Genomic DNA, 72,089 nt, shown 5'->3' on the forward strand with positions numbered 1-72,089 from the left:
GTCCGGTGCTCCAATGTGGGTCTCTGTCTCTGTCTCCTTTCATCGCCTGATGAAGGTTAATATTCAGGAGGATGCCTATATGTTTTTCTTTGGGTTCTCCTTATTTAGCTTCTCTAGGATCACTAATTAGGCTCAATGTCCTTTGTTTATGGCTAGAAACCAATTATGAGTGAGTACATCCCATGTTCCTCTTTTTGGGTCTGGCTTACCTCACTCAGGACAATGTTTTCTATTTCTGTCCATTTGCATGCAAAATTCAAGAAGTCAAGGTTTATCCCTACTGCGTATACTGGCTTTTTGGAACTTATTCTCTTTGGATAGATACCTTGCTCAGCCCATATATAGTAGGGAGGGCCTTGGACCTTCCCCAAAGCAATGTCCTTACCTTTTCTGAAAAGTGAATGAGGGGTTGTGTGTGTGTGGGGGGGAGAGGTAAGTGGAGGGAAAGCGAGGAGGGGAGGGAGTGAGAACTTGGATTGGTATGTATTTTGAAAAAAATAGTTTGTTTTTCTTTTTAAAAAAATAAATAAAAATAAAAATAAATAAATAAATAAAACTTAAGCTGTACTGAAAGTGTACTTTCAGCTCACTCTGCACAGTCCAGCATGGCAGAGCTGCTTGCTGCCTCTGAGAGACATGGGCATAGTCAGTTTTCAGGCACACAGCCAGTCCATGATACCATTAAGCAAGCTGCAGCAGTCTGCTCAAAAATCCCACTCAAATGCTCTGTAGCTGGACCTCCTTCCTGAAAGAGTCAGAGGTTGCACTGGCAGCACAGACCAGAAAGCTGGCATTTTAAAATGGCCACAGCTTTTTTCCTGATACTGCTGAATCAGGAAAATCTCTCTTAAAGGATCTGTGGCATGCCACCAGCTGAAAAATAAATGCAGCTAAACTTTGTTTTCTAGAATTTCTTTTCATGCCCTCTCAGGTTTTACATGGATTGTGTCCACCACGTTGGCACACCAATCCTATAGAAGCCTATTGGTCCTATTTAAAAAGCTACCTTAACAGCATCCACAGGGCCTGCAAGGGTCTGTACCAGGTCCTTTCCATATATATTATGGCTTCCAGTTTAGTGTTTTTAATTGAAGTTCTTAGTGTGCAAACAATTGGGTCTCTGTTTCTCGTTCCTTCTTTAGGGTTCTTTTCCTCAGTTTGTTTGTTTTGACTAATTTCAGTGTGTTAGTTTTTAATTTATTTCATTTTTCTTATTATTACCCAAAATAAGCATGCTTTTTTTCTTTTTTCTTTCTTTTTTTTTTGGTTTTTCGAGACAGGGTTTCTCTGTGGCTTTGGAGCCTGTCCTGGAACTAGCTCTGTAGACCAGGCTGGTCTCGAACTCACAGAGATCCGCCTACCTCTGCCTCCCGAGTGCTGGGATTAAAGGCATGCGCCACCATCGCCCGGCAGCATGCTTTTTTTCTAATAAGAGTTGAAATCCAGGTGGTAGTGGCGCACACCTTTAATCCCAGCACTCAGGAGGCAGAGGCAGGTGGATCTCTGTGAGTTTGAGGCCAGCCTGGTCTACAAGAACTAGTTCCAGAACAGGTACCAAAGCTACAGAGACCCCCCCCCGAAAAAAAGATATGGAAATGGAGTGGGTCTGGATGAGTGGAGAGGTGTGTGGCGATGTGGAGGATTAGAAGGAGGGGAAAACAAAGTCAGGATATATTATGTGAGGAAAAAAAATCTATTTTCAATAAAAAGAAAAGTATACTGCCTCACAAAATCCATTCAAAAGGAGATACAAACCTTTACCATCCAGAAGGTCACAGAATTCTTGATATCAGAGGATATAAATCATGAACTACCACGGAGAATGTACATTTAAATCGCCCTCACCTTTAGACTCTGTCCATGCTCAAAAGGGAACTCAATACATATTCCTGGATCCACTATACTCTCCAATCCATTTGTTCTCTCTTAAGAATTGAAGTATATTGGAGTAAACCTTGAACAAACTCTGCCAAATGCCAAACAAAAAATTTTTACTCGCTTGAGGCAATTTCTAAAGATAATTCAACTTTGTCTGAGTGAACACTCCAGAATGGAGAGACTGGAGACTCTCATGTATTAATTTCTTCATTCTCAATTCCCCCAGACCCATCTCAATAAAAGACTATGCTAGCCTTCTCCCTTCAAAAATACCCTGTTTTCTGTGAAAGAGTGCCTGTCCTTCAATGTTTGAAATAAACAACCCATCTGCTGAGGCATTATGTTTCATTTCCTGCCTTTGGTCTCTACTCTGTGCTCTGAAATTCAACATTGACATTTATTCATCTTAAACTGGCCACAAATCAGCTGAAATCTCCTGATTTTTAACCACTTCAGCAGGTTACCTTCTTTTGTTTTGGTGTCCCATACAGACATTGTTGGCTGTGTCTAAATTCCCTGACTTGTAATTATTGTATGTACTATGACCCTAGGCATGGCTTCAGTTCAAATATTAGGTTCTTTCTCAAGATGTCCAGTGCTTTTCATTCTCCCAGATTTGCAGAATGAGAGAATGGGATTCTCCTATCCAAGATTTTCATGAAAGAGCAACTACCATTTTAAGGCTACTTGCTAAATTTAAGCCCCAAAGTATCATGGGCCTCTCCACTAGTCTATTGTCACTTACACTCAAAGTTTATATGTTCATGGGGCATTTTCCCCTTCACTGCAGGAACCTGGTTACTAGTTATAAAGCACTTCCTGCCTTTTCCAGGCCTATTCTGCTTGCCCATGGTTTTTAGAGTTCCTGTGCCCACTGTCTTGGCTCTCGATGTCATCTTCTCTATCAACCCTCAGAAAGTAATTTCTCTGAGTGCCACTATTGAGAATCAAGCAGTTCTCAAACTATAGGTCACAACCCTTTGGAGGATCAAACAACACTTTCACTGGATTGCCTAAGACCATGGGAAAACACAAGTATTTTACATAATGATTCATAACATAATAAAATTACAGTTATCAACTAACAACAAATATAATTTTATGGTTGGGGGGTCACTACAAAATGAGATACTTTATCAAAGGTCCACAGCATTAGGAATGTTGAGAATAACTGCACTATTCTATTATCTTACTATTGTTATTACTAACTTATTATCTTAAATTTCATGGTAAACTTAAAGGGTTTCTAACCATCCTTGTGATCTTTGATACCCTTAAAGTCAATGAAATTAAATTAGAAATAATGTGTTTTTGGGTTTTGTTGTTGCTTATCTTTTGTCTTTAGTTTATCTGATTTTGTTTTTGTTTTGTTTTATTTATATATAGGTTATATACTGCCCCTGTCTCTAAACTGTCCATGTTATTTGAAGCTTAGAAAGGGGCCAAAAACTAATTTCTCAGTTTTCCTTAAAAAAACTAATTTCTCAATTTTCCTTAATCTCCACTTGGAAATTTTTCACTTTGAAGTTTACATGTTATGGGTTATTAATTTGCATGCATCTAAGTTATCTATTTCTTAACCAATTCTGCTTCTTTTGGCCTTAAGTGAAATTCGTGCACAGAATTTCATGTATGTACCATTACTCTCCCTTCTTTTGTACATCAGCATATCAATATCTAGCCTTTGGTGAAATAGGTATCATTTCTCCCTCTAGTACATACATTTTTGTATGACTTCTTGTTCAGTGCAATAGAAGATGGTGGATTGCGAATATCTATGGCTAAATCTTTAATTTCAGTGTGGAGAGTGCTGCTGTTATAGAGGACCAGGGTTTAGCTCCCACCACACAAGCCACAAACCCTTGAAAATCTAATTTCTTGGAATCCGATGCCCTTTCTGGCTTCTGTGGACACCCACACAGGATGTGCCAATAAAAAAAAAAAAACAGAAGAGATAGATTTTACCTCTCCATACCATAAATGATCCACTATTCAAAGACTAAATATTATTTGCAAATATGAACTGAAACCCTTACCACAGGCCTCACATACATAGAAAGACCAGCTAGACAGGAACTGTGAGTAAACTATGGCCTTAACAATGGTCACAGGCCCCCTTGGATCTGTTTCACATTTGCTTTATTTACCAGAACTTCCTCATCCATATCAGGAAACAAAAGAGAGTAGTATCATTGGTTCAGGTGAAAATGCACAGAACTTTTAACTAAGTGATGAAGTGACCTCATAGCATGGGGAATTTGAACAGTCTAGCCTGGGCTACATAGTGAGATCTTGTCTACAAAAATGAAAAAGCTCAATAAAATGTTTCTTGAAAGTGTTTAATTTAGAAGGCAAATTCAATAAAATCTAAAAGATTTATGAAAAAAATAAAAGCCAATTATGAATTATTTTCTCTATTAAATTTGAAGCCTTTTACTACTCTTATTTGGAATATGTGTGAAAAATAAAAGAATATATTGTGAATATGTCAGGATCATAGAAGTTAAAGTTGCTTATCCTCAAAAACAGAAATAGAGTCTGTCAATATGGAGTAGAGAACTCTACCACAGGTTGCTTATATACATAGATCTCTAGATCCACGATACAACTGAATTTAAACTTTTAGTCTTGTTGTTTAATATAATTTTCTAAATGAACTTGCCATTGTGAATTTATATTTAAGTGACACTGTATCATACTGGACTTAAAGATCTGTGCAACCATGCAGAGACAGTTATTTTCTACTTTTCTTTTCATCTACATTACAGTCTCTGGAAACAAAATCCATGAAATTCTTAACAATAAAAACATCACAAAAGAAACATCAATTCCCAATATCATCTTACCCAGTTCTGGGCTACAAAGCTTGCCAATTGATTTCATAAGTATGAGTATTTGAGAAATAGGATATCATGAGGGAAAACTAAATAAGAAATCCAAGGAGAAAAATAGAAAGAGTCATTTCTAATATGTCCCACAACCTAAAATCAAAATATTTTATGGTGAAGGAGATGAGCACCAGGGATCAGTAGGAGGTGAAGAGGGCTACTTGCTACACTGAGAATACTATGTAGCTCTCAAAAGAAGACAAAGTGAAGAACTGGCCACCAACTGTGGCTCCAGAGGTGGACGCAGGTACATATGGGAACTTCACAGGAAGAAGTACTGTAATGATGGGGGAGCTCCAGCACAATGGAATACCAGGTCCTTTGCTTATGACATTTCCATGTTTTTTTTTAACTTTCAGCGACAATGGTCTTAGAAAAATTACTGCAAATAGAAAAATTAATTTATAATTGTTTTTACTTGATTTCCCTTTATAAAATTATTTTAGGACCAAAGTGGAGGCTAAAAACAAATACAGAATATAAGGTTTAATCATATTTTTATTTTAATATTCTCTCTATTATATTCTATTTCAGTTAGCATTGATTGTTTTGTGCTTTCAAAACCACCCCTATTGCAATGCTATTTTTCCCATTTAGATAATGAGATATTTTTACATATTGATGGCATTTCTAACCTTAGCAGTAGAACTAGGATCACCTTCACATCTGGTTTCGGCATTGCCTTGCTCATCTTTCAATGCTTCTTTATAAAGAGAGGTAAAGAACCTAAGAGTGATTTGGTTGATTCTAGCCAAAAGCTGCAGGACTTTCTTTTTTTTTTTTTAGAACATCTGAATTTTTTAATCCTTCTTTACAGGTTACCTAGACCATTTTTGATTAAGAAAACTGTAGAAAGTTAGTAACTGCCACAAGCGGACGCCAGGTGGTGGCACGTGTCAATTTTCCACAGAGTCCTGCTTTGTGGGGTATCTAAATGCACTGCTCGGGGGCTCTGCTCAGACTTGCTGGAATCACTCATGGCAGACTTTAGTCCACAAGTAGCTTTTCCCCACATATCTTTGTAAACTCTTCAGCATTCTTACAGATTTTTTTACGGTCCTTAGAGTATTCTTCAGCTAGGTCAGCCCGGAGTGGGTGCTCAGGCTGGGTGTCATTCACCAGTGCTATGAGGGACTGGATTACTTGGTCGGTTTTGGTGGCTGGCTTCCAGTTTTCAGCACTAATTACCGGCAGACAGACCTGCCCCTTCTCATCAATGTTAGGGTGGTAGATCTTGGTTTTAAATGTGATCTTGGGTGGTTTGAATGGGTACTCTGCTGGAAAGTTGATTTCAATTCTGAAGGCCCCCTTGTCATATGGAGGGTTGTCAGGAACAATAAGCCCTTGCCAAGTCAATAAACTAGCTTCATCAACCTGGATGTTACAGAAGTTTTTCATTCCACATTTGAGGATCTCTTCAAGCTCCTTCATCAGCCTCCTGCTGGCCGCCATCTTGGATCTGGTCATATTGGAGGTTTTGGCATGGGTTTGGGGACTCCACAGGAAATCATTGCTTGGAGGATCACTGTTTGCCACCTGTCTATGCTCTGGGTATTTTATTCTCACTAAATCTTGTGTCAGGAGTTTCCAGGGTTCTACCTACAGACATGAAGTCTTATTTACAAGAATAGATTTGCTTCTTCTTTAGAATTTTCCAGATATCTTCTTCACTCGCAGAGTTGTGCTTAATAAAGATGATATGGAGGAACCTCATTAGAAAACCGGTTTTGGGTAAGCCCTTGCCAGCAAGAATTTTCCCATCATTTGGGAGTTTCAGTTTGCCAGTGAGGTTGTATAAGGGCTCACTGAAGTTGCCTTCTCTCAGTTCTACTGCGGAAATATCACATATCTTCTTAAAGGTTTTCCTGAAGATCTCAGAAAAGTAACGCGTATCTCTTGGAGACAATCTTCAACACCTCTTCCTTGGTACTGAGCTGCTTCATAGTGTAGTTGTGGATGAGAAGCAGCAATATCTCAGGCGGCATTTGTGATAGAACTTTCTGATGTAGATAATAATTGGTAGTTAAGGTATATCATAAAGGTTTTTCCCTCTGTTACTTTCATTTAGTGCTATAATTAGCAGGCCCCCCAAAACAAGTGACTACAGTATTTGTGGATGGTGGAGCTTTCTTTGGTTTTGTGGGAATGCTAAGATATCTATTATTAATGCCCTCTTCTGCTTGTTTTATTTTCTAAGCACTCCCACAAGGCTGAACATCACTTAGAGCATGGTGGTGGTGATGGCATTTTTAACTGTCATGATTCTTACCCTTTTAACCTTAAGGCAGGGAACTCTGATTTAGAGATGATAACAAGGTGTGTGAACACTGCTAGGGCTACAGACACCTAGTTAAGGAAGAAAGAGATGGTGTGGGTACCTCAGCATGGAAGCAGCTTGCTGATTTTCACAGTGATGTCTAATTTTGATGTTTCTCAGAAGACACCTTCTCTACAAACCCTTTAGGCTCCTGTTGTAATCAGCTTGTCTCTTGGAAGGAAGGTTAATTACATGCTAGGCTGCAAGCCTCCCTTTAGTATCTGTGTTGTACTGACATGGTGACAGGACTGGATATAGAGCTGTGTGGATTGTCTCCGTTCAGTCTAAATCATGATTTAAACCCTTGCTAAATCCTGGATCTGTCTCTTTTTTTTTGTGGTTACTAAGTTTAATTCAACCTTTATACCCAGTTTTGTCTCATAAAAATAACAAAACATTCCTTTAAAATTGCATTATGATGTAAGGACAGGTTTCTTGCTCTGACATAGTGCTAGAAAAATGTTGGCACCAAATGCACTTAAACAAAGTGTTAAGGATTAGTGCAGGTGTGAGAATTGTATTCCACTGGATTTAGCTGGACAGGGCCTCTTCTTGGGCGGCAGACTGGCCATGATCTGGGCCCAGTTTCAGAGAATGATAGGGGAGTCGAGTAAGGCAGCTGCTGTGGGTCACTGTCTCAGGTTCCCACAGTCTCTAAGCCATCCAGGCCAGCAAGTGGTCTTGGAGCTCTGCTCTCGCTGGACCAGCAGCAGGGCCAGCACAGTGATGTCAGATTTTTTTCTTGACAATTCAATTTGGAATTCACAAATCATTTTCTACTTAAGAAAGTGGTTACAGGGCTGGAAAGATGGCTCAGAGGTTAAGAACACTGACTGTTCTTCCAGAGGTCCTGAGTTCAATTCCCAGAAATCACATAATGGCTCATAACCATCTGTAATAAAGTCTGGTGCCCTCTTCTGGATTAGAGGTGTACATGCAGGCGGAGCATTGAATACATAATAAATAAATCTTAAAAAAAAAAAAAAGAAAGTGGTTACAAAAAGAGGTTTGTTTCTATCATTGTATCATTTCCTTATATGTTAAAGATGTTAGAGTCTGGGCTAAATGAAACAAACATTTATGATATTTTCTTAAATGGAAAAAATACTCTGAATTCCAAATGACATCCTCATGACTTAACCACAAGCCATTTGAGTTGTTACAGAATTACATACATGTAATACATGTTTCTTGGCTTCAGGAAACAGGGCAGCTGAAAGGTCTAAACTCTTTGGTTGACAAAGCCATGGTCAATGCCCTCAATGAACCAGGTGCTGGAAGCAGAACACGCATGGGCTCCTGCAGGCACTTGAGCATCTAGGTCAATGAGCGTGACTGCAGAACTGCTGCTTCCCGAAACTCTGACGAGGACATTTCTGGCATCTGCTATAAAGCTCTGTAGCACCACTCAGGAGCCCTTTCACAGACGCCCACCACAAGCGGGAACCAAGTAACTAAGGCTGCAGCCCTTAAAGACAGAACAGGACGGAGATGTGCCTGACACGAAATAGCGGGCAGCAGGCAGCATGGCTGTGGAGCCCAGGATCTCTGCTGTCAGATGACAGTCGTGACCTTATTGCCAAAATACTCACTATCCAGGCCTGAGGGGCACTGTTCACAAACAAGTTTAAGAAGTCTGAAGCTTTCTAAAGGTGGCTTAGGCCGCTCTTCTGCTTTGGTGTACACAGTGAAGTTTTCTAGGTGTTAGAAGCACAGTCTGTGGGTATTCATAAGATGCTGATCCTAACAACACCTCTGCAGATGGCTAAAGGAACCCGCCCAACCCAGTGTTCTTCATCAGGTCTTCCTCCCAACTACAGGAACAGAGAGACGGGAAAACCAAAAATTCACCCAATACCTAGACATATTTGAGTAGTCTTTAAAGCCCTGCAGAATTTGAGGCCTTATGTACAGGAAGAACCACTGATAGCAAGAGCCCTCATAGGTGAGGAACTAAGGCTAGACTCAAGGCTGATGAGAGAAACAAAAGGAACAACCCATATGCAAACCTGGCATGGCAGGAACCAAACCAACCATAAAGGAAGAGAGGCTACTACCTTGACCTGGACATGGTTGTAGGAGCAGGAAGGAGACTACAATTCAGAGGATCAGGGTATCCAAACCTTCCACTCAGGACAAGACAGAGAATAAGTGTTTGATTTTTGGTTGACTGCTACCAAAAAGAGCAGTCACATTCCAACACTATGGGGTGACGGACAGAGGGGAACAAAAGAAAAAGGAGACACTAGGGCTCAGAGGTAACCTCAGCGGTGGAAACATTTTGGTGATAAGTATTCCCTGAAAGGAAAGGCTATGTAGACCTCACTCTGTCTTTAAGAGTTTTGTCTATGTGTTTCTCCTCCATCCCACAGTGAGGGATAGGTATTTTTTTTCCCTTTCTTTCCTTTTTTCCCAGCCAAACCACCATTCTTAGATGCCCAACAGCAGACTGTTGATACAAGGACGAGACAGACCCTAATGAGATTTCTGCTAACGGGTGCCATCTCTTTCGCCCTTCCCAGAACCTTACTGTTCCACACAGAACAACTACAGAGCAGGCGTAAGAGCGCCTCAGTTTATCCCCACAGATGTGTATCTTGGCAGTCTGGAAGGCACAGTCCTTCTGCAGCCCCGCCAAAGGCATCAAGGCCTATGAGCAGGCAACCCCACACGCATGACAACCCCTCTCCCACCACGACTCATTTGGGTTAAAGGAAGCACTAACATTTCAATACCCTATCTCTGAGTTTCCGGTCTGAGTACAGGCAGAGGAGGAGCCTTTCAATTGAAGGAGATGCTGGATTTGCCTCCTGCTGGGTTCAGGACCTTGTGGGACCGAGACCACGGTCCCAGTCTGGGCTCATGACTGTCAACTGTAGGTGTAGGCTCTGTTATCTTGGCATAGTCTGCTTCTCTTGAGCTTCCCTTCTCGCTCTGCTCTCCTCTGGGTGAGTTTGTTGTATCTTTCAGGTCCGATTTACAGTCTTCACCTTCACATAGAAAAACATGATCCTTGGGCTTGTTTGGGTGTGCCAGGGGTGCAGTGGCAGTGACTGGGGACCCAAATATGTCACCAGTCTTCCCGCCAGGTGGGTTCAGTCGCTGTCGAGTCTGCACAGTAGTCGATGCATCAAAGATACCACTTCCTTTGCCCCCTGGAGGATTTAACCGCTTCGGTATGTTTTTAGGTTCTTCAGTTGGTCCAAAAATATTAGATGCTCTTATTAGGTTTGCTTGAAGGAACACTTTCTTCTGGACTCCCAAAAAGATTGCTCGATTCTCCTCCTGGGGCCTTCATGGATCTGGAGCCCGAGTAGCCAGCCTGGCAGTCCGCGCCCTGGAACATGTTGGCTGCCACCCCGCGTCTCTCCAGAACAAGTGTTCTTAATAAAGGAATCATATCTCCAGCCGCAAGTTGTAATTCTTGGAATCTTTTATTTATTTACTGGTAGTATGAAAGTAGTTGGCCCCCATAATCTCATAGGGAGTGGCACTATTACGGAGGCCTGGCTTTGTTGGAGTGGGTATGGCCCTTTTGGAGCAAGTATGTCACTGTGGTGGCAGGCTTTGATGTTTCCTATGCTCAGGTATCTGCCCAGTGTCTCAGTTGACTTCCTGTTTCCTCTATCAATATCACTCTCAGCTCCAGTACTACATCTGCCTGCATTCTGCCATGCTCCTGTCATGATGATAATGGACTGAACCTTTGAAACTCTAAGTAAGCTACCCCAATTAAATGTTTTATTTATGAGAAAAAATAAAATAAATTAAAAAAAGTAACATTTAGCAGCCTCATTTAATCAGGGAACATGGGGGGATAGGGTATAGGCCCTGGAATTGGTTTTTGCTAAGAGGAATAATTGAAAACCAGGATAAAGAGCATGCCAAATTGAATTAACACGCAGTTCCCATACCAGTTGAGTGGGAGGCTCAGATACAAGGGTTCCCTGTTCATAACATCCTCATATGTCAGTTTGGGATATGTTGAGGGCAGAGTAATTACTATTTGCCTCTCTATTATCTAGAAATTAAGGATGTGGTGAAGGCTCTAGCTATCTAACACTGGGCAAGAGAATACATCCTCCTGTCGTGTGAGGCATGAGATGTAATTTCTCTTCCCTATAAATAAAGAAGTTGTTTTCATGGTCTGGCAATAACCGGAACTTCTCAGACTTACAAAGTTGGAGATGGGAGCAGAAAACATCCAGTGGCTCTTATTTCCCCAAGCATCCTTTTGCTGTAATGAAAGCTCCATGCAACTTACTCTGTTGGGATCATGCCTCAACCAAGATAATGTTACTATTTGAGCCTGGAGATGTTCTGCCATGCTGGTGTAATATAAATTAACCCACAATATTTAAATATTTAATTTTTATAATATTTTCTAAATACACCTGATTTTGGATATTACTTCAGATTAAATTAGCTTTAAGTTTGTTTTAAACTTGTTTTGACTTAATTGCTTTAGGCTTAAATTTGATAACATACATTGAAGACTATATAGTGAAAGATATAAATTGGTATCTCCTTCTGAGTTTGTCCCTCTCAATGAATTACATTTGTACTTAGCATAGCTATAAACATAGTTCTGAGTGCATTAAAGGATTTGATCATTTATAAGGTGACTAATCATTAAAGTTTATGTCTTAATTATTTTTAACATTTTCAATAAAGCATTAACTCTCATACAGTCAAGACATTATACTTTTATTCCTGTTAAGATTTTAAGCCTTAAGAATTATAATTTTGACTTGAAATTATTTTAGTATCAAAATAAACATTAAACCATAGATAAAAATCCATAGACAGAATGAGAATCTCATTTCCCGATTTTTTATAGTGTACTTTTACAGAGTGTTATACAAATCTCTTTCTCCAAATGGCTAAAGCCTAACAAAGTTAGTAAAGGCATAAGTGATTAGATATACATCTTTAAGTAAATACTTCTTGACTTGTATAATCTTAGAAGTTTGTAATTTTTCTTTCTCTGCATTCCCACTCTAAACCCTATCTACCATCCCCCTTCACACCTGATCCTGTCATTCACATCCCAACCTGTGCCCAGTCCACCCACAAAATCAATTATATTTCCCCCTTCCCAGGAAGATCTATGTGCCCCCCCCCCCCAGGCCCTTCCACTATACTTAGACTCTCTGTGTCTTCTGATTGTAGGTTATTTATCATTTACTTTAGGTTGATATCCATATATAAGCGAATATGTACCATATCTATCTTTCTGGGTCTGGTTTACCTCACTAAGAATGTTTTTTTTTTCTAGTTCAATCCATTTGTCTGCAAATTTCAAGATGTCACATTTTATAACAGCTGAATTATACTACATTGTGTAAATCTGTCAAAGGTTTTTATTTATTTTTTAAATCCATTCTTTTGTTGTGGGACATCTAAGCTGTTTCCAATTTCTGGCTATTATGAACAGAGCAGCAATGAACATGATTGAGCAAGTAAGTGTCTTTGCGATAGATTGAAGTGCCCTTTAGGTATATGTCAAAAAGTGGTATGACTGCATCTTGAGGTTGAAAGATCCTCAGTATTCTGAGGAAAACAATATGCTGTATTGATTTGCATAGTGGCTGTACAAGTTTGCACTCCCACCAGCAAGGAATGAGTGCTCATCTTATTCCACATCCTGGCCAGCACAAATTGTCATTTGTGTTATTATCTTAATGCAAGAAGCTAAAAGTAGTTTTGATTTGCGTTTCATTGATGCCTAAAGATGTTGAACATTTCTTTAAGTATTTCTCAGCCATTTGAGTTTCTTCTATAGAAAATTCTCTGTTTAAATCTGTACCCTAGTGTTTTTAATAAATTAGATTATTTATTACAGTTTTATTATATTTTATGCCGTATTTCTTGAGTTCTTTATATATTTTGGATATTAGTCCTCTATTGAATGTGGCGTTGGAAAAAATCCCTTTTCCATTTGGTAGGTGCCACTTCGTAGAAATGATAGTGTTCTTTGACTTACAGAAAGAAGCTTTTTTAGTTTCAGGAGGTCCCATTTATTAATTGTCAGTATCAGTGTCTGTGCTACTGGTGTTCTATTCAGGAAACTGTTTTCTGAGCCAGTGCATTCAAGGCTATTCTCAACTTTCTTTTCTATCATATTCAGCATATCTGCTTTATGTTGAGGTCTTTGATCCATTTGGTGTTGACTTTTGTATACAGTATACAGTAAGGATCTATTTTCATGCTCCTACATGCAGACATCTTGCTTAACCAGAACCATTTGTTAAAGGTGCTGTCTTTTTTCCAGTGTATGTGTCTGGCTTCTTTATACAAATTCAGGTTTCAATGAGTTTTTTGGATTTATGTCCGGGCCTTCAATTCAATTCCACTGATTAATGTGTCAGTTGTTATGACAATAGCATATGGTTTTTATTACTATAGCTCTGTAGTAAAACTTGAAATGAAAATAGTGATACCTCCAGCAGTTCTTTTGTTGTTCAGGTTTATTTCAGCTACCCTGGTTTCTTTGTTTTCCCATATGAAATTGAGAATTGTCCTTTCAAGGTCTGTGAAAAATTGTCTTGGAATTTTGAAGAGAATTGCATTGAGTCTGTACATTGCTTTTGATAGGATGGCCATTTTCACTATTAATCCTGCAGATCCATGAGCATGGGTTATCTTTTCATCTTCTGGTAACTTATTTAGTTTCTTTTTACAAATACTTGGAAGTTTTATCATGCAAGTCTTTTACTTGCTTGCTTAGAGTTACTTCCAAGATATGTTATATTATTTATGAATAATTATGAAGGGTGTTGTTTCTCTGATATCTTTCTCAGCCTGTTTGTCATTTGTATATAGAAGGGATACTGATTATTTTAGATAACCTTGTCTCCTGCCACTTTGTTGAAAGTGTTTATCAGCTATACGAGTTCCCTAGCAGAATTTTTAGGATCATTTATGTATACTATTATATCTGTCTATGAACTTCTGGTTTTTAGAGTCTCCATTGAGAGAAGTCATGTGTCTTCTTTTAGGTCTGCTTTTTTATGTTATTTGGTCTTTTTCCCATGCAGCTTTTAATAGTCTTTCTTTGTTCCTCTCATTTAGTGTTTTGGTTATTATAAGCCTAGTGTACTTTCTTTTCTTGTCCAATCTTCTATGGTTTTATTAAAAATATATTTTAGGCCTTTGAACTGTGTTTCTTCTCCTTTCTCTATTCCAATTATTCCTAGGTTTGGTCTTTTCATAGTATCCCAGATTTCCTGGATGTTTTGTGTCAGGAGTTTCCTTGGATTTAACATTTTCTTTGACTGATGTTTCCATTTCCTCTATCGTATCTTCTCTCTTCCATCTCTTGCGTTATGTTCATGATGCTTGACTGTTTGAAATTTTACATTTCTCATTTCCAGAATTCCCTCAGTTTTTTTTATTATATTTTCAGGTCTTGAACAGTGTAATTTATTTCCTTACATTCTTTGTTTGTGTTTCCCTGGATTACTTTAAGGACTTCTTTCATCTTCATATAGTTAGTTTTAAGTTCTTTTTATAGTGCTTTGGCTATGTTGGTGTAGTCTGGACTTGCTGTGGTAGGATTGTCGGGATCTAGTGGAGCCATATTGCCCTGTTGTTGATTGTTTTTTTTTTTTTTTCATACTGGTTTCTAGGTATTTGGGTTTGGGAAGATTGTATTTCTAGGTGCATACACACACTGCCAGCAGTCGAGGCAAGGGCAATATCTTGCCCTAACGGGTAGCTTTTGCCTCAGAGAAAGTAAATCCATATGGAGGTTCTTTGATGCCCAACATCTTTTTACCAAGTAAATTGGTGCTGCCAGTAGCATACATGCCTCATGGTTATGAAAAGCCTTATGTTACTAAAACAGTTTAAATGCCATATTCTGTAGACCTTTCAAGTACTTGAAGATCATTGTCTATTTAAAATATATCTAATTGACTTTGAAAACATACCTAACATGACCATAAGTTTGATTTTTATAGATGACTACTAACTTGTGTTTCTTTAATAGTATAGTTTTTAAAATTTTATATAACCTTTTAATATGATTTGCATAGGTACAATGCCTTAAATAAGAGTAGAAATCCCCCTGGAGGATTTAACCGCTTCGGTATGTTTTTAGGTTCTTCAGTTGGTCCAAAAATATAAGATGCTCTTATTAGGTTTGCTTGAAGGAACACTTTCTTCTGGACTCCCAAAAAGATTGCTCAATTCTCCTCCTGGGGGCTTCATGGATCTGGAGCCCGAGTAGCCAGCCTGGCCGTCCGTGCCCTGGAACATGTAGGGGGCCACCTTGCGTTTCTCTCGATCTCTTTTCCTACTGTGAAGTTGTTACCTCAAACAAATAAGGCAGCATTCTAATTCCTGTGGCCCTAGAGGAAGAAGTGAAGGAAATTCTTACCCTAAGATTCATGCTGGTTAAGGGAGACACAACTGTGAGTTATCTGAAGCTCTTTATATAATAGGATGTACGTTAAATGGCTTTCTCTAACCAGTGAATTTACCTGATTCCTAGTTACCCTTTTTTTCGGCTAATAGACATACCCATACATCAAATGTCTTACTTCTAGCTTGCATACAGTGAACCATAACTAGTCATGAAGAGCTTGAGATAAGATGATCACAAGTACAAAATCTTCTTGGGCTGCAGTGAGAGTTAAGTGCAGTCTAGGAAAATCAATGATACCATGTCATAAAATAAAACTAAATGTGAACTTTGATATGCTTCTCCTCAAAAATATGACTAGCAAAGAGAAGTAACAAAGGACAAAACAAAAGGAGATAAGGTTATGGCATAGTTTACAAATAACGTATAATAGTAAAAGTCATGTATTTATGAAAACATCATTGTGAAACCCATATTACATGCTTACTTCAAAATATTACAATAATTAAAATGCAATTTCTTTCAAAGTAATGATTGTGAATATTATATTACAACCCCCCTAGTGGTGCTACTTAGCACAGCATTCTGAGTACATACCGAAGCACAACAGAGCAAGAAAAGGACAACTCATCTTTCTACACTGGCCTGTGCTCCCCTGCGACCCTAGACTGGCAGGTATTTTATACCTGGTGATATTTGTCACATATGTAGACTGTACTTTTTAACCCAAAGGAATGACTGCTGTTTAAAGAGTACAGATGTGAATACAAATAGGAAAACAAAAGTGAAAGCTCAATAAAGGGTGGAAGTATCAGTGAGAACAATCCCACTGTGGCTGTAAAGAACACTATTTGCAGTTTTCAGTGAAAGAATTGCTCTTGAAAGCTATTGGACCCGTGTCCTTGCTAAATGAGATTAGCTAGGTTCCTGCTATCCCCATCTCAAACACCAAGTGGTGGCAAAGAATATTCCAACTGCTGTTCTATAATTAACATTACAAACATCCCTGTGATGAGTGAGAAGCGGAAGAAAAATGCTTAGAAGCTTTTCACTCACAGCAATATGCTCTTAATAGAGGTATCTACCTTTGCACTTTTTATGTCCTGCATCTTCATTAAGGATTGTGACGTGAGTACATGGGTCTTGGAAACTCTCCCTCATTCCATGTTTGAATTGTGGCTGAAAATTTTGGCAAATAATTTCAACTTCAGAAGACATAAAAATAAAGTCACAAGGGCTTCATCTGGACATACCCGGAGTGAGTCTTTAAGGATAAAACTAAAACAGAGTCACAATTTTTGCTGCGTTCACTAATTGTTAATTTTATGTACATGTGTTTAGAACTGGTCTTGGTTGAGCAACTGTATTACTGAGATTTCGTGGATGGAGTATTCATGTCATATCTAAAAGATACTATTTTGGTGCAGGCTTCCTTGTCCTCAGGCACTTAAATCTTCCTTCTTTCTTCTCCACACTTTTCCCTTAGCCTTTGCAATAAGGGTTGCATTGTTGATTTACCAAGTTAACGAGAGAAACTCATGGTCACTTTTTATTTGCACTTTGAAAACTGTGCTTCTCCATTGTAGCCTCCATCTACTGCGGAAATAAAGATTGTTTGATGAGAGTGAAAGTTATACTTGTCTGTGGGTGTAAGGATACATATTTAAAATACAGTTAGAAATTATACTGGTTTAGAAAAAATGACACTAGTAGATTATTCTCTAAGGTATATGACTTCTCCAGTCACAAGTATCTGACTAGGTTTATAGAACCAAACATGAATTCTTTTTTACTATGCAGGCCTTAAAAAGGTGAACTCGCTGTTGGTTATCCACAGTAGTGACATCATTAGGGATATCTTGTTAATCTGGCTATTGTTGTGATTATAGGGTATCCTGGTTGTTATTATTATTATTATTATTATTATTATTGTTATTGTTATTATTAGTAGTAGTAGTAAACAAGCCATGAAGCAGTTTGAATTAGGATGACCCTCATAGCCTCATATATTTTAATATTTGCTCCCTAGTTGGTGAACTGTTTAGGAAGGATTAAGAGGTGTGGTCTTATTGGAGAAGGTCTACCACTGGGAGTAGCTTTTCAGATTTCAAAAGCCCACACCAGGCCCAGTCTCTCTCTCTCTCTCTCTCTCTCTCTCTCTCTCTCTCTCTCTCTCTCTCTCTCTCTCTCTCTCTCTGACTCCTACTTTCCAGTCAGTATCTGAGCTCTCCTCTCAGCTACTGTTCCAGTGCCATGTGTGTATGACACCAGGCTGGCCATGTTGATCATGGACCAACCCTCTGAAACAAAAGCAAGCCCCAATGTTACTTTTCTATAAATTGCCTTGGACATGGTGTCTCTTTGAAGGAATAGAACAGTAACTAAGAATAACATAAGATAAATTCATCTCATCTAGGAATAGGGAATTTCATTTGAGAAAATGCTTCCATGAGTTAAGCCTGTAGGTAAGTATGTGAAGCAATCTTATCATTGAATTGTTATACAGGATCCCAGTTCACTGGAGTCCTAACCTGTTTGAAAAATCAAGCTGAGAAAGCCAGGGAAGCAACTCAGTAAGCAACATTCCATGGCTTCTAATTCAGTTCCTGCCTACAGGTTCCTCCTCAGTGAGTTCTTTCTTAGACTTCCCTTCAAGAAAAACTATAAACTCTGAGTTGTAAAAAGCCATTTAAGGTTCTCCTCCAGGGTCTATCTGTCCTAGTGAGTACCCCCATGACCGAGTTTCTCATATTGTATTTCCTCAGCCTGAAAGATTTAGCCTAGGTCCCCAGCTAGTGCCCTGGCCTAGTCTGATAACCTCCTCCAATGCTGATGTCAACATCTATGCTTCTGTCAGGACCTGGCCTTTAGGCATTGATCCATATTTCTCTTTATATCAAATCCACTATGCTATCCCATACCCAGACTTTGCTGTCTCATCTCCAAGATCAAGACTGGTGAGTACCACTAACATCCTCCACACATTTTAATTAACTCAATAGATTCAGTCTGGGTCTCACAACCATTTCACCATCCCAGTAAGAACTTCCTAGCACTCATTTAAAATGAATTCTAGGCTTGAGCCACAATATATCAAATCTATCCATGAAACCACAGGACTCTCCCATATCATATCCAACCTTTCCAACCAGATCTATCTATTCCCACACTCGACCTTGAAACAGGAAACATACTCAGTCACTACCATCCACTTGATTTCATTCCACCAAAGACATTTTCAACCTCTAGATTCAACCTATCTCCACTCGATCTGCTTTCTATATAACAAAGCCAGAACTAACAAATCAGTCCATGTGCCCAGATCTCATATTAGGAATAACAACAGTATGAAAGATCAAGCAATTATCTGTTCTTTAAAACCTAACAGTCTGGCAGAAATACTGACCAATGAGAATTATCTAGATAAACGACAGGACAAGGAATTTAAAAGAATGTTGTAGGAGGCAGCTTGCTTATTACCAGTTGCTCAACCCCGAAATAACCACACAGAAACTGTATTAATTAAATCACAGCTTGGCCTATTAGTTCTAGCTTTTTATTGGCTAGCTCTCACATCTGAATTTAACCCATTTCTATTAATCTGTATATCACTACATGGCTGTGGCTTACTGGCAAGGTTCCCTCAGGTATCTATCTTCTATATGAAGGAGACACCATGGGGCCGCCAGAAAAGGAAGATGCAAGTCGGCAACCAGAACCTTGTCAGCAGGACATGAGCCTTATGGTAAAATATAAAATAACAAAAATGGGTTAACCAAAGGTATAAGAGGTAGCTAACAATACACTTAAGCCATTGGCTAAGCAACGTTTTTAATCAATACAGTTTTTGAGTGATCATTTCAGAAGTCTGGGCAGCTGGGAAACAAACAAGTGTCCTTGCCCAACAAAAAAACAATCACAAACTTCCACAAAGAATTCACGGACTTTAAAGAGAATGTAAGGAAACAGCTCAATGAAATCAAAAAGACAGTGCTGAAAAGAACTAAACACCAGAGTGATACCCAAGAAAACACAAACATAAGGCTGGTGGAAAGGATGAAGAATTCTATTGTCAAGACTTGAGAATATAATTCAACCAGGAGATAGAAACAATGAAGATGATTCAAGCTGAAATGAAAGTGGAATTGAAAAACCTAGTAGTCTATCTAGAAGACTCAAAGAAAAGCCTCACAAATAAAATGCGTCAAATAGAAGACATGATATCAGGTCTTCAAATAAAACAGAGAATCTAGACCAAATAAGGAAGGAACATAACTTTTTTTTTTAAAAAAATCACATGAAAGAAGCAAACAGGAAAAGAAATATTCAATGAAAAAACTATCTTTGAATCATAGGCATAGGTGAGGGTGAAGAAACCCGAAAATGGCATATAGTAATCATCAAAAAGATCATAAAAGAAAACTTCCAAACTAAGGAAAAACACACTTATACAAATACAATAAGCACTCAGAAAAAAAACAGACAAGACCAAAAAATAAAGCCTCCACAACATATCATAGTTAGAACGTTAAGTATATGTAACAATAGGGCATTGAATGCTGTAAGACAAAAAAAAAAGCAAGAAATATATAAAGGGAAACTATCAAAATAAATAAAAAAGATTTGTTAATGAAAATTTGTAAATTGGAAGAGCCTGGATCAATGTAGTTAAAGCCCTAAAATACTATGAAAGAAAACCTAAAATAAATAATATACATAGCAAAACTATCTAAAATATATGAAAAAGAGAGAGAAAATTTACACAACATAACAGACCAAATAAATAGTTTATATCCAATGCACTAGACCTAATGAAATTATTGAATCATTAATTCAGGCTGATAAGAGGAACTAGTATAGCAGAGCGACTGTGGAAAGAAATATGAAGCTATAATTATTAAAATACAAAATACAACTGAGAGCACAAAACAGAAAGAAGTCAACAATATGATGACAACAATTAACACTATAATACCTTTAAGTATCAATGACTCAATTCCCTCAATCAAACGATACAGACTGACCATATGGATCAAAAACCAAAATCTATCTGTCTGCTGCCTATTAGAAACACATTTTTTTCAAAGATAGGCACTGCCTTATAGTAAAAAAGATGAAAAAAAGTACTCAATCAAATGAAACCAGGAAAGTAAGCAGACATCTCTATCTGACAAAATAGACTTTTAAAAAAGTTCAGGAGAAATAAAATGGGGACACTTCACTATATTCAAGGGAAAAGTTAACTAAGAAGATATTTGTATCCTAAACATATATGTAACAAGGTCTGGTATACATAATTTCATTATAAAAGGTACTACTGTGTTGTTGTTATTGTTGCTGTTGTTAGAACAGTAGTATTTGGTTTTACCCTAGGTCTCTGGCCTATCTAGTTTCTGGTTCTTGGTTATCCTAGAGGGTCAAATATGGGTTCCATCTCATGGAGTGGGTCTTAAGTTAAATCAGATATTAGTAAACTACTCCCATTAGTTCTATGCCAACATTGCCCTAGCATATTTTGCAGGCAGGAAGGAATATAGGTCAAAGGTTTTGTGATGGGGATAATGTTCACATTTTCCTTTCAGTAGCCTGCAAAATATGCTAGGGCAACGATGGCACCAAAACGACTATAACATAGGTGTGAAGGCTCTATGTAGGTAGGCACTAGCTCAACTTCTCCATGTTCAGTGAGTAGTGTAGGTGCTGTACTCACCAATGGAGCCTTTCTGTCAGTTTTTGGAGAGCGAAACTTCATCTTCAAAACAGCCTGGGTTGTTTGGGGATTTCCATGAGACACCTGGGCCAACAATTCAATTGAATACAACCCAATCCCATCACTGAAAGCCTCTGGCAACAAGAGATGACTGGATGAGATTCCATATCCCCCCATTACTAGGAGTCCTCATTAAGAAAACCTTCATACATCCCAGAAAGTTTCTACAGTGTTAGGTTCCCACACAACCTCCCAAACACTACTGATCTAAGAAAACTATCAATAAAATAATTACTACTGATATTCTGCTACATTCATAGATCAGTACCTAATTCAGTCATCATCAGAGAATCTTTGCCAGCAACATATGGAAACACATGCAGAGATCCAGGGCCTGACATCACATGGAAAGAGAGACTTCATGAAATTCTTGGCCTAAGACCTCAGAGAAAACTAAAGAAGAGGAGGTGGAAAAATGTAAGAGCCAGGAGGCACAGAGGACATCAAGTAAACAAGATCAGATAACTCAACTAAGAAAAGTTGAGTTGGCAGATACTGAAATAGCAAGCACAGGGCCTACATGTGTCTTGACTAAATCCTCTGGCTACATATTATAGCTTTTAGCTTAACATTTTTTGTGGAACCCCTGACTGTGAGAATGACGAGGTCTCTGATTCTTGTTCCTGCTCTTGGGACTCTTTTCATCCCATTGGGGTCTTTGTATAACTTTAATATTATAGTTTTGGTTTCATTTTACTGTATTTTATTTTGCCATGTTTGGTCATTGTCCCCTAGAAGCCTGTTCTTTTCTAATAATAAAGAGAAAGAGAGTGCATCCAGAGGGGAGGGTATGTGGATGAATCTATGAAGAGTAGAGGGAGGGGAAACTTTAATTGGTTTCTAGTGCATGAGAAAAGAATCTATTTTCAATAAAATGAAAAATGTAAACAAAACACAACAAAACTTCTGAGATATACTTAAAGGAGTTTTAAGAAGATTTAGAGCCCTAAGTGCCTGCATTAGAAAAATCAGACAGAGAACAAATAAATGGATTAATGATGCAACTCAGAAAACTGGAAAAACAGGGACAAATCTGAACAAAACCCAATTGATGGCAAGTAATAAAACAAAACTCAGAGCATAAACCAATGAAATATAAACAAAGAAAACAATACAAAGAATCATAAAATCTTAGTGCTGTTTCTTTGAGATGATCATAAATCTGGGAGATCCTAGGCAAAACTAACTGAAGGGAAGAGAGGAAAAAAATTAACAGCAGCAGGAGTAAATAAGGAAACATTAAAACAGATAACAAATCAATTCAGAATATTGAAGGGGATATTAATGGGTATTAATCCACAGACCTTATTTTTGACAAATAAGCAAAAAATATCAAATGGAAAAAAAGAATGCATATTTAACAAATGGTGCTGGCATAACTGTATATCAACATGTGGAAGAATGAAAATAGATCCATATCTATGCCCATGCACAAAAATCAACTCCAAATGGGACAAAGACTTCAACATAAAGCCAGACAAAATGAACCTCATAGAAGAGAAAGTGCTTACACTTGAACGCATTGGCACAGGAGACCACTTCCTAAATATAACCCCAGTAGCACAGACACTGAGAGAAAAAATTAATAAATTGGACCTCCTGAAACTGAAAAGATTCTGTCAAGCAAAGGACATGGTCAATGAGACAAAGCAACAGCCCATAGAATTGGAAAAGATCTTCAACTCCACATCAGATAAAGGTCTGATCTCTAAAATATACAAAGAACTCATGAAATTGCTCATCAAAAGAACAAATAATCCAATTAAAAATGGAGTACAGATTTAAACAGAGAACTCTCAACAGAGGAATCAAAAACGGTTGAAAAACACTTAAGGATATGTTCAACATCCTTAGTCAACAGAGAAATGCAAATCAAAACAATACTGAAATTCCATGTACACTTGTAAGAATGGCCAAGATCAAAAATATTGATGACAACCTATGTTGGAGAGGATGTGGGGTAAAGGGAACATTCCTGCATTGCTGGTTGTGATGCAAGCCTGTACAATGCCTTTGGATATGAGTATGCCAATTTCTCAGAAAATTAGGAAACAACTTATATACCACTCTTTTGGGTGTATATCCAAAAGATGCTCAATCATGTCACAAGGACATGTGTTCAACTATGTTCATAGCAGCATTGTTTGTCATTACCAGAATCTGGAAACAACCTAAATGCCCCTTGACCGAGGAATAGATAAGGAAAATGTGGTACATCTACACAATGGAGTTCTACACAGCAGAAAAAATAATGACATCTTGAAATTTGCAGGCAAATTAATGGAGCTAGAAAACATCATTTTGAGAAAAGTAACCCAGACCCAGAAAGAAATATATCGTATGTACTCACTCATAAGTGATTTTTAAACATAAAGCAAAGAAAATCAGCCTACAAATCACAATCCCAGAAAACCTAGACTACAATGAGGATCCTAAAAAAAAAAAAAAAAAGATATACATGGATCTAATCTACATGGGAAGTAGAAAAAGGCAAGATCTCCTGAGTAAATGGGGAGCATGGGGAACATTGGAGAAGTTTAAAAGGGAAGAGAGAGGCAGAGAGTGGAGCAGAGAAAAATGTGTAGTTCAACAAAATAAAATAAAATAAAATAAAATAAAATAAAATAAAATATTGAAGGGAAATACTTTTTAAACCTGCATTACATTAAGCAGGGAAACCTAAAAGAAATGGATTCTTTTTCTAAATTCAGACAAACTATAAAAATTAACTCAAAAAGTCAACTACCTAGATAGACTCATAATAAAAAGCAAAATGAAATAGTAATAAAAAAGTTTATGTTAAAATAAAAAGGTCCAGGACCAGATGTATTCACAGCATTCACAACATATTAGCTATTTTAAAAAGTTGTACAGCCACATTAAGTAATTGAAAAATAGAAACAGAATGAACACTCCCAAACTTCTATGAAACCAATATCCAGTCTAAGACCCAAATCAGATAAAAAATCACATCAATAACAAAAGAGAAAATATAAGTCATTATCTATAATGAACATAAACTTTAAAAAATCAATATAAGACTTGCAAACAGAATATAGATATGCATTAAAAAGATTATTCATCATAACTGAGATGACTCTATCCCTAAAATACAGGAACACCAGTGAATAAATGTAACTACATAAATAGACTTTTAAAAAGACAAAAATAGCATGATTAGCTCAATAGACACAAAAAAAGCCATTGACAAAATTCAAAATATCTTTATGAGCAAACTCCTAAAGAATGTAGGGTTAGAAACACATTCCTCAATATATTAAAAGTCATATGTCAGATACCCATAGACAACATCACCGTAAATGGAAAAAATCTTGACTCAGTCCCTCAAGTCAGGAATGAGAAAGGGTTGTCCTTTGTTCCCACTTATTTTCAATATTATACTTAAGGTAGTAGCTGGAGCAATAGAACTAATGCAGGAAATTAAAGGGATACAAATAAAGAAGCACAAATATCCCTATTTTCAGATGACATGATACTATATACTATAAATCCAAAAAATTGCTAGAAGGCACAATTTAAAAATAAACTATGATGCAAGACACAGAATCAACTTACACAAACTAAATTCTTTTTTGTATACACCAACAAAAACACACTTAGAAGGAGATCATGGACACAGTACCATTCAATGATATCATCAAAGTAAATAAAATACCTAGGAACAAATATTACCAGGGAAAACATGGATCTCTACAGTGAACTTTAAATCACTTAAACAAATAAAGGCACGAGTAAGTGGAAAGACATCCTATGCTTACAGATTGGTAGAATTAATAGTGTAAAAATGACATTTCTAGCCCTTTGTTTGCGAGCTAACCAAGCAGCACGGAGTTTCGATCTGGGCACCGAGTGAAACATCATTGTGATGAATGAGTGCTGCGGCAGCAGCGAATCATCCTACAGGGGCTATACTGCCCAATACCTCCTCTTTCTTCCTATCCCATCCAGCTTACATCCAGATTCCCCCACCCCCTGTCTCCCTCCCTCCCTCCCTTCTTTGGCAGCATAGCGCCTCCCTGCTCAGCCTGCTGGGGCGCTGGGACCGACCAAACCCAAATCGCGAGGCCAAAGGGGAGGGCTGTAGCTCCTTTGTCCCCATAGCCTGCCCGCAGCAAGCAGGGTGGGCCCTTTGTTTGCGAGCTAACCAAGCAGCACGGAGTTGTGATCTGGGCACCGAGTGAAACATCATTGCGGAGAAACATCACTGGGGAGTGACATCACTGGGAAGGTACATCAGTGGGCAAGAAGACCTGATCCTGTAAAAGAAGATCCATAGGGGAGTATTGGGAGGAAGAGTTGGGCAGAGACCAATGCAAGAATTCACATAACAATCTGAAAAACAACACGAAACCACCAGAAGCCAGCGACCTCACAACAGGAGGACATGAACACCTTAATCAAGAAGAAGTAGAAAAAACTGACTTCATGAAAGTAATTGACACCCTTAAACAGCATATAAAAAAACGCCCTTATAGAAATGGATGAGAAGTATAACAGAAAGTTCGAGGAATTGAGTAAATCAGTGAATGATACCCTAGGAAACCAAGGAAAAACAATCAAGCAGATAATGGAAACAGTTCAAGACTTGAAAACTGAAATGGAGGCAAAGAAGAAAACACAAACAGAGGGACAGCTGGACATGGAAAATCTAGGTAAACGAATAGAGACTACAGAAACAAGCATAACCAGCAGAATACAAGAGATAGAAGAAAGAATCTCAGATTCTGAGGATAACATAGAGAAAATAAACACACTGATCAAAGAAAACAGCAAGTCCAACAAACTCTCATCACAAAACATTCAGGAAATATGGGACACAATAAAAAGACCAAACCTAAGAATAATTGGAGTAGAAGAAGGAGAAGAAGTGCAGCTCAATGGTCCAGAAAATATACTTAATAAAATTATGGAATAAAACTTTCCCAACCTGAAGAAAGATGTACCTATGAAGGTTCAAGAAGCATACAGAACACCAAATAGGCTGGATCAAAAAAAAAAAAAAACATCCCCTCGCCATATAATAAACAAAACACAAAATATACAGAATATAGAAAGAATATTTAGAACCGCAAAGGAAAATGGCCAAGTTACTTATAAAGGTAAACCTATCAGACTTACACCTGACTTCTCTATGGAAACCATGAAAGCCAGAAGGTCCTGGATAGATGTACTCCAAAAACTAAGAGACCGTGGATGCAAGCCCAGACTACTATATCCAGCCAAGCTTTCGTTCACTATAAATGGAGAAAAAAAAATTCCAGGATAAAAACAAATTTAAAAAATACGTAGCCACAAATCCAGCCTTACAGAAAATAATAGAAGGAAAATCACTAACCAAGGAGTCCAACAATGACCACAATAACTCAGACATCTAGAGACCCTTCTCCAGCGCAACTCAAAGAAGGGAAACACACAAATCTTACTACTAAAAAAGTGACCGGAGTTAACAACCACTGGTCATTAATATCACTTAAGGTCAATGGGCTCAACTCATCTATAAAAAGGCACAGGCTAAGAGATTGGATATGAAAACAGGATCCAACATTCTGCTGTCTACAAGAAACACACCTCAACCACAAAGACAGACACCTACTCAGAGTAAAGGGCTGGGAAAATGCTTATCAAGCAAATGGATCTAAGAAACAAGCAGGTGTGGCCATACTAATTTCTAAAAAAGTTGACTTCAAACTTAAATAAATCAGAAGAGATGGAGAGGGGCATTTTATACTCATAACAGGAATAGTTCATCAGGATGAAGTCTCAAACCTGAACATCTATGCCCCTAATATAAAAGCACCCACGCACATAAAAGAAACATTACTAAAACTCAAGGCAGCCATCAAACTGCACACACTAATAGTAGGAGACTTCAACCCTCCTCTCTCACCAATGAACAGGTCAATCAGACAAAAACCTAACAGAGAAATAAGAGAACTAATGGAGGTAATGAAGCAAATGGACTTAAGGGACATCTATAGATTATTCCACCCAAAGAGGAAAGAATATACCTTCTTCTCTGCAGCTCATGGAACCTTCTCGAAAATTGACCACATACTCGGTAACAAAGCTAACTTGCACAGTTACAAAAAAATATTAGTAACCACCTGTGTCTTATCAGATCACCATGGATTAAAGTTAGAATTCAATAACAATGCTACCCCCAGAAAGCCTACAAACTCATGGAAACTGAACAGTCAACTACTGAACCATACCTGGATTAAGGAAGAAATAAAGAAAGAAATTAAAGTCTTCCTTGAATTTAATGAAAATAAAGAAACAACATACTCGAACTTATGGGACACTATGAAAGCAGTCCTAAGAGGAAAGTTCATAGCACTAAGTGCCCACTTAAAGAAAACAGAGAAAGCACATATTGGAGACTTAACAGCCCACCTGAAAGCTCTAGAAAAAAAAAGAAGCAGACTCACCTAGGAGGAGTAGAATACTGGAAATAATCAAACTGAGGGCTGAAATAAACAAACTAGAAACACAGAAAATAATCCAAAGAATCAATGAAACAAAAAGCTGGTTCCTGGAGAAAATCAACAAGATTGATAAACCCTTATCCAAACTAATCAAACGACAGAGAGAGAACACGCAAATTAATAAGATCAGAACTGAAAAGGGGGACATAACCACAGACACAGAGGAAATTCAGAGAGTCATTAGATCTTACTACAAAAGCCTGTATGCCACAAAACTGGAAAATGTAAAAGAAATGGACACTTTTTTAGATAAATACCATTTACCAAAATTAAACCAGGACCAGGTGAACAATCTAAACAGACCTGTCAGTCGCGAAGAATTAGAAGCTGTTATCAAAAACCTCCCTACCAAAAAAGCCCAGGACCAGATGGTTTCAATGTGGAATTCTACCAGAACTTCCAAGAAGACCTAATACCTATACTCCTTAATGTATTCCACAATATAGAATCAGAAGGGTCATTACCAAATTCCTTTTAAGAAGCTACAGTTACTCTGATACCAAAACCACACAAAGACTCAACCAGGAAAGAGAATTACAGGCCAATATCACTCATGAATATCGACGCAAAAATCCTCAACCAAATACTGGCAAACCGAATCCAAGAACACATCCAAAAAATTATCCATTATGATCAAGTAGGCTTCATTCCTGGGATGCAGGGCTGGTTCAACATACGAAAATCTATCAATGTAATCCATCATATAAATAAACTGAAAGAAAAAAAAAACATATGATCATTTCATTAGATGCCGAAAAAGCATTTGACGAAATTCAACATCCATTTATGTTAAAAGTCTTGGAGAGATTAGGGATACAAGGGTCATACCTAAATATAATAAAAGCTGTATAAAGCAAGCCGACAGCTAACATCAAATTAAACGGAGAGAAACTCAAAGCCATCCCGCTTAACTCAGGAACACGACAAGGCTGTCCACTCTCGCCATACCTCTTCAATATAGTGCTTGAAGTTCTAGCAATAGCAATAAGACAACATAATGGGATCAAGGGGATTCGAATTGGAAAGGAAGAAGTGAAACTTTCGTTATTTGCAGATGATATGATAGTGTACATAAGCGACCCCCAAAACTCCACCAAAGAATTCTTACAGCTGATAAACAGCTTTAGTAATGTGGCAGGATACAAGATCGACTCCAAAAAATCAGTCACCCTCTTATACACAAAGGATATGGAAGCAGAGAGGGAAATCAGAGAAGCTTCACCATTCATGATAGCCACAAACAGCATAAAATATCTTGGGGTAAATCTAACCAAGGAAGTGAAATATCTATTTGACAAGAAATTTAAGGCATTGAAGAAAGAAATTGAAGAGGATACCAAAAAATGGATGGACCTCCCTTGCCCTTGGATTGGGAGGATCAACATAGGAAAAATGGCAATTCTACCAATGGCAATTTATAGATTCAATGCAATCCCCATCAAGGTCCCTTCAAAATTCTTCACAGATCTTGAGAGGACAATAATCAACTTTATATGGAAAAACAAAAAAAAAAACCCAGGATAGCCAAAACAATCCTATACAATAAAGGATCTTCTGGAGGCATTACCATCCCTGACTTCAAACTCTATTACAGAGCTACAGTGATGAAAACAGTGTAGTACTGGCATAAAAACAGAGAAGTCGACCAATGGAATCATATAGAAGACGTAGATTTTATCCCACAAACCTGTGAACACCTCATTTTCGATAAAGGAGCTAAAAGTATACAATGGAAGAAAGAAAGCATCTTCAACAAATGGTGCTGGCACAACTGGATGTCAACCTGTAGAAGAATGAAAATAGACCCATATCTATCACCTGCACAAAACGCAAGTCCAAATGGATTAAAGACCTCAATATCAGCCCAAACACACTGAACCTGATAGAAGAGAAAGTGGGAAATACCCTACAACAGATGGGCACAGGAGATCGCTTCCTATGTATAACCCCAGAAGCACAGACATTAAGGGTAACATTGAATAAATGGGACCTACTTAAACTGAGAAGCAGCTGTAAAGCAAAGGACACTGTCACTAAGACACAAAGGCAACCTACTGACTGGGAGAAGATCTTGACCAACCCCGCAACAGACAAAGGTCTGATCTCCAAAATATATAGAGAACTTAAGAAACTAGACTTTAAAATGCTAATTAACCCAATTAAAAAATGGGGCACTGAACTGAACAGAGAATTCTCAACATAAGAAGTTCAAATGGCCAAAAGACACTTCAGGTCGTGCTCAACTTCCTTAGCAATCAGGGAAATGCAAATCAAAACAAGTTTGAGATATCATCTTACACCTGTCAGAATGGCTAAAGTCAAAAACACCAAGGATAGCCATTGCTGGAGAGGCTGTGGAGGAAAGGGTACCCTCATCCATTGCTGGTGGGAATGCAATCTTGTGCAACCACTGTGGAAGTCAGTGTTTTGGTTTCTCAGGAAATTCGGGATCAACCTACCCCTGGACCCAGCAATACCACTCCTGGGAATATACCCAAGAGATGCTCTATCATATGACAAAAGCATTTGTTCAACTATGTTCATAGCAGTATTATTTGTAATAGCCAGAACCTGGAAACAACCTAGATGCCCTTCAATGGAAGAATGGATGAAGAAAGTATGGAATATATACACACTAGAGTACTACGCTGCGGTAAAAAACAATGACTTCTCGAATTTTGCATGCAAATGGATGGAAATAGAAAACACTATCCTGAGTGAGGTATCCCAGACCCAAAAAGATGAACATGGGATGTACTCACTCATAATTTGTTTCTAGCCATAAACAAGAGTCACGGAGTCTACAATAGGTGAACCTAAAGAAGCTAAGTAAGAAGGTGAATCCAAGGAAAAACATATAGTTATCCTCTTGGCTAAGGAAAGTAGACAAAATTGCCGGGGAGAAAATTGGGATCTTGGGGGTGGGGTGGGATGGGGGTAAGGGGAGATGGGGAGAGAAAAGGTAGAAGGGAAGTAGGGGGGGACTTGGGGAAACAGGAGGATTGGGATAAAGGAAGGGTGGATAAGGGAGCACGGAACCACAATTCTTAGTTAAGGGAACCACTTTAGGGTGGGCAAGAGACTTGACCCTAGAGGGGCTCTCAGGTGTCCAAGCTGAGGTTCCCAGTTAGTTCGTTGGGCAGCTGAGGATAGGGAACATGAAATGACCCTATCCCAGAGCAATACTGACGAATATCTTGCATATCATCATAGAACCTTCATCTGGTGATGGATGGAGATAGAGACAGAGACCCACACTGAAGCACTGGACTGAGCTCCCAAGGTCCCAATGAGGAGCAGAAGGAGGGAGAACATGAGCAAAGATGTGCACCCACCCACTGAGACAGGGGAGCTGATCTACTGGGAGCTCACCAAGGCCAGCTGGACTGTGACCGAAAAAGCATGGGATAAAACCGGACTCTCTGAACATGGCGAGCAATGAGGGCTGATGAGACACCAAGGACAATGGCAAGGGGATTTGACCCTACTTAATGTGCTGGATTTGTGGGAGCCTAGCCAGTTTGGATGTTCACCTTCCTAGATATGGACGGAGGGGGGGGACTTAATACTTACCACAGGGCAGGAAACCCTGACTGCTCTTTGGACTGGAGAAGGAGGAGGAGAGGAGTGGGGGGAGGGGGAGAACCATGGGAGGAGTGGGAGAAGGGTGGGAGGAGGGGGAGAAGGGTGGGAGGACGGGGAGGGTAATGGGAGGCTGAAAGGAGGTGGAAACTTGTTTTTTTTTCTCCTTTTCTCAATTAAAAAAAATGAAAATTATAAAAAAATGACATTTCTAACAAAAGCTATTTACAAATTCAGTGCAATCACACTAAAAATCCTCATTCCATATTGAGCAAATCGAAAAATAAACTTAAAATTCATATGCAAACCACTAAACAATTCTTAAGATATATTACATATTTATAGTAACAAAAAAATCATAGTATTGGCAACAACAGACATGGAGTTAAATGGACCAAAATCAAAGATTCACATGTGAATGAATGTAACTTCAGCTTCTTGCTATCTGCCAAAGAAACCAGAAACATAATGTGAAGAAAAGAAAGCATCTTCAACAAATTGTTGAAGGAAACTAGATGTCCACATGCAGATGAATGAAAATATGCCCATATCTATCAAAAAATGAATTAAAGACCTATATCTGAAACCTCAATCACTGAATTCGCTAGAAGTACATATGGACATTACCCTATATGATATTGGTATAGGAAAGATATTCCTGGCTAGGATTCCAATTGCTCAAGCATTAAGGCTAACTGTTGTCAAGTGGGACCTCATGAACTTAGAAGCTACTGCAGAGCCAAAAAAAAAAAAAGGGAAAAAAAACAAAAAAAAAAACCAAGCAATTGAGTCACAAGAAAGCCCACATAAAGGGAGATAATGTTGATAATTATACATCTGACAGAGACTTTTTATCCAGAATATTCAAAGAACTAAAAAAAGCCGTCAAAATTGACCCCCTTCCTGAGTACTAGTTTTTGTGGTACTAGAAGGTGCCATGTAAGCTTCCAAAGGAAGGAGACAACATGTAATACTACCAAGCTATCATGCCTATGAACCATTATCAGTGAACAGCATGGCACAATAACCCTAAGAAGGCAGTAATGATATGTGTACCTTGGCAGTAACTAATAGCTCTCTAAGTGAGAGACCATGTCTGGTACTAAAACCCTAGCTAACTACTCCGTGTTAATGAAGTCATGACAACTGGAGGATAATGTAAAAACCACTATTATTCTAACCTAGCATAATTCCTAACAACAATCTATAAATATTTGTCCGTATACTCACATATAAGTGTAGTCTTTGCCCCTCATTAAGTTAACTATTCTTTGTAACAGGTAGAGATCATTACAGAAAACGACCACCAATTAAAATACAGAGTTGTGGAGCCCAGTCCCAAAGGATACAATCACCAAGCATTCACAGAGTGTTAGTATCTAAAATTCATTTAGTAGTTTTTAAAAACTGAAATAAAAACACTATTAAAAATGGAATACAGAAATAAGCAGAAAGTTCTCAAATGATGAAACACATATACTAAGAAACACTGAATGTTCAACATCCTTAAATATCAGGTAAATGAAAATCAAACTACTTTGATATTTCTTCTTATCGCGGTCAGAGTAAGCACGATTAATAAATCATGGTAGCACATGCTAGCAATGATGCAGAGAAAGGGGAACAGTAATTCATTGTTGGTAGAAGTACAAACTTGTCCAGGCACTTCAGAAATCACTGTGCTTATTCCTTACCAAGCTAAAATAGATCTACCATAAGACTAATCTATACCACTCTTGGGATAATACTCAAAGGCTACTACATCCTACTACAGAGACACTTGATTATCTATCATCCTTAATGCCATATTCATAATATTCAGATATTGAAAAAATAGCAGTTGTCCCTTAAATGATTAATGTATAATGAAAATGTGGTATATTTTCAGAATGGAATATTATTCAGCTGTTAAGAAAAATGAAATTATTAAGTTCACAGAAAAAATGGATAATGCAAAAAACAATCAACATAAGTGAGGCAATATAGACTCCCCCAAACAAATACTGCATGTTTTCTTCTAAGTATGGGTGTTATCTTTTATGCTTTCAACATTTGTGCTGTAACCTGAATAACCATAGAGGTTAGGTACCTAGTATGGTACTACAGGGAAGAGAGAATCTTGCAAGGAGGGGGAAATAGAATATATTACTATGTAAAGAAAAAAGAATTAGAATATATAAATGAAATTGGGAGAAGTTGGGGGAGAAAATACAAGGAGTATGGGGAGGAACAATTAACACTGAAGGATATTTGATAACTTATCTCTCTATAAGTTTTTAAAAGTATGTACATAATATGTAAGTATTATAGGGTCACCAAAAAATAGGAAATAATCCTCCAATTAGACACCGTAGGCTACCAAGTAAGGCATCTAGTGCCAGGAATGGATAAAATCTTGTTAAGTCATTGACCAAAGAGTCTCTACGTAAACTACCAAACATCATAAGCTATTGACAAGACAATATGCTGCAGGAGGGTTTACAGCTAGTAACTACTCGCCTACCGGGGCGTGACCTCATAGACTACCCGGATGCAGAAGTGCCTCCTCCCCTTTTCTCCCCACCATGGGATCAATTTTGCTTGCTCGGTATGTTTTGGATCTCATCTTCCTTCATCGTTCAACAGAGAATCCTGATTTGTAAGTTTTACCCTTTAATAAATGCCTATTTCTTAGTTCTGAGCTAGTATGGGATTTCTTTTTAAGCATCCAATCTCTCAACCATCAACAATACGTGACTTTCCACAATATATAGTAAGGCTTTACTACTAAAGACAACACTTACTTATGTCATGGAACACGGAGAAAGCGAGCTGATTCCTAATTAAAAGCGTCACCTCTACTGATTTGCACTCATGGTACTGGAAGTTACTTTGTATAGTTCTGGAAGGTACTCTGCTGCCAGAGGAGAAAGGCAACCATCAATATCACCCAGCTACAAACCCTGAGACTGACAGCAATGACATGTCTGCATAAATACTGCAGGTAATCACTCAGTTTTGGTACTTTTAAAGTTCCAAACAATTGTTTAATATGTATTCTCTGTTCCAGAGTTAGCCTCTCTGTTTGAAGATATGCTACCAGAGGGTTTGGGCCTTGTTCACAACCCCCACGTTTTCTACTGTGCAACTTCACCGAAACTTCTGTACACTGAAAATGGAAATTTCTAATGCTCCAAACTAACTTCACCAAATAATTTACAATTGTCTTGTGTCTGAAATCTCTAGTACTTAATATTAACTTTTTTACTTGTCTTCATGTCATTTCTCAACCTCTTATTTGTAGTCATTACTAGGCTCTAAAGCTCTCTTGGGGGCTGATTGAATTGGGCTTGGGGGATCCAAAGAACAGATTCTAAACTCAGCTTTGGAGAAAATAATGACACAATGGGAGAGTGAATAAGTTTCTTATAATTTATTCGTTCATACATTGAGTGATCAAGTTTGTGTCAATTGATGTTAAAACAACAAATAAAACAATACATTTAATTAGGAATTTATCACTGTGTTTGTTTCACCAGAATGTGACATTACATTTCCCTAAGAATCACTTTTACAATTTCATGTTACCTTATGCAACAGTAAACAGAAATTTGTGGAATATTTTCAATTGGTTTTTAAAGTTACAGAACTCTTTAGTTGTAAAATTGAAATGCAACAATGAATGTGTCAAGCATAATATCAAGAAACGAAGATTGTGAAACAAATCAACTTTCCATTAATGGAACATTTGCAATTCACCAAAGCAATTATACATATCATTTACTCATTGTATGACGGAAAAAAAGATAATATATGCTTTATTCCTGCGACCCATAAACCCTCTACTACATAGAAGACTGATTTTTTTTTTTCAAACAGGAAATGAAAGCTCAACCTTGGTTGCAGCTATGTGTGAGAGGAGCTGCAGCATATGCACTTGGGATAATCGCTGGCTGGGTCCAAGGCTGGAGATGTCTGCTCTTCTCGCTCCATTTGATCTTTAAGAGCTTCTTCATATGGAGTAGGAAAGAAGCTAGGAACAGTGTCATTGATGGTAGCCCAAACTTCTAGCACTTTCATTTTGCTGGTTTCTACATGGGACCGGGAACCCCAGAGGAAATCATATCTTGGGGATTTACCCCCAGACACCTTACGGATCTCAAGGTAATTTTGCTCAACCAGATCTTTGGTGATGAGTTTTCGGGGCTCCCCAAAGATCAAGTGCTTCTTCTCTGCATATACTCCTAACACACTCAGGAATTGCCAGACCTCTTCCTCAGTGGCACGATGGCCTTTTGTGAATATCAGTCCCAAGATGGTCATCAGGAGACCCATCTTTGGCAGCCCTCTCTTGCCACTTAAAATTTCAGCAGTGGAGAGACCTAGCTTGCTGACAATGGCATAGAACTGACTATCTGGATTGATTTTCTTCAATCGCATTGCAAAGAGCATTTCCATGCGAGAAGAAGATTTCCTGAGGATGTCAGAAAACTGCTTTTTGTATTTCTTGCTGACCACTTTCAGCATATCATCTTCTGTAAACTGCTCACTCTTCTGAAACTTCTCCAGCAGGAACTCTACCAACATATTAACCTTCTTGGTAAGAGGATCTATGCATATCAGCTGAGTGAGGGCATGTGGACTTCCCCCAACAACATGGACATCAGAAGCCCCACTATCTAGATCAGAGCCTGTGCAGGATACACCTGCCACAGGAGAGGCAGGAAACGCAGCTCCCTGAGAAGTGCATGCCTTAGAAGAGCTTGGGGAATTAGCTTGGCCAACAGGAGGAGATGCTGATTCTTTCACTACAGTTGGTTGAGCACCCTTGGGACATGGGCTAGCACCATGTGCTTGATGACCTTTGCCACGAGAGTGGCCTTTACTCCTGTTGCTCCTAGGCATGATAACAGGAGTCAAAGACCACAGTCAGGGCTGTAGTCAGGAGAACTGCTAAAGCAGGAACCTGTAGAAATAGAAAGAAAAAGGGTGAGCATCATATCACAAAGTGTACTTTTGCTTTTAGGACGTCCTCCTTCACTGCTTCCCTGCGGGGGGGGGGGGGGGGGCAACATACTGTGTTCCTGTTCTCTTGTTAGCTTTGTCTGGTCTCCTGTCTTCCTGGTCAGCTTGTTTCCAGAGAACCCTGCAAAAGAAATTAGAATTTGCTAGACTGCTCTATGAAGGCCCAGTTCAGGGATTCCTAGAGTGAGACCAAAGGCTGTTCCCCATGAGTAAGAATCAAATGTTCATTCTTGGCATTCCATTTACATGGATACAAAATGTATCCATAGTTGGTAAAGTATGAATACCCACTTCTTTCTGTTACTCTGAAGTTCACACTACATTCATTCCCTGAGAGACCAGTTCAGAATGATAATGGCCTAGGGTCCTAACTTCAGTGTTCCAGAACCCTGAAGACAAATGAAGGGCGGGGCCTGTGTAATCTCCTTTCTAGGAGGATGACTGATAGTTTAAGGGGATTAACAATGGTTAAGAATTGCCACTGGTTTAATTCAGGTCATCCCCCAAGACATACAACAGCTCTTAGATACCTCCCTTACTTGATCATAGACCTTACCTTTCAGAGGAGGGCCTTGCCTCTGTAGGTTGGAGAAACAGAAGTAAGAGTCATCTTCTTCCTGTTCCCCTCCCCCACCCTTTTCTAGTTCTTGGAATAGAGCCCCAAGAGTGGTCAGTTCCATTGTTCCAAGGAGGGGTGGGGGACAGTTCCCTGGGGAAAAATGATTTTTTTTTCTTGGTGATTTTTCAAGGGGCTAGGATACCACTTAAGTGAGACTATTGGGGAATTAAAGATCCCATTTCCACCAGAGTCCTGAATACCGAAGGAAAATGAAAGATTTATAAGCCTAAGATTCATGCCTACCATCTACCATAAATTATGGATTGGTTTGGCTCTAGGTGCTGCTTTCCTGCAGCTGCCTCCTGCCATTGATTATCCTTTTTCTCTCCCTTCTGGGAGAGAGGGAGGGAGTGCAGTCTGAGTGGACTTCGGAATAAAGAAAAGTAACAACAAAAGAAAAAAAATAAAAAATAAATAAAGCAAAAAAAATTAAAAAAATAGACAAAAATAAAATTTTCTAAGAAGTAAAAAAAATTATGGGTTGGGCTCTAGGAGTTCAATTTTCTTTTGGGGATAGAGCCCCAAGTCATTGAAAATTTTTCTTTCCATTCCTTTAAGGAATGGCTACATAGCTCAGGCTGGCCTGGAACTCCTGATCATCATTCCTCAGCTTCTAGAAACAAGATTTAACACTAATGCATCATAATGCTTGCTTGTTATAAATTTTATAATTAGATATTATTTTTATTTTAATTTTGAGGCAGTTTCCAGCTATGCAGCCCAATATAGCCTCAGACTTGCTGTATAACTCATATAACTCAGAGTAACCTCAACCTGACAACCTCCCTCTGCTTCTTGAGTGCTGGAACTGCAGGCCGGTACATCTAAGCTCTTATCTTGATTATATATAGGTATTCAACTGCTTCCCTACTGAAATCCCTAAGGATTTAAAGCCAACCACCCAGACTAAAGGTCTAATCCTTAAGAGTGCTGATATGAAATACTGTATGCTTAATTTGACCACTTCTGCCTCAACTGCTTGTTGTAGGTAAGTCAACATGAGAAGAAGATAGGCACCTGTTGAGTCCTTTGTTATTTGAGGTGTGGTGTCCCTCTGTCCTTATGTGGCATCTCTGTAATGACTGCTGGCAGGGCCTGGAAGTATAATCTTTTCTGATATGAAATCATTTCTATCCTCCAAACATGGTGTTCAGCAATACTACCAAATGGAAAGGTGAAGGTTCTTCTAGACCTGGCATCCATGGTTGGGTCTTATGTTATTTGGCATTAAGGTATGTTCAAAATTTGAGTCATGAGTTTCCACTCATATCAGGTGTAGTTAGAATAATTGGTATTCTCGATTCATACTTGTCGGTATATTTTATTAAAATGAGAATACATGAACAACAAGTAAACATCCTTTAAACACCCTTTATGTGTTTGGTAGCATAATCTCTCAACTCTCAAGGCATGAAAAGTTTTCTTGTTGTCAGTTCTGTCATTTGCTTCTGTAGGCTTCAGACCTGCTACGGCTATAGGTCCATCCATACTCAGGATCTAGTTCTATATAGATTTAATGGCACTGCTCTTAGTTGTTAATATTTCTTTTATTTACTCCACAATATTTTCATGGTTGATTTCAGTCATGGAAGTATCCTCATAAGGGAGCATATCATCATTATAGTCAATAATGTGAAACAGTGAATATGTGAAAAATTAAGACTTGTTGACATCTTTATAATATTCTCAAATATAGCAAATGAGAAATATACATGTCTAAGGTAGCTATATTTCTCTCCTGTTATATCAGTGTGGTTTTATATGTGCTTCAATAAGAAATTTTACATTTCTTTTTAGTTTTATCTTTTGTATATTTGTAATATTATTAACGTTTTGAAAAGTGTATATTCCATCAGATGTTTTAAGTAGTTAATGTCATTAATTGATTTACTAACACTCTAAAAGTTATTTTTTTTTAATTTCTATTTACTCCTCCATATGATCACAATTGTTTTTACTTCTTGGGGAGCACTGGCTTCAAATGTGTAGTAGTCTCTAATGTGTATTCACCTACTTGCTCTTATTTTGAACATCTACAACACAACACAATGCAAACTATTTTCTCGTGTTACTGTTAAACACTTGAACTTGTAGAAGATATTTTAGTCTCTGTGAATAAGATATCTTAAATATAATTATTAGTGTATTGTCATCTTGTCTTTGAATAAAGGGAAACTGACCTATTAAAATGGTTGAGTGATTATAATTACATAATTTCCCTTCCCTTCCTCCCTCCAAACCCTCCAATAATCCCTTAAATTATATGTTTCTTATGGAATTCTGAGGTCTTCAACATGCTTCTGATCAGTAATTGATCAATTTCTACATTACTTTGTGCTAGAGGACCTGGTAGACCCATATGGGATCAGATGTATTTTATGTATATGGGACAAAGCCTATTCCTGATTATATCTTGAACCTGTATGAATAATGAAGTCAATTATGTATCATCTGGTATAAATCCAATTGTTTCGATATGCAAAATAACTTTCTGTATATTGTAAATCAGTAACTATATTAAGAGGTTCTTTAAAATCCCTTCGCACCCTGATAATAGCAGATAATTCCACCTTCTGGACAGAATTGTAAGGACTTTGTTCCACCTTACTCAATTTTTCTGATTTGTAACCTGCCTTTCCTGTTTAATTGTATCAGTATAAAATGTATAGGCTCCAGTTATTGGAGCATCGCATAGAATTCAGGTCAAGAATCCAAAAAGTTCTCTTTATCAGGTTAAGTCTATCACTTTCTGGATAATTGCTATTAATTTCTTCCAAAAAAAATTAGCACAATCTCTTTGTCATGGTTCATTGTCTTACCGTAACTTTTTTTATTTTATGAGTAATAAAAGGCACTATAATCTCTGCTGGGTCTATACCTGCTAATTGACAAAGTCTCAATTTACCTTTTATAATTAATTCAGGGACTTTTCCACATAAGTTTGTAAATTTTACTTGGTTTATGTGGTAATACAATTAAAATTTGGATCCACCTACCCATATGTGCCTCCTTTAATTTTCCTCAACAACTGTCAATTCCTTTTCTGCTTCAGCTTTTAATTCTCTGGGTCTATTCAAGTCTTTATTAACATCTAAGGTTTTGTTTAAATGAATTATTAGATTAGGTGTTATCCCAACAGCCTCCTAACAATCTCTGGAAGTCATTAAGACTCCACAACCAGTCTCTCCTAATTTGTGCCTTTTGTGTTCTAATTTTCTGTAAACCTATTTTATAACCAAGGTAATTGACAGAATCTCCTCTCTGTGTTTTTTTTTCAGGAGCAATTTATAATCCCCATTTTGGCAAAACTTTCTTTACTTCTTCAAATCTTCTTTCTAAAGTATCTATGTTTGAATCACACAGTAAAATGTCATCCATGTAATGGTATATTATAGATTTAGGAAAATTTTAATGTATTATTTCCAATGGCTGAGGCTATTGAGCATTCCCTGTTGTAGGATAGACCACTGTTATTTCCTAGAAGGTTGAGAATTATTACAAGTAGGTACTGTGAAGGCAAATTTTTCTGTCTTTTTTGGTAAAGGTATAGTGAAGAAAGAAATTTTTAAATCAATAACTGTAAGAGGCCATCCTTTTGGTAATTGAGAAGGCAGAGAAATTCCAGATTGTAGAGGGCCCCCATAGGTTGAATTACCTTATTGATAGCTCTTAGATATGTCACCGTTCTCCATTTACCACATTTCTATTTAATCACAAATACAGAAGAATTCTAAGGGTTGGTTGTTTCTTCAATATGGTGAGCATCTAGTTGCTCTTGTACCAGTTATTTAAAGCCTGCAGCTTTTTTTCAGTTAGAGGCCACTGTTTAACCCATATTGGTTTCTCAGTTAACCATTTTAAAGGTAGGGCTGTTGACACCTCTAAAGGTTTGCTAGTTGCTTTGTGTTCTCATACAGACTGAATGGCTGGTGATATTTGTGTTTAGTACCTTATAATATCCTTCCCAGAACTATGAGTTTCTGCGACTGCAGGAATGTTAATCCTACATGTTCTTATGTGTGCCTGCACACATACACACATACACACACATGCATACATACACAACACACACACACATACACACCCACAGAGAGAGAGACAGAGACAGAGAGACAGAGACAGAGAGAAAGGCAAAAACAGAGACAGAGAGAGAAGTAGGGGAGTAAATAAATAATCAAAATTGCAGAAGGACTTAAGATAGCACTGGATACTATGAGATGCTATAATTTCTGTGTCTAGAAATAGCCATGTGGCAAGGGAGATGGTAGCCCAGAGGGTCAGCATCATAATTAGTTTTTGACAATTTGACACAAGCCTAGACACATGGGGAATTGCCTCCATTAGATTAATTTTTGGACAGGCTTGCTAGGCATTTTCTTTTTTTACTAATTAATTTAGGAAGGACCTATCCCACTGTAGACAGTGTTATACCTAAGCAAGTGTATAATAAAGGTGGCTAAATGTGAGCATGAAAATAAGCCAGTAAGTAGCATTCCATCTTTGCTTTAGCCTGCTTTGATAATAGACTACACATCTATAAACTGTATTAAACCGTCTCCTGCCCAAGTTGCTTTTGCCAATGATGTTTATCACATCAACAGAAAATAAATTAGAACAGACAGTTAAAAATAAATTCTTCTGTCAGTGTTTGTGACATACACTTATAGTCAAGATTCAGAGTCAAGAGGCAGGGAAGGAAAGATCATGAGTTTAAGACCAATATGAACTACATAGTGACCTTTCCTCAATAAATCACCAAAATTTAGAAAGAAAGAATGAAAGATAAGATAATGGGGGATTTTAATGACTTTAGTTTAGTGGTAGTTAGATGTAAAATTTTATTTAAGTCCATTTGGGAAGCTAGAAATTGGGGGCTGAAGTTTAAACTTACCTATATCAGAACTGGGGAGATAGTTCACTGGAAAAAAGTACTTTTGGTACAAGTGTACAGTGACTGGAGTTCAGATCCTAGAACTCATACAAAAGCCAGTCAGGCTAGGTAACCACCTACAAGTCAAATACAAACCATGCTAGGAGCAATCTAGATAGTTAGACTATCTGTAGTTGGCAGGATTTGTGAGATCATGCTTCAATAAATAAAGTGGAGAATGCTTAAGGAATATACCTAAGATCAACTTGTACCTCCATACCGTTATATTCACACAATATGCATTTGCTCTATATAATGGAAAGATAGGGCCATGAGAAAGAGTAATAGCTCTAACTTTTCAAATGAATGGGTGGTTTGAGTTTTCGATGTCTCCATTTCACAGACATTCTCATTTTAAGAGGAAAAGCTTTTCCATCTTTGATTTTGAAATGTTTCATATGCTTGGGTCCTTTCCACCTGTTTGAAACAGAAGTATGAAAGTTTCAAATACTGTTAAGGGATATAATTGCTAAATATCATAAGTAAATAATAGAAAATTTGAGGTGAATGGAATCACAATAGACGTTTAGTTTTTTATATTTTTTTTGTTTTAATTAACCCTTTGAAAGGGAAAAGATCTGCTTACAAAGTATTTTCTCCTGTAATAATGCTTCTATTGCAGTCGTTTCATTCTGGGCTTTTGAAACAAAGTGTCAATCTGTAAGGTGGCCTGTAACTTGTTACTGAAACTGGTTCCAGTCTAGCAACTTTTGAGTTTATTTTTAAAATAAGAATGTATATTGAATCATTTCTCTACCAGTGTTAATATTTCTGCGTGAGCAATGATTGTTTTTTTGCACAGACACAAGTTCATAATTAAATTATTCTGAAAACATAACAAAAAATTAATAGTGATTATTGATATATTTTAGATTGTATCCACAGTTACACACCCTATACAAAGATGAACTCAGCTGGGTGGTGGTGGTGCATGCCTTTAATCCCAGCACTTGGAAGGCAGAGGCAGGGGGATCTCTGTGAGTTCGAGGCCAGCCTGGTGTATAAGAGCTAGTTGAATGACAGGCTCCAAAGCTACAGAGAAATCCTGTCTAGAAATAAAAACACAAACACAGATAAACTTATTTTTCTCTTTAGGAGTCTGTGATACAACATCTAATGTGATCAGCAATAGTTTATATGAGTAAAATAACCTATAGCCATTACTACTTGCCTGTATTATAATTATTAGAAAATAAAATATTTTGAGAAACTACTTTTAAATTTTTTTCTTTCATATTTGGTCTTATAATTTATCATTTCCCCTTCATTTTGTTCAAACAAATCTTCCCATATAACGTTCCTTGTCAAATCGTTAAACATATATTACATATTTGCATACATATACCTAAACATAATGTGCTCTAAGTCTGTTAGATAGACACACTGATGACTATCTTGAATATCACCATAGAACCTTCATCCGGTGATATATGGAGATAGAGATAGAGACCCACATGGAAGCACTGGACTGAGCTCCTAAGGTCCAGTTGAAGAGCAGAAGGAGGGAGAATATGAGCAAAGAAGTCAGGATCATGAGGGGTTGATCCACCCACTGATATAGTGTGCTTGAACTAATGGGAGCTCACCAAATCCAACTGGACCGGGACTGAATGAGCATGGGATTAAACTGGACTCTCTGAATGTGGCTGACAGTGGGGGCTGACTGAGAAGCCAACGACAATGGCACTGGGATTTGTCTCTACTGCATGTACTGACTTTTTGGGATCCTAGTCTATTTGGATGCCCACCTTCCTAAGCCTGGATGGAGGAGGGAGGGCCTTGGACTTCCCACAGGGCAGGGTACCCTGCCATCTCTTAGGACTGGAGGGGGGATGATAAATTGGGGAGCAGGAGGGAAATGGGAGGAAGGGAGGAAGTAAAAATTTTGATTGGTATAATTTATAAAAAATTTAAAAGGTTGTAATCTAAGCCCCAAATCAAGTTTTAAAACATACAAAAAACTCAAAATAAATTATTGTACTTTTTCATATTATTATAGAATAAAAGTAGAAATCAATAACTAAAGAAACTTAGAAAACATACAAATACTTGAAAACTGAACAATACTTACTAGAACAAGAAATTGTTTATAGAAGAAATAAATGAGGAAAAAAAGTAAATTCCTAAAAAGTTCAGGGACCATATTGCTTTAGAGAACATGTATGTATGTATGAATATATATATATATATATATTCATACATATATATATTAGAATGAATGAGTGTGTGTGAGTGTGATGTGTGATTTATTTGAATGGTCTGCAGGCTGTGACCCAGCTGTCTACTAATGGACAGTCCAAGAATCAAGTAATTAGTTGTTCAGTCCACGAGCACGGATTCCTTATCTAGCCTTCAATGTATACTGTAATACTGAATAAGGCTCTAATGACAATAAAGAATTGGATTTGCTAGTGAGAGCAAGAGTAAGTAGGAATAGAGAGAGAGGGCTTCCTTCTTCCATGCCATTTGTATAGCCTGCCACTAGAAGTTGTGGCCCAGATTAAAGGTTTTTTTTCCCAATCTCAAAAGATCTGGATTAAAGTTGAATCTTTCAACCTCAAAGATACACATTAGAAGTGGTTCTTTCAACCTCAAATTATTTAATTAAAAAAAAATATATCTCACAGGTGTGCCCAGCCATTTGGGTTTTAGTTAATTCCAGATGTAGTCAAGCTGATAATCAAGAATAGTCATTGTAGAGCTATAGCTTAGGCATTTCTAAGTAGGAACGTTTATGACTGTGGGTGCTTGTATTAAAAAAAGAAAAAAAATAGTTCTCAAATTCAGAAAAATATCTAACTATGAAACTCAATATTTTTGCAAAACAAGAACAAGCCAAACACAAAAGTAGATGCTAAATGTCAGGGGATCGGTCAATGAAAACAAAATATTAAAGTTTGAGATGAAATGGGGTATTGCAATGGATTTCAATTAAATCCAGAAAGCATCATTATAGAAGAATTTGATAAAATAAACTAGGGTTAGAATCCTAATAAACACCAAAAGAGACAAATATTCTGAAGAAAGAAATAGAAAAGAGGATCCCAAAATAAACCCACATACTTAAAGAGAGCTATTTCCATCAGGTGCTTCAAATACATTTATTGGTTACAAAATCAAGCTCTTTAAAAAATGATACTAATCTTACATACCCTTTTGTAGAATAACTAAACAAGATTCACACCTCTCAACATGTACACAAAATCAACTCAAAATGGAAAACCTTATTTTAAAACCTGAAACGCTGAAATTCATAGAGAACAAGAGGTAAAATAATATAAGCTATGGCTATAGGCAAGGATTTTCTGCATAGACTTCCAATAGCACAGGAAATAATGACAAGAATAAAAAAATAGGATTATATGAAATTAGGAAATGTCTGCACAGCAAAGGAAATAATCACCCATGTGAAAAGAGAGTGTGCTGAATGAGAAAAATCTTTGCTACTGCGCATAAGACATTAATTTTATAACCAGGATACATAAGGAAATGTAAAAATTAAGCACTACAAAACAAATAATCCAATAAATAAGTAAGCCAATGAATTTAACAGAAGGTTCTCAAAAAAAAAAGAAATTCAAGTAACTAATAAATACTTGAGAAAGTATTCAACATTCTGAGTTATACAAATGTAAATTAAAAACTGTTGAGATTCCATCTCTCCATAATCAGAATGATAATCACCAAGATATCATATAAGAATAGCTGGTGGCAAGAATGTGGAGAAAGAGAAATACTGATTTTCTTGCTGTTGAGAATGTCAAATTATGCAGCAACTATAGAAAGAAGTTCTGCAAAAACTTGAAAATAAAATGCCAAATGACCCTGCTATAACAGTACTGGGTAAATGGTCAAAATACTCTAAGTCAACATATGAGAGACATGCATGTTCATTCAAGTTCAGGCAGCATTATTTACAATAGACAGGGAATTGAACTAGTCAAAGCCCATCAGCAAATGAATAGACAATGAATATGCGATATAAATATATACACAACAGACTTTTTCACCTTTGAAGAAATTGAAATCATGAGATTTGAAGGAAAATTGACACACATGCCTATTATAATGGCAAATTAAATAAGCCAGGCTAAGAAAGATGAATACTACACTTGTTTTCTCTCCCACAAAACTCCAGTTTAAATTTACATTATATATGTGTGTGTGTGTGTGTGTGTGTGTGTTTGTATGTTTAAGTCGTAAATATAAAAAAGGGACTGTGATAATGTGGGGAAAGATCTTAAGGAGAGGAAGTAAGGTAAAAGGGAAATGGAACACATGATGTAAAAGCAGAAAAGGCTCTGTTTAATGTCAAAGGGCACCAAAAGGAAGTAGGTGAGGATAAGGATGGTAGTAGGGGAGGGGATGAATTAAAACAACATAAGGAAACCTACTGCTTTGGATGCCAACTTAAAATGTAAAAAGAAAATAAATGAGAAATAATCCACACACAAAGACAGTACTTAAGGTTTCCTTTCATATGTGTGACTTACAATTATATATATGAAAGCAGAAAAATACATCTATATCTGAAAGCAGAAGAGGGATGATTAGAGACTAGCAAGTGACTTGAACAGGTAAGGCTGAAAACTTGGAGACACTGGCTGGAACAGACAAGATATACATGATCAATGCACTATGTCTATACATAAAATATTATAATGGATCTCATTAATGTGTACCATATACAATTGTTTATATATATTATCATTAAAATACAAATAAATCTATTTACCTGTCTTAAACAGTATATGTATATATTATATATAAACACACAGAGTCTCTCTCTCTCTCTCTCTCTCTCTCACACACACACACACACACACACACACACACACACACACACACACGTTTTATTTTTCAAGAGAGAGTTTCTTTGTGTAGCCCTAGCTGTTCTGGAACTTACTATGTAAACCAGACTGGCATAGAACATGGAGATTCACCTGCCTTTGTCTTCCAAGTGTTGGGATAAAGGCATGTACCATCACTGCCCAATTTAATGGGGATGTTCTATTGGGATCTCACCAAGGCCAGCTGGCCTAGGTCTGAAAAAGCATGGGATAAATCCGGACTAGCTGAACATAGCAGACAATGAGGAATACTGAGAATTCAAGAACAATTGCAGTGGGTTTTTGATCCTACTGCACGTACTGGCTTTGTGGGAGCCTAGGCAGTTTGAATGCTCACCTTACGAGACCTGGATAGAGGTGGGCAGTCCTTGGGCTTCCCACAGGTCAGGGAACCCTGATTGCTCTTCGAGCAGATGGGGGGGGGGGACTTGATCGGGGGAGGGGGAGGGAAATGGGAACCGGTTGTGGGGACGAGGCAGAAATCCTTAATAAATAAATAAATTAAAAAAAATAGTAATTGTTAATTGGTTCAAAATGATCTTATTTTGTTGATTCATAATTTGAAAAATCAAAAGATGTTTGATATTTTTAATCCCCTGCTGAAAATAAGTCTATTCTCAGCAGTCTAATTCTGAACAGAACTAATAAAAGATAATAGTTGCCAAATAAACTCATTAATGTCTTGGCGTTCAATTATATTTGGTGTTATTTTGTTTAATCACTCTCTTGGAATTGGTTACACAAGAAAATTTATGTTAATTCTTTCAACAAGTAGATAAATACATCAGCACATGTCCTTCCAAGTCATATAAATGAAATAATTCTATGTAAAACAAATGTTTAAAATTTTAAAACAATAAAAATATATAGAATTAGAGAAATACACAAAGATCCTAAAGATATAAAAAAGAGCAACGAACTTCAAATATCCTTATTGCTCAATTACATTCAATATAATAAAGAAGTATGGGTAATACCAAAAATATTCAGAAACTTAGGAAAATCATTAAGAAATTAAAAATAAATTGTATTTATTTATATCTATCTATCTATCTATATCTATTTTTTGAGACAGGGTTTCTTCTCTTTGTAGTTTTGGAGCCTTTATAGGAAACACTCTGTAGATTAGACTGAACTTGGACTCACAATGATCCTCCTGCTTCTGCCTTCTGAGTGCTGGCATTAAAGGCTTGTGTCACCACTGTCCTGCTAAATTTTAGGTTTAATTAAATATTTTAGTTTTAATTTAATTTATTTTATTTAAAATAAAAAGTCTTATGCTAAGCAGCACATCATCTATCAATTTAGGGTCAAAATATGAACTTGTAAATTAATTTCACTTGTTTTGGTATAAATGGTTTTGAACTGCCAAAGAATTTCATTTTGATGGATGCCAGATTCTTTTCTTCTTTTAAAATCGCATTATTAAAACACAAATTTAGGGTGATATACATTTTTTAATGCTTTCAAAGCTTTTATTACTGTCATAGGAAGTTAGGTACTAATTAGTCTCTAAATTGCTCAGACAGTTAAATTGACATCTGTAATAGATTAAATACTAAATTAAGATATCAAAATCCCCCAAGGCATCAGAAATAGGTATGTGAACTCCATTTTCAAAACTTCATCAGTGAAAAATCAGTATGTTAAAATCATCAAAATACTGATATTTTACTATCAAGAATAGCTAAAATGTATGAATTATATAGTTCTTAACAGCAAGAGAGCACAGTTAATCAAGGATTTACATTTGTAAAATTTCCAAATAGATTATGGAGCTTATATTTATTGTAGGTTTTCTTTTAAAATAATCATTTTTATAGTTTTGGTTGTGAGTCTAGCCTTTAATGGCTGAGCCATCTCTCCAGTCCCTCTGAATGTGGTTGACAGTTACATGGCTTGGACAGACTGAGGGGCTACTTACAATGACATCAGGATTTATGCCTATTGCATGTACTGGCTTTTTCCTGCTAGCTTAAAATTTTAAATGAATATACTGTTTTTAAAACCAGGAGTTAAACAAATGCCCTTGTCATATGATCAGACATCTCTTGGGTATATTCCCAAGATTGGTATTGCTGGGTCCAGGGGTAGGTTGATCCCGAATTTCCTAAGAAACCGAAACACCGATTTCCAAAGTGGTTGCACAAGTTTGCATTCCCACCAGCAATGGATGAGGGTACCCCTTTCTCCACAATCTCTCCATCAGAGGCTATCATTGGTGTTTTTGATTTTAGCCAATCTGACAGGTGTAAGATGATATCTCAAAGTTGTTTTGATTTGCATTTCCCTGATCGCTAAGGAGGTTGAGCATGACCTTAAGTGTCTTTTGGCCATTTGAAATTCTTCTGTTGAGAATTCTCTGTTCAGATCAGTGCCCCATTTTTTAATTGGGTTAATTAGCATTTTAAAGTCTAGTTTCTTGAGTTCTTTATATATTTTGGAGATCAGACCTTTGTCTGTTGCGGGGTTGGTAAAGATCTTCTTCCAGTCAGTGGGTTGCCTTTTTGTCTTAGTGACAGTGTCCTTTGCTTTACAGAAACTTCTCAGTTTCAGTAGGTCCCATTTATTCAATGTTGCCCTTAATGTCTGTGCTAGCAGCATTATTTGTAATAGCCAGAACCTGGAAACAACCTAGATGTCCTTCAATGGAAGAATGGATGAAGAAAGTGTGGAATATATACACATTAGAGTACCACTTAGCGGTAAAAAACAATGACTTCTCAAATTTTGCATGCAAATGGATGGAAATAGAAAATAGTATCCTGAGTGAGGTAACCCAGACCCAAAAAGATGAACAAGGGATATACTCACTCATAATTGGGTTCTAGCCATAAATAAAGGTCAGTGAGTCTATAATTTGTTATCCTAAAGAAGCTAGATAAGAAGGTGAACCCAAAGAAAAACATATAGCTATCCTCCTGGTTATGGGAAGTAGACAATATTGCCGGGCAAAAAATTGGGATCTTGGGGGTGGGGTGGGATGGGGGTAAGGGGAGATGGGGAGAGAAAAGTGAGAAGGGGAGGATGGGAGGAACTTGGGGAAACAGGAGGATTGGGATAAAAGAAGGCTGGATAGGGGAGCACGGAAGCACAATTCTTAGTTAAGGGAGCCATCTTTGGTTTGTCAAGAGACTTGGACCTAGAGGGGCTTCCTGGTGCCCAAGGCGAGGTCCCCAGTTAGTTCCTGGGGCAGCTGAGGACAGGGAACCTGAAATGATCCTATCCTATAGCCATACTGATGAATATCTTGCATATCACCATAGAACCTTCATCTGGCGATGGATGGAGATAGAGACAGAGACCCACACTGGAGCTCTGGACTGAGATCCCAAAGTCCCAATGAGGAACAGAAGGAGAGAGAGCACAAGCAAAGAAGTCAGGACCACAAGGGGTGCACCCACCCACGGAGACAGTGGGGCTGATCTATTGGAGCTCACCAAGGCCAGCTGGACTGTGACTGAAAAAGCATGGGATAAAACCGGACTCTCTGAACATGGCGAACAATGAGGGCTGCTGAGAAGCCAAGGACAATGGCACTGGGTTTTGATCCTACTTCATGTCCTGGCTTTGTGGGAGCCTAGCCAGTTTGGATGTTCACCTTCCTACACTAGGATGGAGGGGGGAGGACTTTGGACTTTCCACAGGGCAGGGAACCCTGACTGCTCTTCAGACTGGAGAGGGAGGGGGAGAGGAGTGGGGGAGGGGGAGAGGAGTGGAGGGAGGAGGAGAGGATTGTAGGGACGGGGGAGGAGTGGGAGGCTGGGAGAAGGCAAAAATTTTTTTTCTCAATAAAAAAAAAATAAAAAAAATAAAACCAGGTGTTAAACAATCATGAGTTTACAGAGAAAATGAAACAGAATTAAAGAAATATACATTTAAATACAATAACGAAAACAATAAGTAATCTGGATAAATTGTGACCCCATAGTGTAAAGAACACTACGTTGGATTTAGTAAAACTTGGACCAGAAGATTAGAGCATAAATACAGAAACATAGATGTTAGAATAGAAGTCCACAAATGTAAGTGATGAGGAACAGTGAGACGTCCCTGTGTATATTCACATTGTTCTTGAAGAAGGAAATGAACAGCAGAAGCACTGAAGCAGAGGTGAATATATATAGCAGGGGAGAAGACCCTTCAGAAGAAGAAGTCTTATCCTCTAGAATGATCAGAAAAGTTTTCATTACAGTTATATACAAGCTTAGTAAAAGAAATATTTCTAAATAAAAATGCAGGAAAAATTTTTATACATCGATGGCAAGAGTGAAAGAAAAGTGACAAAAATGCACTTTCAAAAAAGTAAAATTTGGTAGTGTGTACATATGAGATAAAGAGTAAAATGGGAATATTTTTACACTGAATTTATTAACTAATGATTAGAATTCAAGTCAAGTAGGATGTTCAATTATTTTTTAATGATATAAAGATTATATGAAACTTAATAAATGGAACTTAAATTTGTTAAAATCGCAAACTCAATACATGATATAACCAGGAATCAATGAAAGATAATTTTTATATACATTGTTCTATGCATTTCTGTTTTATATAATCTCTAATATCTAAGACATATATATTCATGCTGTAATAGTATATATTGTTATAAAGGTGATATATAATTAATATAATACAACATGTAAAAAATAAATATTTCATATACAAACATTCATAAGTCTGTATACTATGTATAGGAATGTATATATGTGTGTATGTATACATGAATATATGAATGTACCAATTATTTTCAATTATGTTGATAAATCAGAGTAAATACATGTAGAAGGAGCTGCGGGCAGGCCTGCTTTTTGTCCTGACTGGCTCCCACATGGCTAGATTTACACCCAAAAGAACAACACACAAATTGTATTCATTTAAACACTGCCTGGCCCATTAGTTTCAGCCTCTTATTGGCAAATTCTCACATCTTCATTAACCCATTTCTATTAATGTGTGTAGCACCACAAGGTGGTGGCTTACCGGTAAGCTTCTAACCTGCATCCATCTCGGAGAGGAGAGCTATGGCATCTGACTCACTTCCCTTCTTCCCAGCATCCTGTTCTGTCTACTCCACCCACCTATTTTCTGATCTATCTGGCCAAGCAGTTTCTTAATTAATCAACCAATGAAAGCAACAGGTAGAAAGAAGATCTACCTACATCAAATACATATATAATATAAAATATTCTAAAGAATACATGAAAAATACATTTTGTACCTAATACAAATATGATTGATAAAATAGTAATAGCAGTGCCCTCAAAATAGTTACATTAAATAAATTATTTAAACATAATTTAATATTTCTTACATTGTTAACAATGAATAATTATTGCTAATAAACTTTTAAAACCATCACTTAATATAGGCAAATAATAACAAATTGATATCTTTAAACAGTTCAACTTATCATTTTATTTTACATATTTATTATTTACTTACTTTCTTATTCATTTATTTGAGACATAATTTTTGTTTATAGCCTATACTGTCCCATAAATCTAGTGTTGGGATTATAGGTATGCATAAGCACATCTCAATCAATTTAATAATGTAAATTAAATAAAAAGAGCTACTGCTACCAAAACACTTCCTAAGACCTGTATGTGAAGCCACATTTATCTTACCTATTTGTAGTCATGGAGAATTGCTCACTCTGCAAAAGGAATGGGAAAAATTAGGAGCGTTATAATTTTTACTAGTATATGCTGGATTAGGCATAGTGATAAATTTCATAGACATATTCAATTATGTCTATAATGTACTTAAATCCTATGTCCTTTATGTTCTTCTATTTCACTGCCTCTCCTTTTAGTCCCTTTCCTTTCTCCAAATATTTTCCCCTTATTTAATATCTATCTATCTATCTATCTATCTATCTATCATCTATCTATCTATCTACATCTCTCTCTATACACACACACACACACACATATGATGGAGAATATATGAAGTATATGTTTTTCTGAGTCTGGCTAATTTGCTTAATATTTAATTACAAGAAACCTCTAGCTTCATCTATTTTCCTGTAAATGACACAATTCCATTCTTGTTTATTGCTGAATAAAACTCAATTTGTATGTATACCACATTTTCTTTCTTTGTGTGTGCGTGTGTTGATCATGGGGCTGGGAGGTGTCCCTTCTGCTGTGAACATGTTTTATGGAGGTCGTATATTGCCTTTATCATTCTCCACTTGTCTTTGCACCACATGCAGAGGCCAGATGATTGCATCATATTGTCTGGGCCTCATAAATGGAACTCCAAAGGGCTGGCAAGTCAGTGATTTTAACATTTGAGCAGTCATTCAACTTACTATTTTGAGACAAGGTCTCTCACTGACAGTGTTTCAGCTAAATTTAACAGTCAGCCAGGCCCCAGAATCCATCTTTCTCTGCATCCAAGTCCAGGAGTTACAGATGTTTGAAGCCAGACACAGAAGTATGCACAATTATAGCCTAGTATTCATGAATTGTCTGGTAGGTATTGTTTAAATTTCAAGTATGCAGAAAATAAAAGACTAGAGCTGAAAAATGTTTTCACTCTTGCTGAATTTTTTCCCTCAGACAAATAATGAGGAAGAAAAAAATCCTGGGAGGAAAAACAAGCTTAGTTGTTTTATTTTATTTTACTTTTTTTGCTTAGTTGTTTTAAATTGAGAAACCTGGAGTATTTTAATATATAGATTTTTTTTTTAAAAAATTTTACATCCTTATTTGTAACAGCTTTGATTCTGGAGCTATGAATCAATGTCAGTTCTTTGTTTTAAGAATAAAAATTGGCAATTCTAAGACAGATTTCAGACTCCAATACTACCTTGGATCAGGTATATAAAAACTATAAAAGGTAAAATACTAGTTTAACAGTGAAATAATGGGAAAGTACTTCAAACCTTTTTTTCAAATTTTAGTGTTCCTATTCAGTACATTAGAGTCTTAGTTTGAAGAACAGGATTCTCAACTGAAGCAGCATAAATAGCTTAGAATACTTTCCAAATTCTATTTATTTATCAAAGTTTAGGAAAATATAAAGAACAGAAAGGACCAAGGATAAGTTTAGAATAGTAAGTGAGCATCTTTGAATAGACTTAAATGTGTTGAAGCAGGAAACAGCATGGAACCTCAGAGAAGAAAGAAAACTGTCTCAGAGAAAAAAAGAAGCATGGAGCATAAAGGTTATGCTGTTAGTTCATGCTTCTCTTCTTCTGTGTATGGCTGCATATTACTGGTAAGAATGAGGCTGATTTCTATCTTCAGCACATAAGCTTACAGTAAGCCATTGGAGGACACTGGGGAGACTGGTCATTTTGGTCAGCCTTTATTTGCAAATTAACTTTCACCAAAGTTAAGTTTCTATCCATCCCTGTGGATTGAGAGATGTTTTTCTTGCTTGGTACATTTTAAATGGAAGACTACCAGGTTTGTAAGATATGCATACATAGGTAGAACATAGACAGGAACCCCAGAAACTATTTATATCTCAAGAAAAGGGATTTTTATTGTAAATCTTCTAATTAAATTTTCTATATGATCTGTTAACAGGCCTGTCTGAGGCCTCCATCCAGAAAAAAAAATGTGTTTAAGTAATTCAAAAGAGATTATTAATGTAGTTTTGGTCACTCTAAACTCATTTTCCATTTATATTAAAAGAAAAAAAAACATTAAAATTTCATAGTGTAAGATGAAGGAAACATATCCTTCAGGTTTTAGCTTAGGCATCAACTTGATTTTATTTAACGGTATTCTGTGACTCTAGGTTCTTTCTATCTTCATCTTGCTCTGAGACCATGAATAGCCATATGAATCATTATGTTTCCAAATCTTCTTTCTTAATTTATGGTTTAAAAACTATTCAAGCTCACAAATATATAGAAAAAAGGAAGAGGAGTGGGAAGAGGAGAAGGAGGGTAACAAAGCGAGAAGCCCAAAAGAAAATTATACATCCTCTTATCATATTTGTTTTAGAATTTAGCATCTCATAAAGCTACCTGCAGTTTTCATATCATAGTATGTTCGTTTCTTAAACTGAGGATAATAGTGCCCAATTATATGGTTTTGTGAATATGGATTGAATTAATGTGTCTGCTTTGGATATACAAAATTAAATGCCCAGTATGTGACAAGCACTCTAAAAATGTTAATCAGTATTCTGTTAGTTTTCAAACATAATTTTATTTAATTAAGTGCTATTTTAATAGATTCTTTTTTTTTTTTTTTAATTTTCGAGACAGGTTCCTGTCCTGGAACTAGCTCTTCTAGACCAGGCTGGCCTCGAACTCACAGAGATCCACCTGCCTCTCCCTCCTGAGTGCTGGGATTAAAGGCATGTGCCACCACCGCCTGGCTTTTTAATAGATTCTTTTGATATATATAGTGCCTTTGTTTTTGGACACTAGAGGGACAGTTAAATCAGTATTTTAGTGAGCTCCATCTGATGTAGTATAAATATCAATTTAATACATTAGGTGACCAGGATAATGAAAAATTAACATTTGTGTTTACTTTTTGAAAGGTATTAATAGGAGATAAGATAGGGAAATAACTGGCCGACATGATAGCAGAAATTTCGAATGTATAGATACATTCATTTCAGGGATTTAGGACAATAAAGGGTTAGAAAATCTGACTTAGTCTAAGTGCCAATGAATAGTATTTAAGAATTTAATATATATTAAATGAAAAGCTCAGTTAGACTTCTAGGTTGAGCAACATAACTTATTTTTGTAGATAAGATTAAGTTATGCAGCATTTCCACTGATTTCTTCAGAGAGAAAGAGAGAGTCAAGTTACCTTACATTAAGTTGATAAATAGAGACAGACACTGCTGTGCTATTAAAATTTAAACACCTGTGTCGAAAGAAGTACATAAACAGAAATTCATGATTTATAATACGTTCCAATGTGTGTGGTATATCTATTCTTTCCGCAGCTGATCCCAAACTATCAACATGATGCCAACTGACACCTTAATCTAGAAAATTACCAATTTGTCCTCAGTAGTCAGTGGTGCATGGTTACAACACATACCACAAGAATATATACAGTAAATATATCATATTCTGTCTGTCATGAAAACAATTTCAACACACATAAATACACTGGAGTCATACAGAAAATAATTCTTTTAAGTTTTGGAGGAGAGATAGTTACATAACTAATGATATTTACATAACTCTTGAATAAGAGTCAAATAAACAACAGGCACCTTTTTAAAAAAAGTTTCATGGTAGCAACAAACAACAAAAAAAGAAAACAGACAACCCCCCACAATCTTCAAAAGCTGTTCTTTATATACCATTTTACCATTTTAAAGGATAAATGATCAATTTTGGTATTACCAAGACAAAGTAAAATTATTAGACAGAGATACATTTATCTTCTGGAGACTTTATGTGGGAATATAGTTTCTTGCCAATTCCAATCTCAAGAAACTGCCCAAATAACCTAGCTTATTCTCCATTTTTTAACTTTACAAATTGCATTGATAGGTTTAGTCATCCTTTGCACTCTTGTTTCATCCATATTTCTTCCCCTCTGACTTGTTCTATTCTAACTCCTAGTTCTGTTTCTACTCCTAAGAGCCTTTATGATTACACTAGGTTTTGTCTTAAAATCAGTTGACTGTAAAACTTAATTGCATCTGCCACCTTTATTATCCTTCATCATGCAATGGTATTAATTATTTTTCTATTGCTGTGATAAAATACTATGACCAAAGCAACTGATAGAAAAAAATGGATTTGAGCTTATGGTTCCAAAGGGTTACAGTGTATGGTGTTGGGACAAAGATATGACTGCAGGATAAGGAAAGTAAAGGCTTATATATTAAACTGTAGGTATGCCCTGAGAAGAATCTAGAAACTTTCAAATCCTGCCTTCAATGATACTTTCACCAACAACACCATATTTCCTAATCCTTCCTAATCAGTGCCATACAGCTGAGGACAGAGCATTCAATTGCTGGAGACTACATTTCTCATTCAAACTAGTACTAGAACCTAACATATTTCTTATTTCTATAGTTTAGGAGTAAATATCTCTATAAGAAGAAATGGACATGGATTTGGGTTATTTTTCTCCATCTTACAGTAACAAATTTGCTTTCCTGGTTAATAGATCTCTAAGTAAGGAAGAGCTGTATAGATAGGTACTGCATATCTGGAGATGTCAGACTTGGATTTAGGTGCAATCACTAAATGAGGTTTGGGGTTTTTGTTTTGGAAGCATGCTCTACATAGAATATTTGATGGCCATGTCAGTGAAATTAACTCTCCACAAAACTATTTTTCCTTTAGGCATCAACTAGAATACATTTCACAAAGTCATTGCCTTTAGGCGTATACACATGAATAAGTTCTTAAATATGGAATGTGAATAGAATTAAAACTCGTCGTAATTCTTGTCAGGAGCCATTTCAGGCTTCCCCTTTCTCACATCTCACAGGCCCTTGAAGTAAAAATCTTGAGACAGAAAACTTAAAGTTATCCAAAACATTACGTGCTGACTGTGGAGACTCAAGCTCTGGAAAGCACCACAGAGTGTCTTCCTGGCTTGCTGCTTATCACTAGCAGCGGGTGTTCTGGCCACTGACCTGCAACTGCCCTGCTTAGCTGCCAAACTGCCCCACTTAGTTGCCTACCTACCAAGCCCCTCCTTCCCTTCCCCCTTTCCTCAGATCCCCCTTGCCCTAGCTCCTTTCTGAGGAGTATTTAAGACATGAAACTTGCTTCAATAAATGGGATGCCTTGACAAGGAATACTGCTTGGCGTCCGTTTCTCTCTCCGCCCATGTCTTTCAGATAGTGCCTCTTCAAGACCCTGGAGTAACATAGGACCTGCTGGGTGGGTCAGATTCTATCCCCAAAACTTCGTTCATCTACCTAAACACTTGCTCCCTGAATTAAGGCAACAGAACAAAAGTTAGCATTAAAAGTGAAAGAGATACGGGTGCTAAAGAATTATTTATTCCTGACACTTTTAGGAGAAATAATCACATAGCAAACTACTAGTTTCTTGGTCTTAGAATCTTTCTGCCTTCTCTTCTGCAATAATTCTTGATCCTTAGGTTTGAGAGTTATATTGTAGGTGTATCCTTTCAGATTGGCCTCCCCAATCCTGTGTTTTGATTGTTTTGATTGTTTATTGTTTTCTATTAAGGTCTTCATTTGTTGCAAGGAGAACTTTCCTTTGTATGGGGTGAGGAATATAGTTATCTCTAGGAATAGAGGAGAAAAAATGGAGAAATGGTGTGGTAAATAACTATAAAAGGGGGCTAGAAAGATAGCTCAGTTGGTAAGGATGCTTACTAACCAGCCTGACCACATAAGTTTAGTACCTGAGAACTCAAATGGTTCAAGAAGGGAACCACCTTCCCCAAGCTGTCTTCTGATTTCCACACATGTACTACCCCACAAAATAAATAAATATAATTTTAAAACTTTAAAAATTTGCTCACAGATGTGAAATATACATTTTGAACTTTATATAAATAATGAACAATCTCTTATAAGAATAACTTTTAAGGCTTACAACTATTAGTAATACCATATCTTACATATTTATAATCAGTATTGGAGATCTTCTTAATGTAATTACATCATCTGTGAAAAAGGCTACTCATTTGAGAATCTAATTAATACAAAAGAAAAATAAAACACAAAACAATGCTGTGTTCATAAGAAAACTTTTATTATTAAAATTATAAATATTGTGAACAAGTAATAAATAATGATTTATGCATCTGCAAAGCACAAACACATTAGAAATAATCACTACATGAGAAAAGTCACCAAGACAAAATTTCAAGCACAGCATGAAAGAAGTGATACTTACCTTCCTGGTATACTCTTACTGTTCAGCTTTTGTTTCCTGCTGGAAAATTCTTGAGTAAAACATTTAAATTATCCTTTAAGTACACTGAATGGAAAGAATAATTATAACATTACTTACCCATATACCTCATCTCATTGTCTCAACACATAAAGTAACTAGCCAATTAATCTAACTAGTAAATATTCATTGTACAGAAACCAAACTCTTATTTCTCCTGAAAATTTCAAAAAGTAATTTCTCTCCTCATTATACTCATGTCTAATATAACTGCTATTCTTTCCAAAGCATCTCCCTGCGTGTAACTATTTATACTGAATTAAACAAATGAAGGATGCAAAACACTCTCAGCTTTTAATGTTTATTTCAACATCTTGAGTTCCAGCAAATTACATTTCAATTTAAATATCAGCAATGTCATTTTCTCTTTTTAAATATTGCCAAGTATTTTTTAAATATGACTTTCTCGAATTACATAGGGGTTACATGTATTTTACACTATGAATAAAAGATTTTCAAGCATACATAAATGAAAAGGTGCTTAGAAATTTTGATAATTTTGATTAGTTAATCTAGTCTCTTCAAACATATAATATATATTTAAATATATAAAGAGCTGTCATTAAAGCAAAATAATCTGAAGAGAAATAAAATTGTCAATCAACAGGATTATCTGAGTTCCATGATGCCCAAAAAAAAATGATTGAGTTGATTTTATACTTTGAACTGACAATACAGAATATTTTATTATTGACAGGAACTAGTGAATGTTTTGCATACTCTAGAGATAATTAAAGGATCCTTAGCAGATAAAACTTCCATCTTATTTTCAAGTACATGTGAAAATGATTTGACATCTTCGTTTGGAAATAAATTATAGTATTTGATGATTGTCACTTTTTAGAAAGACCTCTTAGTTCTATTTAAATCTTTCATTTTTATTTGAAAATCTGATTTGTTTTTACTCTGTTTCTAATAAAATTTGTGAAAATGCAATGTAGTTCTCAAATAATATCCTTTTGATCTAATTTTATTATGTCCCAATAATTATTTTAGGATTCAATATGGATATTAAATCTATATATTTATCCTTTGGATTATTTATGCATATTTATAATCTGCTGTTCATAAGACATTGCACTGAATGCTTGAATCCATAAACAGCTTTAGTATGCATTTTATCGTAATAGAAAATATAGTCTATGCCCATATAAATCTGTATAAGTGAATGAAAATCCTTTGTTAACAGTGAGCACATTTGTTACTAATTGTTAAGTATTTATTTTTCATATTTCAGAATTTAGTTTCTGTGAATGTAAGAATTGTTAACATGTTTGTGTCCTCATAAAAATGCATAGTAAATATAACTTGAATAAACAAATGCTTTAAACTTAAAATAAATATAGTATTATGCTGTTGATGCTATAGCATATTTGATGTTTTCAATTATCTGTTTCTTAAAATTTGGATAAATGTCATTTATCAAAGTTCTTCTACTAATATACCAGATTATTAATAAATAGTCCACCTTTGATTTGAATTAAACTTTGGTTGTGTGTCCAGGGGTACTGTCCATGAAACGGTCTCCTTCTACATTAATGTGTCTATGGGTATTGTTACTGATCCATTCTTATTTAATCAAGAATATTGTTGTAAAATAATGGGTGCAACTTCCCTGGCATTTTTAGGGAATACAACCCCACAGCTGACTTTCTGGTCGTCTGGCTCTTAGAATCTTTCTGCCCCATATTCCACAATGTTCTCCCGAGACTTGCATATAGGAGTTGTATTGAAGCTGGGTTTGGAATGAGATTACTTTTACTATTACCTTTTGAAATATTATGTCAACATTAATAATCACCATATAAAACTTCACTCTGAAATTATAGAAAATCTCCATTATTTCTCCTTAGGCTTTGTTCAACTTTCAGCATAACTTATGTTGAAACAAATTCCAAAATTACACAAATGCACATACATGCACACACAAACAATTGTATATCTTGTGATCCTTAGGGGAAAATAAATTAACTCCTCAGTGGAATTGAAAGTTATTATTTCTATTTCCTACATTTACTTATTTCCCAATAATTAGTGGTCATAAATCCTATTTACATTATATCAATCTGCAATGTTAAAAGATATCTTCACGGGGGCTGGAGAGATGGCTCAGTGGTTAAGAGCATTGTCTGCTCTTCCAAAGGTCCTGAGTTCAATTCCCAGCAACCACATGGTGGCTCACAACAATCTGGAATGAGGTCTGGTGCCCTCTTCTGACCTGCAGGCATACATGCAGACAGAATACTGTATACATAATAAATAAATAAATAAATATTTAAAAATAAAAGCATTTAAAAAAAAAAGATATCTTCATATTTCAAGTTCTTATACCATAAAATTTATTTGTATCTTTTAACAACATCTTGAAGTGGATGAGGATATTAGTATCTTCAAATATTTTTACATTCTTTTTCTCTTATCTATGAATGTCTGTCATCTAAATATTTGCTACCATACTGGACAAATGGTCAAGTATTTCCTTTTTAACCACAATCAGAACTATTCTGTTTAGTTTATAAATATATACAACATAAAAACAAATTTACTATAAGTAAAATGCTGTCAGTAAATAAATAATCTTTAGGATAAATATATTGACTATGATTTGAGGTAAAATAATATATTCAAGATTTTTGCTTATACAAAAAAACTACATATGTATTTGTTTATACATACATAATATATGAGGTCTTTAATTCCATAAATTCTTTAAAATACATTTCATTTTAATTCTCTAAATGTTTGGGCAATGGCTATATTGTGAAAATTTGTCTTTTCCATTCATTTTCTAAATATTTTAATTTTCCTTATTGAGAACAAAAAGGGAAGCAATTCTATACCCCAAATATTTTTTCTTTACCTCTATCCTAATGCATCTATCTTTTATACCTCCCTTCAGACTTCAGAACTGTTCTGTCACTCTTCCTGTTCTCATACATGGAAAGTGTTATTTCTATTCTGGATGCCAATTCTTTGCTATAATGCAAGCCTCTTCTCATTTTCTGACATATATTTTCAATATACTCCAAACTCATGGCAGAAAAATCTTTAACATACCTTTTTGTAACATGAAGGGGCCAGTTTGTTGTATTTTCTGTCCTCCCACCAGGTCCTCCACAACTGTTTAGCCCCAAGGAAAATCACATATGGGTCTCTATAAGTTATAAGGCTGATTGGCCCAATAGCTCTAGCCTCTCACTGGCTAACTCTCACATTTTGATTAACCCATTTTTCTGATCTATGTTAGCCATGTGGTTCAGTACATCTTTCAGGGAGGCAGATCACATCCTGCTGCTTTGGTGGTCTGGGCAGGAGTGGGAATAATCAACTTCCTCCTTTTCAGAATTCTCCTGTTCTCATTACATTATTTCTACTTCCTGTCTGGTTTTTGCCACAACTCTAAGGCGTTTCCAGGTCCTTGTCAGCAAGCAAGCTGCAACAGTGTGTAAACAACACTGAACTGCCCCTATGGCATTTCAAGGTCCTTGCCAGGAAGCAAGCTGCAACATTGTATCCATAGCTCCATAGTCATGACCACCTGCTTGAAAGAGTCAGAGTTTTCCCTGGTAGGAAGGCCCAGAAACTGTCATTTTAAAACAGCAACTTTTTTCCTGCTATGATTAAAAACCGAAATGCTTTACTCTAGTCTTTTTCAAGCTTTCTCGGGCTTTTTGTGGATGCAGTTACCCATGTTGGGTGCCATTCTGTTTGTTGTTGGGGTTTTCTGTCCTGCCTGGTACCCCACAAATGTTTAGCCCCAAAGAAAATCACACATAGGTCTCTATAAGTTATAGAGCTGATTGGCCCATTAGCGCTAGCCTCTCACTGGCTAACTCTCACATCTTGATTAACCCATGTTTCTGATCTATGTTTGCTATGTGGCTCAGTACCTTTCTTCAGTGGAGCAGATCACATCCTGCTGCTTCGGTGGTCTGGGCAGGAGTGGGAGGAATCAACTTCCTCCTTCCCAGAATTCTCCTGTTCTCATTACATCATTTCTACTTCCTGTCTGGGTTTTCTGCCTGTATTTCCTGCCTGGCAAAATCAGTGTTTATTTATAGCATGATTACCAGAACACAGACAATTCTCCCACACCACTTTTCAAATTTGACTATCTCTTGACATTTTCATTGTTATAATTTTATTCTAAAAGATCATTGTCTTCCCTCTGAATTACACTGAATTCTCTTTCTTCTAGTCATTCTTCATTACAATATATTTGTATATTACAGTTTGATGGTGTTTATTGTCTTTTTCTCTTCTATGCTACTTAAAATTAAATCCAATGTTCGTGATGGCTTTAATTTCTCCTACAATATACTGTTGGTGTTGTTTTCTTATACAGTACCTTTTCATGTGCTCATTACTCCAACTTACATGTACTTATTTCTTCTCCTAAAAAGTTTTAATTTTGGCCTGATTAGCACTTGAGAGAAATAAAAATAACAATAAAAACATAAAAATAGCAAAGACTTTAATTATCCCATGTCCATATGCATTCATTTCACTTCATGTTTATGATATTATCTCAAATAATTTATGTGTGTTTAATATTTTTGTCTAAGCCAGGCGGTGGTGGCGCACGCCTTTAATCCCAGCACTTGGGAGGCAGAGGCAGGCGGATCTCTGTGAGTTCGAGAACAGCCTGGTCTACAAGAGCTAGTTCCAGGACAGGCTCCAAAACCACAGAGAAACCCTGTCTTGAAAAGCCTAAATAAATAAATATTTTTGTCTAACATTCCTATAAAATTACCTTGAAAACTAGTACTCCACCAGTCTGTGTACATGCATCAATATATTTGAGTGAGCATGGATATGTACACATAAGCATAAATGTTCATTCATTTTGTCTTAGTCATTTTGTCTTCTTTTCACACTGTTCTACTGTTGTGGAAAAAATCTCCACAATGAAGGCAACCCTTATAAAAGAAAGAAAGCATTTAACTGGGGACTCACTTAAAATTTCAGTTTAGTCCATTATCATTACAGCAAAGACCATGGCAGCAGGCAGGCGTGATACTGGAGTAGAGAAGAAACACATAGTTATCTGCCAACCGAATTCTCAAAGCCCACCTCTACTGACATACTTCATCAAAGAATGCCACACTTCCTAATCCTTATAAACCTTTCTAAGAGTTACAGTCCCTGGTGACTAAGAATTCAAATGTATGAGCCTATGGGTGTCATTTGTTGTGGGGCAATGGTTTTGTACTTTGTAATGATTTGTCACTTGTATTTTAATAAAACATTGATTGGACAGTAGCCAGGCAGGAAGTATAGGTCAGGCATACAAGAGCAGGAGAATTCTGGGAAGAGAAAAGGTTCAATCTACAGTCGTCACCCAGATGCAGAGGAAGCAAGATGAGAATGCCTCATTTATAAAGCTACCAAGCCACATGGCTGACACAAACAAGAATTATGGGTTACTGTAAGATGTAAGTAAGAATTAGTTAAGAAGCCTGAGCTAATAGGCCAACCATTTTATAATTAATGTAGACCTCTGTGTATTTATTTGGGATTCAACAACTGTGGGGCCAGGCAAGACAGAAACTTCTGTCAACAGTTATTTTTATTTAACCCACCACATTTTATTCCTCGCCCCAATAGGTTTTTAGCCATACCATAATTTAAAAATGCATTCAGTCCAGCTGGCCTGGGTCTGAAAAAGCATGGGATAAAACCGGACTTGCCGAACATAGCAGACAATGAGGACTACTGAGAACTCAAGAACAATGGCAATGGGTTTTTGATCCTACTGCATGTACTGGCTTTGGGGGAGCCTAGGCAGTTTGGATGCTCACCTTACTAAACCTGGATGGAGGTGGGCAGTCCTTGGACTTCCCACAGTTCAGGGAATCCTGATTGCTTGTCGAGCTGATGAGGGAGAGGGACTTGATCGGGGGAGGGGGAGGGAAATGGGAGGCGGTGGCAGGGAGGAGGCAGAAATCCTTAATAAATAAATAAATTTAAAAAAAAACCTCCAAATACAGTCAGTGATGGATATATATAAAAAAAATGCATTCAGTCCAACATCTAATGTACCCATAGTCTATGACAGTTTTAACACGGTTTTAAAAGTCTTTTCTAAAATTCAAGGCAATCTTTTAATTGTAACCCCCTTTAAAACAAAAATAAAAAGGCAGATCACATACTTGGAACATACAATAAATTACCATTCTAAAAGAGAGAAAGGGAGCATAGTGAGGAAATACCAGACAAAAACAAGAACAAATGCCAGCAGGGAAGTTTTTAAATTCTGCATCTTCATGTCTGATATCAAAGCACTCCAGATCTCCAACTCCTTTCAGCTTTGCTAACTGCAAAAAAACTTATCTCCTTGGGTTGATTCCATGCCTGGTATGCAGCTCTGGCATCTCCAACATTTGGGGGGTTATGACATGTCTTTTTTTGAGTGCCAGCTCCTGAAAAATGACATGGAAACCTTTTATTAATTATGAAACCTTAATCTTTGCTTAGGCTTGCTCCCAAATAGCTCTTAAAACTGAAATTAATCCATTTATATTAATTTACATCCTGCCACATAACTTGTTACCTTTCCTCAGTACCATGAATCTGGCTTACTTCCCATCTGGCTTGTGAATCTCCTGCTCCTCAGATACTTTCCCAGAGTTACTATTGCTCCTTGGAAGTCCTGCCTATCCTCCCTTGCCTAGCTATTGGCTGTTCATGTCTTTATTTAATCAATAGGAAAGTGCCTTAAGCAGGTGAGGAAGGACAGAGACAAGTTTTCAAACAGTTTACAAAAAGATTATCCCAACAGGGATAATCGAAGGCAATCCAACCTTCACCCACATAGCTTCAAGGAATAGTCTCTCTGGGCCTTCTTTCAGGGACAGCTAGGACACAGATGCCTGGCCTCAACAGCTTTTATTAGCCACAAAGGGAGATTGCACAACCCCTTTCTTGTATTCATAACTCTAAAGCCAGACCTCATTGCTGAGGCTGCTAAATTAAGCTGACTGCTGGAGCTGGAACTTAGCCACCCCCCCCCTCCTTCAAATGTAATTACATTTGCATAAGCTTTCTGTTGTTGATGATTTACTTCACTACTCAAGTTTTTGTTTATTACTTTTCACAAGTTGAAAGCTTAGATGAGAGGGGTTCTTGCCCTAAGGTCACCACACCCTTTATTCTATTTAGCATCAGGCTTTTCTTTAAACTTTTCATCTGTTTGAGGATAGGATTTAGCTCCATGACACTTACTGGTGCTTTTTTTCCTCATCAAACTACATTTTGTATTTTTCTTTGTTGAATTTGTTTCTTTTCATTGTTCATATGCATATGAGTGATTAGTAATAACCATCACTATGAGTCAATATTAAACTGTCTTGAAATCTCTTCTATGAATGTCATTAAATGGAAACTCTTTACCCTCAGGAAGATTTTTTTTTTAATGAGGGCAAAAAGCAGTCACGTATTTGGCAAAAATAACACAAGAATGATCTCGAGACCACTGATTAACTTTTCTTCCCCTCTGAAACATCCTATATCAGGCTATCATAATTTACATTATTCTCAGCACAACTATCTCTCGTGCTCTTTCTAGTATAGCCCATTATGACCCACTAAAAGTTTTAAATGCTTTCCTGATCCAAAGTCTCAAATTCCTCAATCTATGAACAAGCAGCATGGTCAGGCCTGCCACAGCAACACCTCACTCCCTGGTACCAACAGTCTTAGTCACTGTTCTATTGCTGTGAAGAGATGCCATGATTAAGGTACCACATTTAAAAAAATCATTCAATTAGGAACTTGCTTAAATTTTAAAGATTTGGTACATTATCATCAAGGTATAGAGCATGGCAGCAGGCTTGCATGGGGTTTGAGAAGTAGCTGAGAGCTACATCGTGATTTTCAAGCAGAGAAATGGCTTTTGAGACCTCAAAGCCCACATCTAGTGATATACTTCCTCAAAGAAGGCCACATCTCCTAATTATTCTAATCTTATCAAAGATTTCCACTCTCTGGTGACTAAGCATTCAATATATGCCATTTAATTCAAGCCATACATAGACATGTATGAATGTGTGTTACACACATACATTCCTGTAACTATGATGCTTACAGAGTGTATAGACAAAGTTAAGTTCCTGCTTTTCATCTATCTATCTATCTATCTATCTATCTATCTATCTATCTATCTATCTATCATTTTATCTATATCTGTCTATCTATCTATCTATCTAAAGATAGAAGAGAGAGTATATGACTGTATGATTCTGTTTTTCTGTTTTATATTTTTATGACCATCTAGGTGTTAATAGGTTTTCTGCCCCTCAAAAATAGGTTTCTTTGCCAATGCTATATGCCATATCAAGCAGAACTGGAAAAGTATAATAGGTTTCTTTGAACAAAGCAACTTGCAGATGAGTTCTCCAGTCTCAGATATCTAGACTGAAGAAGCTGTGCTCAAAAGAAAAGCAGGGAGAATTTGTAGGTTGTAGGCAAGTAGTGATGATGTGTTGGTCCCAAGCTGGATACGAGTCCAAGAATGGTCAAAACCAGAACATTTTGTCGGGTATCTTTTATGGCTGACAACTTTAGGGGTGGAAGCTGTAGTAGCCACCAAGAATGCTGAACTGAGCTTTTCTTTGTTAGAATACTCTCTGAGCAGGCACAGTTTAGAGAAGGAGACAGGAACAGGGCTTTTCAGATAATACAGGGGTGAGTTGGGGATTCCAACTTAACAATGGTACTCTTTTTTTTTCTCTCCACATAGGTCTTTGTCTACCTGTTTCAAAACACTGCTGAAGTTTAAGCCTGATGTGTTATTATAAATGATTTTCAAATATATTATTATATGATTTATCTGTTGTTTTCTGAATCTTATGTCTCCCTCTTTGTTTGTTTTATATTCATTTTGTGAGTACAACCTACAGCAAATTCCCAGAAAGGATGTTTTGAAAGTAAGCTATGAGATTATTACATGTCAGCAAATTTATTTGTTTTGCGGTTAGGGAATTACAGAGTCTAAATGTTTCTCTCAAAACTTTTAAAGAATTGTCCTACGGCATTCTAGTATTCCATATTGATTCCAAAAATGTATCATATCTTCTTTTTCTTCTTCAAAAAACTATTCAGTGGAGTTCTGAATGAAGCTCGTGGTATGGTGCTTACCCAGCATGTGTGATGGCAACACCACACAAAAAGTAATAAATAGGGGCTGGAGAGATGGCCCAGCTGTTAAGAGCATTGCCTGCTGTTCTAAAGGTCCTGAGTTCAATTCCCAGCAACCACATGGTGGCTCACAACCATCTGTAATGAGATCTGATGTCCTCTTCTGGTCTTCAGGCAGGCACACAGACAGCATATTGTTTACATAATAAATAAATATTTTTTTAAACAGTAATAAATAAATATTCAAAAATAAATTCTTAGTAACATTTTGTGTAGAGGGCAAAAAGTCCTTGTGTGCCCACATAAGCACTGGAGAAGCCAGGAAAGGTAAACCAACAGCTTACCTCTTCAAAGGAATGAGGTGCATAGCTGCTCTTCCTGGAAACCTAAGAATGATGTTATTTTACAATTTGGTGATCCTTTGCTGTCTGATGAGACAGGCTTTGCCCATATCTTCCAGAATTTATGTTTTTATTTATCCAAGACACTTTTCCCTAAATCTTGAGCATTGTTTGTAGACCATAAAACCCACTCTCATGAGTGAGGCTTAAGTGACTTCCATGTTACCTTAGAACCAGGCCAATCCTGACCCAGAAAAGGTTTATCTTTACCTCAGTCTAGCTCCCCAGACTCTAAATCTTGGGCACTATCTCTGAATCAATAGCACCCATTCTTATGAAAGAAGCCAGATGTACTTTGTAAGGAACATTAATGTAAACATGTCTTAAATTGTTGTGTACTTGGGACTAAATTAATTGTTATCTGAATACTGTCTTCAAAAATGGTGGTGTGCTTAAATATGACTAAAGCAAAATGATCTGGGTCAGACTCTAGAAGTCCTGGAATTTACTACTGAAAACTGGGCTGAGTTTCATTCTTGTCTTTTCATGGATTTTTTTCCCTACCTGCTCTAAAGTCTGCAGGGAAATCACAATTTTGGCCTTGGTGTCATGAAATTGTTATGTGTATATGTAGTTCTCTTCTTAAAAAAACAAATGATTTATTTATTCATTTATTATGTATACAGTTTTCTGACATCATGTATGTCTGCAGACCAGGAGAGGGTAATAGATCTCATTATAGATTCCTGTGAGCCACCATGTGGTTGCTGGGTATTGAACTCAGAACCTGTAGAAGAGCAACCAGTGCTCTTAACTCCTGAGCCATCATTCCAGCCCCGTAGTTCTCTTCCTATTTTTTTTTTATTTTATGTACTCAGACTTCAATAGTCTTTTTCTTCTCAGCACTTTGTTTCTGCTAAAAGGAAGTTTTTTTAGTTTTTTTTATCTAACATCCTGGCTTTTATCTTTGCAACAAAGACCATTGCTGGACATTGTAATTCCATTTCAAATATTTATTTCTCTTATTTGTAAATGTCTATATTCGTGTGTGTCTTGTGAGGCTATGTGCACATGAATCTGATTTCCTGCAGAAGCCAGAATGGAGGAACCAAAGTCGAGTCCTATTCTGGGGAAGAATGTGTTTTTAATTGTGAAGTCATCTCTTCAGCCCTGACATTGTAACTCTAGGACAGGTACTTGATGTTTCATATATTTCCCATGTTCTCCACGGTTTTCTTTTGAGATAGTTGGATAATGATTGTTAACTTCTCAGAAGCTACAGTCATGTAGGAGACAAATTTATAGGCATTTTTGTGAGTGACTATTTAGATTAGGTGGGAAAACTCACCATGAATGATGTGACCTCCCTACCTTGAAGGACTGTAACCTCAAGATGTAAATAAAAATAAGCATTTTTCTTATGTTGTTTTTATCATGTAAGACAAAGTAACTAATATATAGGGTCTTACATTATAATCAAGGTATCTTTAAATGTATAGTCTTCCTGTCTCAGATTTGGAATCATTAAGATTACAATTGTACAAAAGCTCAATCTTTGAATTGTAAAAAATAAGTTGAACTTTTTTTGTCAACAACAACAACAGCAACAAACCCCAAAACAATTCTATACATTAACAAGTTGACATTATTTAGGGAACTGACATTGAGCCTATAGCAGAAAGAAAACACAAAATTTTTGGAATATTTTGCTGATCAGACACATACAAAATTGTGGTAGTAGACCATGTTGCCTTCAGTACCAGTAGAAAAAGAACACAGAAATGAGTAATGCCCAGCTGAGGAGGTGGTTCATTTGGATAAAATTGTTGAATATGAATCTTTAGAAACCACACAAAGCAGGCCACATTAGCATGTATCTATAATCCTAATTCTTCTAAAGCAATATTTTAGGTTGAGATAGGAAGCTTATAGGTCAGCTAGCCTGGCTTATGCAGTAACAAACAGCAAAAATAGAGATCGTGTCTCAAGGAAGGTGGAAGGAAGGATTCCTACATCAGTTTGTCCTCTTACTCATGTGCACATCATACACCTCTGATACATAAAAGAAAAGAAACAAATGATGCCAAAAAGAAATGATCAATGTGAAGTAAGAAATATACTTTATTTGATTTAAACATTATCCTATCTATTAATGAATCAAAAACATCTATATTTTTATATTTCAAGTAACAGATATTTGCAGTTGGTTTTGGTTTTTGCTTTTGCTTTCTTTTTTTAAGTTTGGGGGGCCCTCCATCTAGCTCCTAAATAAATATATGGACACTTATTCTACTTATGAATGAATGGATTTATCTTGGCATATTTCTATTCAGCTTTTCTACCCTGAATTATCCCATTTTCTGCCTCTAAGCTTTTATTTTTTTCTATATTACATACCTTTCTCTCCTTACTCCATGACTGTTGTGTGGTTGGGTGGCTGGCCCCTAAATCCTCTTCTCCTTTTCTCACTTCTTCTTCTCTCTTCTTCTTCTCTTATTTATTCTCTCTGACTGCCAGCCAGCTACATCTATATCTTTCTCCTGCCTAGTTATTGGCTGTTCAGTTCTTTATTAGATCAATCATGTATTTTAGGCAGGCAAAGTAACACTGCTTCATAATTAAACAAATACGTTATAAAAAAATGCAACACATTTTTGTATCACTAAACAAATGTTCCATGGCATAAACAAATGTAACACATCTTCAACTAATATTCCACAATATTTCCCTCTTTTGTCTAAACAAAAGTGAAAGTATTTAGCTTTAACAAAGTAAAACTATATACAACAAAACAATTAACAAGTAAGAATCACAATTACAATATTCAGTTCATTTGTATTTAGCAAATTCAAAGAAAATGCTCCATTATCTATCTTACCTTACTGATTCCAAGTTTTACACCTAATTTACTGTAACATGTGGGGGGCCTGTTTGTTTGTGTTTCTGTCCTGCCCGATTCCCTACAATTGTTTAGCCCCAATGAAAATCACACATAGGTCTCCATAAATTATAAGTTGATTGGCCCATTAGCTCTAGCCTCTCACTGGCTAACTCTCACATCTTGATTAACCCATTTGTCTGATCTTTGTTAGCCATGTGGCTCAGTACCTTTTTTTAAGTGGGGCAGATCACATCCTGCTGTTTTGGTGATCTGGGCAGGAGTGGGAGGAATCAACTTCCTTCTTCCCAGAATTCTCCTGTTTTCATTACATCATTTCTACTTCCTATATTTCCTGCCTGGCCAATCAGCGTTTATTTATAACATGATTGACAGAATACAGACAATTCTCTGGCACCACTTCCCCCCTTTAAAAAAAAACAAAGGAAAATATCCATAGTCCATTTTTTTGGGCATGTGGGCGTAGTATTCCAGGTACTTCCAGCTGGTTGCAGGCACTGATAACCTTATGGGGACCTAAAGAAAATTTAGAGTTATGATCAAGTCCTGACTGAAGTATCCTGTGAGTCTTGATCATCTCAGGCAGCAGTCTTGAACCTGTTCTGGATGTAGAACTCAGACATCTGGGCCATCTCTTCGTGCTGGAAATTTCTCAGGTGGTCTTCCTTGATCAAAGTTGATTTTTCTTAACTCTGAATAAATCCACAGCCTCTCATTTTCTGTGGGAACAAAAGCAAAATCTCTTCTTCAAAGTAACATACCTTTTGACTTCAATTTTGAAGCCAAGGTATTTTTTAAATACCTATCTTGGATTAATTCTGCAGCATTTATAAGCAAATATCTTTTAGCAGCTGTTGCTCCTTTCTTAGCATTCAAACAATTCAAAGAGAGCATAATAACATACAGTGTCAAGATTCTCTGTGTATTTTCCATCTTTACGTGGCTTTATTTTAACCTCTATTTCATTTATTTTTACTTTTAACTTTTGGATTTTTGACACAGGTTCTCTGTATATCTTTGTTCTGGAATTCCCTCTGTAAACCAGGCTATTCGTGAACTCAGAGAGATCCGTCTGTCTCTGCTTCCCAGGCTACTCTTCCTTCCTTCCT

The 72,089-nt window shown here is 36.8% G+C and overlaps 2 protein-coding genes and 1 pseudogene across 3 annotated transcripts; all 3 read right to left on the bottom strand.

The window, feature by feature from the left end:
* Positions 1-5,753: 5,753 nt before the first annotated feature.
* Positions 5,754-6,218, bottom strand: LOC121443675 (ubiquitin-conjugating enzyme E2 L3-like). Of its 2 annotated transcripts, XM_041645483.1 has the most exons (2): positions 6,192-6,218; positions 5,754-6,095 (listed from the first exon to the last, which is right to left on the bottom strand). In XM_041645483.1, exons 1-2 carry the CDS (start codon positions 6,216-6,218, stop codon positions 5,754-5,756), a joined length of 369 nt encoding a protein of 122 aa, XP_041501417.1. The 2 variants fall into 2 exon arrangements, with proteins under 2 accessions (XP_041501417.1, XP_041501416.1); XM_041645482.1 differs by having other exon boundaries at positions 5,754-6,218.
* Positions 6,219-9,864: 3,646 nt separating this feature from the next.
* LOC121443661 lies at positions 9,865-10,429 on the bottom strand (annotated as a pseudogene).
* A 24,765-nt stretch (positions 10,430-35,194) lies between these two features.
* LOC121443663 (melanoma-associated antigen B4-like) lies at positions 35,195-36,193 on the bottom strand. Its single transcript, XM_041645475.1, has one exon. The coding sequence runs from the start codon at positions 36,191-36,193 to the stop codon at positions 35,195-35,197; it is 999 nt and encodes a 332-aa protein (XP_041501409.1).
* Positions 36,194-72,089: the final 35,896 nt, after the last annotated feature.

Source organism: Microtus oregoni, unplaced genomic scaffold, assembly GCF_018167655.1.
Source record: "Microtus oregoni isolate MIOR12 unplaced genomic scaffold, Mior012 000111F_ref0000342, whole genome shotgun sequence".
Taxonomy (NCBI): Eukaryota; Metazoa; Chordata; class Mammalia; order Rodentia; family Cricetidae; genus Microtus; species Microtus oregoni.

Bases quoted from the DNA above. Each gene is read 5' to 3' on its own strand.
- LOC121443675 (XM_041645482.1), bottom strand. From the start codon at position 6,218: ATGGCGGCCAGCAGGAGGCTGATGAAGGAGCTTGAAGAGATCCTCAAA.
- LOC121443663 (XM_041645475.1), bottom strand. From the start codon at position 36,193: ATGCCTAGGAGCAACAGGAGTAAAGGCCACTCTCGTGGCAAAGGTCAT.